The 72,089-nt window shown below is 33.6% G+C and overlaps 1 protein-coding gene and 1 non-coding gene across 2 annotated transcripts; one reads left to right on the top strand and one right to left on the bottom strand.

Annotated features, from left to right (window-relative positions):
• Positions 1–13,086: 13,086 nt before the first annotated feature.
• Trnat-ggu (transfer RNA threonine (anticodon GGU)) lies at positions 13,087–13,160 on the bottom strand. Its single transcript has one exon. It is a non-coding gene; the product is annotated as a tRNA-Thr (tRNA).
• A 19,284-nt stretch (positions 13,161–32,444) lies between these two features.
• On the top strand, positions 32,445–70,623 carry LOC126966679 (connectin-like). Its single transcript, XM_050810831.1, has 3 exons — positions 32,445–32,545; positions 62,521–63,596; positions 65,330–70,623. The coding sequence occupies exons 2-3, from the start codon at positions 62,543–62,545 to the stop codon at positions 65,785–65,787; spliced, it is 1,512 nt and encodes a 503-aa protein (XP_050666788.1). The 5' UTR covers positions 32,445–32,545; positions 62,521–62,542; the 3' UTR covers positions 65,788–70,623.
• Positions 70,624–72,089: the final 1,466 nt, after the last annotated feature.

Here is a 72,089-nt window from a genome sequence, read left to right as displayed (position 1 = left end):
CAGTGTTGGTAGGTCCCCAAAAGATGGACCGACGATCTGGTCAAGATCGCCGGAATACGTTGGATGAGGGCAGCGCAGGACCGATCGTCGTGGAAATCTTTGTCCAGCAGTGGACGTCTTCCGGCTAATGATAATGATGAATGCACATATAAAAAAATTGGTCAAGAACTGGTCTCACATTATCGGGCATTATTGTTTATGAGAAAAGAATCTTCGGTATGCTAGTCTCAAGGGGATAGGACCAAGAACTATCTGGCAAGTTTCGTGTTGGTAAGTGTTCACCACAACATTGGAAGAGTCAAAGGAACATTGCCGGCCATTGAAGTAGGCAAAGGCGGAGTGTAGCTTAAAATATAGTTTGTAGCCCGAACATGAACACTCGGGTAGTTTCAACATCTTATACATACCCTCCTCAGGTCAACATTCCCAACGACTGAAGAAATATAAATTTATTTATTTAACATAGAAAGTGACAAAAACATAACATATTGCAATAAAACTTCATAAATGCCATGAAGGTACATCAGTTCGTAAAAGGGCTTTGACTTGGGGATAAGAACTAATAATAAACCCATCTTTCCATCCCACCCCATCTTTTAAATCATATAACAACTAAGCCTACTTAATTTTTGTATGATAATAAGGGACGAAACGAGCAGGATGTTCAGCTGATAGTAATTGATACGCTCTGCCTATTACAATGCAGTGCAACACAGGATTCTTGAAATAAAAATTGAAAAAAATCTTTAAAATTCTGAGCGGCACTACAAATGTGCTCGTCACCTTGAGACATAAGATGCTAAGTTTCATTTGCCCCGCATTTTCACTAGCTACAGCGCCCTTCAGACCGAAGCACAGTAATGCACATTACTGCTTCACGGCAGAAATAGGCGCAATTGTAGTACCCTAGCATCGTGTGCAAAGGAGCCTCCCAACTGGTAAAATATAATATTATGCAATTTACGGTGGCTTAGAACTAAACAAGAACCATGGATCATTATCCTCATTATTATAATGTACTGTACTATAGTAAGCCTTCTTCTTCGTCAAAGCAGTTATAGTATATTTCTTGAATTTGTGCTGAGTCAGCCCTAGAATACAGTCTAGTATTTTATTATAAAATTGAATACCAAGGTCTATGATGGAGACCTTAACTCTACCTAATCTATTAAATGGCACGTACAGATTATTATTTCTTCTTGAAATAAAAATGAATTCAAATCACAATTTTTCTTTAATTCAGTAACATTTTTTCTTACATAGATTATATTCTTAAATATGTATTGTGAAGGAAGGATATAGTATGTTTATCAACTTTAATTTTTCTCGGATGTGTATCACTTGCTCTCATATAAATATATAAATTCCGCTAATAGCCCTCTTTTGGAGCCCAATAATACTATGAACATCCGCGGCATTTTGCTACTCTAACAAACGTATATAAAGATGTAGATTATGATTAAGAATATAATAAAAAAAATTATTTTGTAAAAAGTCATTGAAGGTGGATATAAATGTTATTTTATTTAATTAATTAAAATGATAAAAAATTAAAATATGTACTGGAAAGTGTTTCTAGAAAGACAAATTAGAGCATGATAAAGTATTTAATTTACATTGAAAAGAAATTATAATATAATTAATTTGTGGGTGAAAAATTAATAATTATTATTATAAAAAAAGAAATTTTAAAATAAAATACTGAATGGGGGTTTAAGTATTTCTATGGAAAAAAAAATATAATTTTTATAGAAAATTGGTATTGTGTAAGAATTATGAAAAATAATTATAATAAAATATGTAAATAATAATAAAATAATTAAAGTAAAATAATAATTTATTCTTATGTTCCTTTTCTTTCATGCCGGTCTAATATATAGTACGACTTGGTCGATCCTTCTATAGGCATAAGTCGGCAACTCCTTCACATTGCAGACATCCCATGTCAAATTAGGATATGAATTAAATAGAGTCACTGTCGATAAAACTTAAATAATTTACAAGTCTAGATATTTTTTTTTTATGGAATAGGAGGACAAACGAGCGTACGGGTCACCTGGTGTTAAGTGATCACCGCCGCCCACATTCTCTTGCAACACCAGAGGAATCACAAGAGCCGGCCTTTAAGGAAGGTGTACGCGCTTTTTTTGAAGGTACCCATGTGATATCGTCCCGGAAAAACCGCACAAGGAAGCTCATTCCACAGCTTTGTAGTACGTGGAAGAAAGCTCCTTGAAAATTTCACTGTGGAGGACCGACACACATCCAGATGGTGGGGATGATATCCTATCTTGTGGCGTGTCGTGCGAAGGTGGAATTCGGCGGCAGGAATCAGGTTGAACAGCTCTTCGGAACACTCCCCGTGATAAATGTGGTAGAAGACACACAATGAACGCCAAGTGATCTAGCCGTTCACAGAGCACTGGGTCCTCGACAATTCGAGCTGCTCTGCTTTGCACGTGGTCAAATGGATCGAGCTGATACTGGGGTGCGCCAGACCAGAGATGACAGCAATACTCCATGTGTGGCCGGACCTGCGCTTTGTAGAGCGCTAGAATGTGGGCCGGTTTGAAGTATTGCCGTGCTCTATTGATGACGCCCAGCTTCGTCGAAGCCAATTTGGCTTTCCCTCCAGATGGCCATCGAATTGGCAATTGCTCGAGATTTCGAGACCCAGTATTCCGATATTAGGCGAGGCTTTAATGGAAGTGTTGTCGAAGAGCGATGATACTGGAAATGGGGATTTTTTAGTGGTGAACGCGCAAACTTGAGTCTTCTGGGGGTTGAATTGGACAAGGTTCAATTTACCCCATTCCGCGACCTTCTCGAGAGAGGACTCGATAGAAGACACAAGTTTCTCCCGGCACTGGTCGACGTTTTCCCGAGAGAGACTTGCATGGCCCGTGTATACGGCATCACCAGTGCTGTCGTCTGTATAGCAATGTATGTTGGAGGTGTCCAACAAATCATGGATATGCAGAAGAAACAGCGTGGGAGATAGCTCACAGCCTTGGGGTACTCGAGCGTTCACGGGCTTGGGATTCGAGCAAAAACCGTCGACAACGACTTGTATGCTACGCCCAGTGAGGAAGCTGGAGGTCCACTTGCATAAGCTCTCGGACAGCCCAAATGATGGAAGTTTTGAGGGTTTATTGTGCCATACACGATCAAAGGCCTTCGCTATATCCAGGCTAACTGCCAGGCCTTCCACCATGCTTTCAATAGCCGCCGCCCATCTATGTGATAGGTATACCAGAAGATCACCGGCCGACCAACCATGGCAAAAACCGTATTGTCGGTCGTTGATCAACTGGTGACCCTCTAGGTATACTAAAAGCTGGCGGCTAATTATGCTCTCCATGATTTTGGAGAGCAGGGAGGTAATAGCAATTGGCCTGTAGTTTGCAAGGGCTGACTTCCATGAGTCAGGGACTACGCCTTTGGAATAAGAGTGCCGGAATAAACGCGTTAGCACCGGCGTCAACTCAGGGGCGCACGTTCTAAGCACGATTGGAGAAATGCCATCCAGCCCGCTCGACTTCCTGACGTCCAACGAAAACAGAGCTCGCCTAACAGTTTTCTCTCTGAACTGTACTTCAGGAATAGAGCTCTGACACCGCGGGATGGTCGGCGGTGTTTTTCCGTTGTCGTCAAGAGTCGAGTTAGAGGCGATAAGAGCGCACAGGAGATCGGCTTTCTCTTTTGACGTATGGGCCAGGGTGTCATTCCTCATGTGCAACGGCGGCATGGACGGCTGGTTGAAGTTACCAAGAACAGCTTTCGACAACGACCAGAACTTGCGTATTCCGCTCGGGTAACTGGAAAGCTGCTCGATGATTTTGACGACGTGCTTAGACTTCGCACGGGCGATTTGCCGCTTAAAAAATCTGGAGGCACGGTTATATTTCCTCTTAAGAACTTTGCAGTTTGGATCCTTTGTGCCCAGCGTCGCAAGCCAAGTTCGATACGCCTGTTTTTTGCAGTCAGATGCTTCTTTGATTGACGCATCGAACCAGGGCTGTGATCGGCCATCGATTGGTACTACAGAGCTTGGTATAAAAATATTCATGTCCTGCAGTATCACATCGGCTACTGCAATGGCGCAGGCTCTAGGATCATCCTATAGGAAGCTGCGTTGGCGACTCAACCAATTGGGACAGACCATACGCCAATGCAAAATTATGCATAGATCGCCCTGCGTAGACCCCGTGCAAAAGGGGGCCCCGCATGTCCCACTCATCTCTGTCTGAGCATAATTTTTTGAGAGAAACTTATTAAGATATTGAATTTCTTGTTGTGGCAAAAACGTGAAACATTACAACTTATCCTACTGAGACAACCCACGTCAGACACTCGGTAACTGACTATTTCCAGTATATATACCAAGGTCTCATTGAAAGAATTTGCTACGGGCCCCGCGTAAGCTTAATCCGTTACTGGTAATAAGGGGTATTAAAACACGAATGTGGATTAATCACTTGAGTGTTTTAATACCTAATTATCAACAGTTGCATACAAGACTTTATCTACACCCATAATATGAATCCTCTAACAGGTTCTGAAACAGTTAGCATAATCTTTAATAGAGGATTTAAAGCAGCAAGTATAGATAAAAAGTCTTTAGAGTCGATTCCGCTTAGTTTCAAAAAATGACTTCCACTCGTCATGCTCTGCCTATTCACAAGGACACTTCAGGAGATGTCCATTCAGGACAAATGAAAAAAAGAACAGCATGTACTTCGGACCAGATAGAAGTGAAATTTTATCAAAACGAGGCTTATAATACGAAATACTATCTCATATTAATTTTATTCTTTACTCATTAATAATATAGATACATAATTATATTTGATATAAATAACTCTGAAAGAAACTCTTGTCTAGGTACTTGAGCCGACTTGAAATGACACGAATGATCGTTACATACCTGAGCGTGACGGCATAGCCTCATAAAATACCCATAAATAAAGAGCTCGGTGTGGCTTGACAAGCGTTCACTTCAACAACATTAAATAAAAACTTGTAAAAAAAAATTAAAATACGTTTTCATTTACAGAGGTCCCGGGTTCGAATTCCGGTAGGTGCAAACACTTATAATATGATGAATATGGATGTTTTTTTCCGAGTCTTGGATGTTTATATGTATTTAAGTATGTATATCGTATTAATTAATATATTGTTGTCTTGTACCCATAGTACAGGCTATGCCTAGTTTGGGGCAATTCAATTTGTATCAAAGTGTGTCAATATTATTATTATTATTATTATAAATTTGAATTATGTATATTTAGATATTATGTTAATAATTAATTATAGCAGTAAGAAATCCATTTAGTCTATTTTGTGATTTTTTTAATGAACCAAATGCTGCTTTTTCATACAGAACGAATAATTCTGCGGAACATTACTTTGATTTATGTTTTTTTATTCAGAGTTTATTAATAATAAATAACAGGAAATGTGTGTGGAGATACTCTATTCCGTGAAACCAATTTACAGTAAATGTCGCGGGACGCGCTTAACGATCTCTACGTTTTAATAGTTTTAAATTGAAAACAGAGCTTTTATTACTTTTGCTATAAGCACAAAATACTTTTATTCAGTAACAATAATTATAAATAGATTAGTCAACTAGTTCAAAAACTTAATAGTCCTTGCTTTAACTCCTAAAATATGCTCATTCGATTTGAAATGACATCTGCATAGAACAATGTTTCGAAAATATGTAAGCACATAAAAAATTGCAACGGTCTGGTAAATTTAGATAAAAAAAGGTTGCATTTAGTTTTTCGTTAATAACTCATAAACGATTAATATTTAAGTAATTTTGAAAAAGATCCTTAAAGAGGAAGAAATAACCAATAAAAAGGACTGACTTATGGAATCTATCTCAGTTGTTTATAATTTTCAATCAGCGCTGAAAATAATTATGTTTCTACGCGGAACTAGTCTTCTACATGGCTTACTAAAAAAAATAATCGAGTGCGAATCTAACTTCCACACGCAGGGATCCGTTCGATTATAAAACGTGTAATTTTAAAACACCATCTGTGCTTTTATTTCTTGAAATAGCGGCAAGACTAATACTTACTTTGTCTAAATTTCAGCTGTCTAACTATTGCTGTTTATTTGATAGAGCCTACTGACAGACAGACGAATGGACGACGGAGTAATAGAATTGCCATTCTTAACGTCTGGATACGTACTAGTGGGAGGCTCCTTTGCACAGGATGCCGGCTAGATTATGGGTACTACAACGGCGCTTATTTCTGCCGTGAAGCATTATTTTGAAAGCATTTGTGTTTCGGTCAGAAGGGCGCCGCAGCTAGTGAAATTACTGGGCAAATGAGACTTTACATCTTATGTCTCAAGGTGACGAGCGCAATTGTAGTGCCGCTCAGAATTTTCGGATTTTTCAAGAATACTGAGCTGCACTGCAATGTAATAGGCAGGGCGTACCAATACCATCAGCTGAACGTCCTGCTCATCCCTAATTTTCATAAAAAAAAACGTAACACTAGTTAGTTTTAATCGCTACATCGATCTAACTTGAGAGATAGATATATACCCTCTCGTTTTTCCATTGTCAGATGTAATACGAAGCCTCGACTAACCTTATTTATTCAAGTAACTACGACGAGTATCTCTTATCACAATTCAGATCTGTGGATCTGGTTTTAGTAACCCACCGATAGATAAACTTTATTATAACATCATATTACGGGTAAGTACTATAGAAATTACTGCTTAACATTCAAGGTGAATTCAGATTAAATACAGAGAATTCTAGATAACCTTTTTCCCCTCGATATCTAAATACAGTATTATTAAAACAGGTATATAAGTGTGTCATTCCATATATCAAAGGGTATATTTTGAAGATTTATTAATGGCTCAGTTAATATAATATTGTGGAAGATTTATGACTCCTGATTCCTGCCATGCCTTGTTTGGAGATCCTTGGCTGAATCTGTCCTAGAGTTATGTAAATTGAGCATTTCACAGAGTATTTGATATAGTTGGCTGTGAATGGTTTATGCTACTAGGGCAAGGAGACCAGATTAAAAGCAGTAATCCCTGTGGTCTGAGTTTGGATTTGTACTGCGTTAATATATGGACGAAAGTAAACATTAACCTCGCTCTATTGATGAAACCCAGTTTCTTAGAAGTCAATTAGGTTTTGCCTTCCAGCGAAATCTCGGAATTGATAGCTCCGATGCTTGTGGGAATACTTTCGGTAAGCTGTGATAACACAAAAAGAATATTTAGAGGTGAAAAAATTCAAATTCCCCTTCAGTGAGCTTCTCCAAAAGGAACTCGCTATGAAATATTATGTTTATGCTGTACCTGTTCAAATTTTCCTGAAACTACAAGGCCGTTGTGTGAGGTATCTTCAACACAACAATGCATCTTGGACACAGGGAAAATAGCGTAATACTCTTGAAAACACAAGCTGTCAAGAGCAACTGCTGACGATTATGAATTTTATGCTAGTGGAAACCGATCCACTTGCAAAAACTCTCAGAATATCCATAAAATGTAAATTGTGAAGTATTTTGGGCCTTACATGACCATACTCATTCACAATATCCAGGCCAACTGCCAGGTTTTCTCCCTTTCTTTTCAGTGCAGTAACGAGTATACCGGAAGTTCAAATCATTGATACTGTCATTCATTGATCAAAAGCAAGCTATTTCAGCTTCAAAGCTTCAAAGAGCTGGCGGTACATAATGCTGGGCTAATGTTGTTTTACCTAATTCTCGGTTAAGTCGAGCTAGTAAGTCTTTTGTTGTATATGCTTTTACAGCTTGTCCAAAACTAATTTGTCACGAAATTTAAAGGAATATTTAAAAATCTTTCTTAATGATACCACAGATTGGGAATAGAGCGACCAACCTCAGGGTATTTTGTAATAAATTTTATTGTCCGTTTTTCTTGGTTCTGAGGCATAAATTGTCGAGTGGGTGGTAGTTTTTCACGTTCATTAAATGCTTTTAAATAAATATAATCTAATTTAAATTTAAGTAAGGTGTTGTCAAACGTCTTATTGTTAATCAATCACATCTGCAATTTGCAAAAGTCGTGTATCGCATGCATATTTTTGCTTTCAATCATAAAAGTATAATTATTGTAATGCTGATTTAGAAAAGCGAAATAAATAATATTTACTTTCGTTGAGTGGGCTCATATTGCGAATCCTTTGAACAAGTAAACGCTGTAGCTGTAAACTAGCGCTCTAGACTCTGCCGGTGCTCAGTGACAATTGGTTATTAACCGGCGCGAGAGTCAGTTGGCATTAGATTAGCCAATCAGATACCAATGCGTCTGTTGTCTATAGGTATCTCTCTATTTCTACAGGTACTTTCTGCACTATAGTTTGACATAACAAAAAATTGCAACAAAAAGAATTAACAATTGCAGCGCAACCACTAGCTAAAATGTTCTTTAAATCTGTTACTACTAAAGGTCGTTATTGAGTGAAAATAAAAGAAATTGCAGTATACAACATGTAACGTCTACATTTGTAGGCTTGTACAGACGTGCGTGATTTAGGATCATAAGCTGAATCATTTACCAGTAGTACGCTACGATAATTCATCGCTGCTCAACATGATAGGAGAAACGTGATAAATTGTAACACGAAGATATTCCGCAAATAAAAACAGCAAGTGATGTATTTGTTGTACGGGTTCTTGATAGAAATACAAACACGAAGACAGTTAATTTATCAATGAATACTATCATCTGTATATTTTACACAGAAAGTTTTCATAAAATATAATTATTAACTATTATTATAAATATTAATTTAATTTCCGTCTCATGCCAAAAGACACCTTAAGGCGCGGTCATACCTCAATATCCACAAAAATTGGTTTCTTAGAGAGTCGATTACAACATAATCCAATGAAAATATTCCTACGCAAAAAATACATTACAAAAAAGGACTCAAAGAAAAATTTGAACCGAATAGAATGTTTACATATAATTTGAAATGTCCAATAAAAAATTTGGAAGATGCTTCCCAAAAATAAACTTTGGAGTTTAAAATCTCTGAATTTTCAGCGATAAGAACATTCTATTTTTTAAAGAATTTAATAGAAAAATTATTTTCTAAAACTTAAACCGAACAATTATTCAATTTAATATGTATATTTTGAATAAACAAAAGAAAACCAGTAAAATAAATGCCAATTTGCAGCTTAGCCTCAAGATCAACACAAATATTGTACTATTGGTTGTAGCGTTTACAATCCAAGTCAGTCCGCGCCTTAAATATTATTTGACTGGCACGTTGACGGTTATAAAATCCCGGCGGATGACGACGTTCACTATAGTTTTTTTTTCTTTTATTTGAAAAACATACTGTCTTAGCAAATATAACAATAAACTGAACAGATACCGATATTATAGTAACATTTAGTCTGGATATAGTGAAAGCCTTTGATCGAATATGCGAAAAGGAGCTTCTCTCAGAACTTCCATGCTATAGTCGTCCTGAGAGCTTTTGCAACTGAATTATCAACTTTCTATTTGAGTGCATCAACAGGTCATTATTGATGGCTTTTGTTGGGATCCCAATAGCCACGAACGCTCGAGTGCTCATTGGGTGTGTACTATCTTCTAAAATAATACAATGTTAGATGTCTTCAACATGCCTTGTTATATTGACGACATTATATACACTAACCATACTATTCCTTCTCAGGAAATCGTCGACTAGTGGCAGAAGAAACTCATTTACTTCAGGTTAAGTTTGCGGAATGATCTTCGTTCAAGTAATTTCCAGACTACTAAATTTTACATGCTAATCACAAAAAGGTCATTTTTCATATCAACGCCCTTCGAGAATACTCCACTTAATGCCTCGCCAGATTGCTGAATCTCGGAATTAAAAGCAGTTTACAATTCAGCGGTTGTAGGGAACGCAAAGCCATAGCAATCAATAAAGCAAGACTTTATTTCAAGTGGGTCTACAGAATAATATTTTGTAAGACACAGCTCCCGCCGACTACGGAGAATTTGAATGAGTTCTAGTAGTCAGCAAACGGCTTGATTATTAAGCGTATTTATTGAGTGTTTAGAAGAGCTTACCTAATCTGATTCCTTTGCTGCTTAGTTCTTTCGACTACATGTCTCAATATTATATCTGCACTATTTTGACGGTTTGGTAGCTTAAGACGATACGACATTGGAAATTTCAAAGACATCGCATAGGTACACCGGCATTGATATGATTTCCTTGGTTTGTTAAAAGAACAAGAGCAGCGCTTAGCACTCACCGTCATGCAATGATTCGTATACTCATTTGTCCTATAAAAACGATCTTATGTTTCATAATTCATTGTTATTAAATCATAAATTGTGTAGTGATGTGTAAGATTGAAGCGGCAGTTCATACAATATAACTTTTATGAAATAATTTCGTGCCTAATATTTTGTTTACAGAAAAAATATGTTATACTGTGGGCAACAAGGGGTTAACGTTGACAAAGAATAAGTCTAAGGTAGAAAATACATTGATCACTCTTTTAATAATTACGTAATTTAATTTGCACTTTGAGCTGGTACAACATAACACAATGTTGTTGTTGTTTACATACTTCTTTCATACATCTTTATAATATGATTGCTCCCTAACTAAAAAACATAAAACATTACAAAGTCGATACTGTGTAGCCTCTAGCTAGACATCTATCAATGTAACAAAACAATGCGAACTGTAATATTTACAATACAATGATAACATTAAATTAAAACTATCATTACGGGGAAGTGTACCAAGAATACTGATAGCATTTCGACGTTGGATAGCTAGGCTGTTCTGTTGACCGAAATAGCTGCCAGCGTTTGGGTTTAATCTAAGTATCTATGTTGTTAAATTTAAATTATTACGCAATGACCATTTCTTATTCACCTACACAACATTTACTCTGATTTAAAATATTTTATTAACAATTATTTTTATTTCTGGCCATATTACATACTAATCTTTTCCTCGTATTAAATGATCATTTTTGTAGTTAATGTGGGTGATAAAAAATGCAATTTTGAGAGGGAATCAATTTAAATTCATATTTATACGATAACATTACACGAGTGATGTTTTATAATTATAACTGACTCTATCGGCCTTAGAAATTAACTAGGCATAAAGTTATACCTGAGAATAAACCAAGAATATGCAAAATGTTGACTATATCGTTGACAACACTGTCAATAGAAGGGTAATTCCGAAGTTTATCGAATGTCAGGCAGCCTTACAAATAAACGCGGGAAACGTTAATACGTCCGAATAAGCCAATCGTAAGCAAAATGTGTATTGGTAAACATTTTGCATATTCTTGGTTTATTCTCAGGTATAATATTATATCAAGTTTATTTCTAAACCCGTTCATGTCTTTCGTTGAGTTCTATAGAGTGTACTTAGACTTTACTTACGTAAAACTTAATTAAGTCTAGGCTTAGCATAAGCTTTGGTTTCGTTTTTAAAGTCATTTGACAGATGAAATTATGTTGAGCTTAAGCTAAGACAAACTAATGCAAAAGTCAAGTTAGCGTTTTATTGTGATATAGTTTGCTATATCGGATAAACAGTTAGATAGAAAAGTAAAATGAATACATTGTTGCTGTAACCGATTTTGATTGAAAACTCGTAAACAGTCAGCCACTCTTGTCATTAGTTCCTTAATATCGGGCTGTTAGGCCGTTTATAGTATACTCTAAGGGCTATATCTCACCAGGACATCACGGTAGCGCAACACCAACAAAAAATATAGTTACAGCTCTATAGTTACTCACCTACTCAAAAAGAAGTCAAATAGACTTCAGGCTCTCTCGCAAGCTACTAAAACTCCCACACCAAAGATACCACGTAAATTAACCCATGTAATAACGGGTCATGGCCCTTTTAACAAACATCTGTTTAGTTTAGGTGTCACCGACAAGCCCGCTGCGCAGAGCCTGCATGGAGGCAGAAGAGAAGGCCGCACACATCATTCTGGAGTGTAGGAGTGTGGCCACTTACCGGGCCAAACACCTGGTATGAAGGACTCTCCCCGAGGTCATGGGTGACATTAGAGGATTGATTTACTACCTTGAGGAGCTGGGAAGGCAAGATTAGCCGCCCACCTCACCACGCAAAATAGGCGCTATAGTCGTCGAGTTGCGGATAGTTGCCCGTGATAATATAACCTGTAGATACTCACCTGGTGTTTCGTTTGGTGACCAGCTTGGACGTGTCATGACTCTGGTGTCTGTATGGTGTCAAGTTTGGTAGCTTATAGACACCAATGCAACCAGTCGCTCCACCGCGGTTGAAATAAAGTCCTTAGTCTGTGGGTTATTATGCGAAAATATAGGTCAGTTTGACATATAACTTAATTAAGACCAGTGGGAGGCTCCTTTGCACAGGATGCCGGCTAGATTATGGATACGACAACAGCGCCTATCTCTGCCATCAAGCAGTAGTGTGCTTCGGTCTGAAGGGCGCCGTAGCTAGTGAAATTACTGGACAAATGAGACATAACATCTTGTCTCGAGGTGACGAGCGCTATTGTACTTTCGATCAGACCTTGTGTATTTTTCAAGAATATAGGGCGTATCAAATACCATCAACTGAACGTCCTGCTCATCTCGTCCCTTAATTTAATAAAAAAAAAGACTTACACTTAACTAAAGATTAATAAGGAACCCTAAAACACACACCAACAAAATCATTCAAAAGTGATTTCAATGTTAAGATAAACAACAGTAGGAAATCCGAACCGAACATTAAAATATTTACTTAAAAACAAATTATTACATTTGAGTACCTCTAAAAGGGCTCTTAGAAAAATAATACAATTGATCCGAGCGTATTTTGTATTATTAGTTGAAAGGGACTGATTCTTTGCAAGGAGCTCTTTGATAACCGAATGACTTACAGTATGGTATAAATGACAGGCGCGTAGAGATTTTGTAGAAAAAATATCGTTAAGTAATATAAGTATAGAAAGGTATTTTGAAAGTAAATGAACACTTCTTTAGACGTTTATAATAAAATAATTATATAATACACAAAAACATTTGAGAAACAAAATATTATGAACGATGCGGGATTCGAACCCACGACCTCCGGCGTACCGTGCCGGTGCTCTAACCAACTGAGCTAACCGTTCGATCGAAAAACATCACATATTGTTAATGATATAATATACATTGGACCCGACAGACTTTGTCCTGTACACACGTCTTAAATTTGAAAAATCGGTCCAGCCGTTAGGAGGAGTTCACTAACATACACATGAGCAGGAGAATTATATTATATGGACGGAATTGAGAACCTAAACCAATCTCAAATTCAATGGAACACACAAAATATCATTAAAAATCGGTACAGCCGCTTAGGAGGTAGTTCAATAGTGAATTTAAACCATTCTCGAATCCACATGAAGACACACAGAAAGTTTCATTAACATTAGTCCAATCGTTTAGGAGTAGTTCAGTTACAACAGACGCACAAAAGAATTATAACCTGACGACCTGTATAGCCGAGTGGTTAACGATCCTACCTACTAAGCTTAGAGGTCCCGGGTTCGAATCCCGGTAGGTGCAAGCATTTATATGATGAATATGGATGTTTGTTTCCGAGTCATGGATGTTTAAATGTATTTATGTATGTTTATATGAATTTATGTATGTTTAAGTAAGTAAGTATTAAATATATCATTGTCTTGTAACCCATAACACAGGCTATGCTTAACTTGGGGCAAGATAATTTGTGTGAAAAGTGTGTCAATATATTATATTTATATTATATACAATATAATATTATTATATACAATAGATATTGCAAATGGTTATTTATGAAAAAGGAAGAAAAAATTGTTGCATTATAATTATAGTCGTATTACTAATAAAGCCTTAATACATTTAATATTTAAACATCAGTAACCAAGCAGCCATTGTATTAACACTATATATTTCAAATTTAATTCAATTTGAATTAGTAACTTAAGAATTATAACTAGTCAAAGTTTCTTAATTTTGTCACTCATTGACTGACTAACTGACCGATCTATTGCATCATTTTACATATTACATTGTAATTGAAATGATTTGTAAGTCTTGATGTAAAAGAGTGGCAATGAGTTTCTTGCTACTTCTTCTTATTAGCTCAACCCTTTACGAAGTAGGGGTAGATTCAATAAGAAAAATATTTTTTTGGCATTCATAAGTGTCATTTCTGTGGCCTGTGATTTTGATTTGATTTGATTTGATCAATAAAACTTTATGACACTTCTAGCAGACAGAGAATCTTCATATTTAGAATGCAATTAGCGTTTAGTGTATAAATTAAAGCAAATTTAATATATATTGCTTTTTTTGTCTAGTATTCTAGATACACCAATTCCATAAATAACTTTGTAAGCCCATATAAAAGTATGGAATAACAAAGTTATTTGAAAGACTGTTGCTAAAGCTCAAGAAGTCGTATCTGAAAAGAAAAAAGAGAAGACTACCTACTAAAATAAGAAAACTTCATAATTAAGATATAAATTCAAAGAAAATCCTGTTGTTGATCACGGACTAGTAAAAAAATAAAGGTACTAGTCCCTATTTGAGGGTACTTCTATCTTAAGTTACTACGTACTTAGCTTAACTAACAACATATATGCATAAATAGGTATGTTAAAAAGTGTGAACAGCATAACTTTGATACCAGACAAAAACATGCTATATGCTATAGCCGGTTTTAGAACCACTAAGGATAATAAGCTCCCCACGACCATAACAGAATTGCCAGACAAAACATTCAAGACACATATAAAAACTGTTTTAATGGGAAAAGGTTACTATAATATTAAGGAAAAACAATTTTCATTTTATATGATAAACAATCTTATTTAATATGATATGATGCTTGTGAGATAAACTGTGGTTTTAAAAACAGATGAAAACTCAAGTCTTTGTGCATATAATTATATATTTCAATAATTAAAAAAGAAATTCAGGAACCTTCCTTTTTAAGTCGCTTCATCTTAGCTCCTTGCACGCCTAATAATAAGGTTTTGTTACAATGTGTCCATTTCGCGCATGACTTAATCCACGGTATCAGTGATTTAAACAACTCTCTTTTTGTTTTACAGCTGTCGTTGACAAAAGCAATGGTTGATTTAATAATTTTATCATTTGTTCCGGATTTTGTACAGGGTAGTTTTTTTTGTAGAATATGCCCACACGAAATGGGACACAATAGCTAATGTACGTTAAAATTTAACCCATAGAAACAAAACTGACAGCATTGAAAATCTTAAACCATACAAGATTTTATTAAATTTGTCGATATTACAAAGATTATTAAACTTAATCAATAGTCAGGTAGCATAAATAATTATGATAATATAATTCTAGACATGACAGGTTATTTAATAATAATATTTTTAGAAAATCTATTCCTAAAACTTAAGAATATTAAGAATCTCTTTAAAATCATTCGCACGAGACCTTAATTGAAATACTATAATTGAAATACTAAAAAAATAACTTTAAATAAAACGAAACCACACCAATTTAAAATTATTTCCATTAATAGTCTGAGGTTAAATAACATTTTTCTGAGTGTATGAAAACGAACTAAATATAATCAAATATGTATGTAAGGTAAGTAGGTAAATGAACCAATTGTTTATAGTCATATGATGGTACAATTTATTTTGTGCAATGATTACCATTTTTATTAGAAACTGTGGTAATAATGTAGTGTGTTTGATTATCAATTGGTAGACATCCTGTTATTTAATTAAGTGTTACAAACCAAATATGTGAATCAGGTTAGCTACCTAACTACCCAACTGGCGAAATGGTCTGGGTATGTACCGAAAGTAATACTGCTTTAATTAAATATCACATTACACGTATCATTTACATTACATCAGTTGACCTAAATAATTAATATACGATATAATTTATTAATAAGTACTTATATTTCAATAGGTTTAGGATACATTTAAACTTGTTTAATTTAAAACTAGGTAATAATTTAGATACCTTACGTTACTAATTAGCAAATAAGCACATATTATTTTAGAAAATATTATATCTATCTATATTTCATACATATAAAGAAATATACAATCATATACCTTCACTAGTATGTACATAATTATCTGGTGGTATACATACCGACCTACATATTTACTCATTACTACTCATAACTTTAATTTAATTATATACTATATTATATTACTTATTTATTTTTCCTTTCAAAATTATTAAACTACTACTCATTTTGTGCATTATAATAGTCAGACATACACATTCTTGAACTATGGAATAACAGACCGATACACGGGGAGTACTAATATCCTAAACACAGGGAAACTTAGTTAGGAGTTAGAGCTCAGCCATGTACTAGTAGATTGTTGTCATAATGTAGACTACATACCTACCACTCCAGCAAAATATCAATTTTCTGGGAAGGCACCAGCTTTTATGTCTGCTTCACATAAAACCTACTGTCTGTATGTGCCTAGGTTCTTTAAGAAGTCCTAACAATAAAAACTTCGTACCTACTTGTCTAGATGCACTTACCAAACATAAGTATATAGGCTTCTTAATGTTTGTATCTAAAGGTTGTGATGTATAATGTTGTGTAGTAGGTATTATGAGTATGTAGTAGTATGGACATGGCTTTTTTGTATAATACGTTTTTCTTTTGAGACAAAATAAAATATTTGTATTTTGTATTTTGATGGCAGGAAGGTATCTTATCTGAATATTTTGTTAACCGACTTCAAAAAAGGAGGAGGTTCTCAATTCGTCAGTTTTTTTTAAGTTATACTTCTTTAGGCGCGTTATGAAAAATGGATGAGAATGAAATTTTGCTGTTGAAGTCGGTTCCTAAAATTTTCTGAAGTATGCGTTATTCGTTATTTTCTTTTGTTTCTTCTTCCATTATTAGAACAGGCAAAGGCTAAAGCTTATACAGCCGTATTCATTATTTAATAATTAATTGTCAAAGCGATTTTTACAAAATTTATTTTTTTCTGAAAACGTAGAATAGTACGAGGAATAAATCTTTTGATTGAATAAATTTTAATGATTTTTACTTTGTTAGGCCAAAGAAGTATAACTTCTTGCGTGCATACATAAGTACACACACACTTTTTTTTTTCTTTCAAGCACAAACAAATAATGCAATGAACTTTGGAATCTAATTTATTTCTTGCATTATCAATACACGGATACCTCCTAAAATCAAGTATGTTTTCCCCAAGTACTGGTAACATATCTATCTACTGCCTTGAGCTTTCAATAATATGGAGAGCATTATTAAGAAGTTCTCCACAATTATTATAGACTGGAATAAACGTTAAACAGCTGCATTGAATACAGCCACCAATTGTTGGCGTGAAGATTGATCATGAGAATCAGATTACATTCCTGATACTATTGTGTACTGTCAACAGTGCCATTTGGCGCGTGTGTTCTAGGGATGTATTACCGCGCTATCGATAGTTTAAATCATAGTTTGACCCCTTATATTCTAATTGTACATTATATATTATCCTGTAATAAGTACATCTAATAAGTCACGAATAATAGTTTATTATCTGTATGGAGAGGAGATAAATATAACTACACTGTTGGAGGCGATCAATAACATGATTGATGATTGATTAAGGATTGATTATTTGAATTGGATTATTCACTGCTGCTAACATCAATCTTGTATAAAATTGATCGCAAGAACAATCTAAACTTTGAAAGCCATACTACTATTAGATATACTAATTGAAATATTGTAATGAGCAGGGCATATACCACCGCCTTTTTCTAGGAGCCGTAAGGCGCCGTAGCTAGTGAAATTATTGGGCGAATGAGACTAAATATCTTATGTCTTAAGATGACGAGTGCAATTATAGTGCCACTCAGAGTTTTTGGGCTGTTCAAGAATCCTGAGTGGCATTTGCATTGTAATGGTCAAGGCGTATCAATTTCCATCAGCTGAATGTCCTGCTCGTCTTGTCCCTTATTTTCATAAAAAAAAATATCAGGAAAACGCTCAGCATCAACTGAAAATCTATTGGTGAGATCCAGTGGATCTCTGAATTGAGTTGAAACGTAGCAACGTCGCCTGTTACAGAGACTTTTAAAAATTTATGTTTCAATAGCGACCCAAGAATCCCAGTTTATAAGTGACCGTAGAAATACACTAGTAGAAAAGGATAGACAAATATAATTTCTCTGCACAACAATATAAGCTTTATATATATTTTGCTTTGAATAAAAAAAAATCGAAATATTTTTGTTATTCTATTTAAACATATACCTAAGTATGATTTCGGTACAAAAACATTTCCATTATAGAAAATATCGACCTCAGTTCACCACATCTCTAAACATGGACTTTATACAGTATTGTTAGTGGTTATATTTATTCGTTTGGAAATATTATATTGGGTCCCATTGTGCTCTCTTCTCTACAATGTCCGTATATATCTTCAAAAACCAACAATACGAAAAAGCCTTTTTTGCTAGATAAGGACTAAATTTATTTCAAGTCTGAATTATACAGGTTTTCTTTTTTAAGTGCGGTGTTATTGGGATTCATCTGTTCCGATTAAAATTGTTTGTGTTGAAAATCAAGGTAGGGACCTATTGCCAAAACTAATGATTATAGGAAGCTAAAATATACTACATAGATACAAATATTATATTTATTTCACTTTAGACGAAGTTTTGCCTACGATGATAAATATACTTGTAAGATAGTTTTTTTTATATGGCAGTTATTTTGCGCAAAAAACAGCCTAGCTATTCAACGAGGAAATTCTATCAGTATTCTTAGGAGAAAAACTTTATTCGCTATAACTATCCAGTCGTCAATTTTTCTTGCAATATTATTTTACCTTTTTTCCTATAGTTTAAGCTGCAGAGCCAGACATCTTCGAATACTTCACCCGAAAGGATAAAAAATATAATATTATTTAGAAATATATATTATATATATTTATTATTCACCCTATGTTTGTGTTCCGCTTTTGTGTATCACATCGAACGAGAAGGAAACAGTGCGAATAAACTTAGTTGGCATCGCTTATTTAACTCGCATTAAAACAATTTATAGCATTACTAAACGCAGTTTGAGAAAAGGTTGTTTTTGTTAAATACCTGTGACTGAAAAAGTATTGAGTCCTGGATAAGCAGTGTGTTTTAAGAACAAATTACATGTAATTTGGTGTAGTTTAGCCAAAGAGGCAACCGGGGTTATAGAAAATTATTTCTCTCTTCTTCGGTTGCCTCTTTGGACTAATGTCCTAGAATTAAAAATTTTGCCACACTCATCATTGTGTACTTTGACGAGCAAACAAATAAAATATCATTATGATTTTAACATCACATCCATGTTTATTATTAGAAGAACAAACAGTATTATCACTCAGATATGGCTCAACCGATTTATTGGCTCCCCAAAAGCATTAAGAGATTATTTTTTTATTATGCCTGCCTTCCACTTATGGTATAAAATATAAATCGAATTTGGAATCGAATATTAAATTTAAAGCTATTAGAAATGTTTACTTAAATATATGCAGTAGGTAACCAGACAAATTTGTCATGTATTACAACTATTGTTAAATATACATTGATGTGTGTGGCCGTTGAGTTTCTTTCATGTTCTTCTCACGAACTCAACTTTTTCCGAACATATGGTAGATTAAGTAATTAAAATGAAATATTTTATAATGGTAATACAAAAAAATGCGCTTAGCATAACCTAAGATACATTTGAATTAAGTTTCTTAGTAGTAATCTTAGGAGTATCTGTAAATAAATAATTTAATATGTAGGTACAGCTTGTGTCACTCTAATCTAAGACTAAAGCAAAGAGCATTTTCTTAACAAATATGCATTCTTTGCCCAAGTTCATAAAATCTATCCTTAAAATTATTATATTATTACTAACGATTCAGTACAAAATTCCATTATAAATTTAATACGACTCTCAAAAGTCTACAGAGGGTATTAAATGAAGACTTTTTCCGCAAGAATAAATAAGGAAAATTACAAACACATAATTCATTTCTTTAATAAAAATATGATCCAAACAGACCTTAATAATACGGCTTTGACAATGAGTATGGGAGATTTTTTTCACAATAATCTCTTTATGAAAAGGGCTCATAAGCGTGATCGTGATTTTTGGTCTATAAGCCAAATTGGACGTTAAGCTGTTGTGTTAAGGGTTAGAGATTGGAAGTAAAATCGCTGGTTGAACATTTAATACAATATTGCTGCATTATCATAATTTCATAACGAAGGGTGCAGAGTTGTAATAAAGCACGTAGTTTGATGTTTAGTACAATGGGAATGTTTTTTATTGGTGTCCTTATCCATAACGAGGGAACTATTGGTCGAATATATAGCTATGGTCATAGATTACTTATTTATTATTATTACTTGTATTGTTAAAGGTTTACGTACCTCCCTGAAAGGGGTGGGTAGGTACAATATACTGGCTAAGAATAGACTTGAGTAAGGTTGCGACGAAATCTAACTCTTGATTGGTGACTCAAATCAAATCATGGTTTGGTAATGGCACACTAAAAGAGAAATCAACACTCAACATCAATCAAATACCCACTTTAAGAATTTATTTTCAAGTACCGGGTGCCTTTGACCGCCTAGATTCGATTACGAGGTATTCTGTCAGTTAAATTGTTTTTTTTTTTATTACGGATAAATCTATGTCAGTGATAATATCAGAAAAATGCGTCCAGCTATATCAGAAATATAAATAGTATTCCAATCAAGTTTGTCAAATAAAAAAATTATTAGAGATTTATAGAAACAGAAATTCGATTTACTTTATTTTCTTGTTCGTGAACCGATTTTTAACCTTTACACATTTCATTACAGGGATATTGCCACAATTTATCCCTTCCAACTGCATTTAAGTTGATTTTTGATGGTTATTGATACGCCTTGCCCATTACAATGCAATGCCGCTCAGGATTCTTGAAAAACCCAAAAATTCTGAGCGGCAATACAATTGCACTCGTCACCTTGAGACATAAGATTTTAAGTCTCATTTTCCCAGTAATTTCACTAGCTACAGCGCCCTTCAGACCAAAACACAGTAATGTTTACACATAACTGCTTCGCGGCAGAAATAGGCGCCGTTGTGGTACCCATAATCTCGCCAAAAGTGTGAAAAGGAGCCTCCCACTGCAAACTTAATGTATCTAACATACAAATGCGAAAAATAATTATTTGAGCCTCTGTAACACAGGTTCAAATAAAATGCACATAAATTCCTTTTTGAAAACACATTTACGGTGTGTAACAATACAAATAAATAGTATTTTTGTCAATAGCACACATAGCATGGAACGTTTAGTTTTAGCTAACATCCCAAAAGGGACTTCTAGGGACAATCTAGTAAACCAAAATATTTCGCACAATAACATAATCACTAAATCCAACTCGCCACTTTTAGGAAGAACTTAAAAAAAATAAAGAAACAGTAATTATTCTTCTCAAACTAAAGAAACAAAAGCGTACAATCTTACAAACACCTCAATGAAATTCCCGAAACAAAACTCAAGTGGGAACAACATAAGCACTCTTAAAACTTATTCAACACCTCATAAAGCACTTAATAAAACAAAGCGGCAACAAAACTTAAGTACTATTGTGTACATTCCGTTGCCAGGTAGTTTCTTATAGAAACGAAGAATTACTTGTGTAATAAACTTTGGGGATTTCCCGTATTTAGTTATTAGTATATGGCACAGGCACGGACTAGTAAAAAAATAAGGACTCCATGTCACCTTAATAACAGTGTAGCACCAAAACAATCCGATTAACTTGTAAATACGTAACCCCACGCACTTACACTTACTTACACTATTACAGGCCGATAGGCGGCCATTATGAGAATTGTCATCGTCTTTGACAGATCGGTTTGCGTCTCAGTAAAATGTTTTAATAATGCCGTCGTGCATTGTGAAAAAGTGTAAAAACGATACTATATAAGTATTTGTGGCCATAAATGATTATTTAAGGGAGAAAAAATGGTGTATCCTTCTTTTTTTACTCGTCCATGGGCACAGGTTAGTTCTACCCGCTTAGCTGTTACCCGCGACTACATCCGTATCTACCCATGTATTATAATATTAATAAGTGTTCTAATGTTGTCACATGCCTATATACAAAACAATAATTTATATCTCATCGTTAAGACAGCGTACCTAAAGAACGTTTTCGTTCTACCGTTTTTTCTCTGCAAACTTTGCAAATCCGACTCCCACGATAAAGTCTTTTTATTTTTCGGGTATATATATACGCCTCTGATTATATCACTAAATGATTTGAGTTTTCTTTAGTGGTAATTCCGCCAATATATGTCTTTAAATAATTCGATACGTGTTTCGCTACTACTACAATAAATTGCCTATGAAACTCCCAACTTTGTGTAAGACATTTAACGGCAAAACAATATTTTGCTTACTGGTTCATTCAACCATGGTAAAACGTAACGTGAGATGACTTTACTTTTTTATGTGCCTTGTACATTCAGGTATGTTCAAAAGAACTAGAAACCGAAGTACTTCTTTCTGAGATTATCGATTTACTGTTGTAGCCACTTCGAAAGACTGTTGTCCTATGTCTGTACGTTTCCGTTGAAATCAGAATATATTTATTAGACGGGTATGTACTCCCGTACTGTCAAGATATCATCGATGGACGATTTAGATTTACTTAAAAAAATGCCAGCTGGAGGTGGCCCACTCGGTTTTGTTTATGGATAAGGGTTGGATTACATTGCGTTAAGATCTAGAAATCACCGAAAAACAGCAATGTCCCATCCAAACCCACCAACAGATTCTTGAAGACTTCAAATTACTGTACATACTGGCTATGGTTGACGAGTTGTTCTACACTGACATTAATAACATCATTCAGTGCATACCTGATACATGTGGTAATTTGAGCAAAAGGAAACAATACCCGATATTAATGTCTTAGTTTTGTATTGTTTTAGTTTCGTAGAAATTAAAATAATGTAATTTGTTTTTTAATATTGTAGTCCTTTTTCTTAAATTTCATTTTCATTCTTTTTTGGATTACTACAATATGTAATCGCCATTTACAAATACGCCTGAAATAATATTTTACCTCCTCCTCGCGTCGTATTCCTCATTGCTGAAGGTCGTGATTTCTCTGAGGATTCAACTTTTTGACAATAGTTCGCCATCTGTGTCTGTCTTTGGCTACGTGCCCTACGTCATGAAGTCGGGTATCCAGAGATGTGCGAATTTGGTCAGACCATCTTATAGGGCTGCAACCTCTGGTGCGTCGTCCGTCTACCTTCCCAGTAACTATCAGTTGTTCGACGTTGGAGCCATTTTTTCTTGCGATATGTCCAAAGAACTCCAAGACTCTACGGAGGCAGATGGATGAGAGTCTGGCTTTTACACCTAGAGTGTGAAGGATGGATTGGTTGGTGCGGAATGCTGTCCAAGGGATTTGAAGCATCTTCCTACAGCACCACATCAAAAAGCCATCAATCGATGCAAACTTTTTAGTTTGGGTAAAATCTGTGCATGTTTTTGTTATTACATGTACATTATCATAATGAAATAAAAAATATAATACCGTTTTATTTAATTGTACAAACATCGTTCTAAATTTAAAGCAAACGTTCATATAAAATTGATAACATCCATGCAACTCGATTCAATTTCCATCAATATAACAGAATTGCAACCACAACAAACAATGTCTACTTAGTTGATGGAAATCCAATCAAATTTAGCCTGTTAGCTTATAGTTTGGTTTTCGCCAGGTGATGAGTCATAATATAATTGCTGGGGTGGCCAACCAATAGGAAATTATTTCCACAGAACAATAGTCTTGAGTTTATGGGGTAGATTCGTTATCTATGGACATTTATCGTACCGGGGAATGGGGGTAATTTGATGCATAATTGTATTTAAGTGCAATTATTTTTAATAATAATTCTAATTCTACGTTTACCAGTGGGAGACTTCTTTTTGCACCGGATGCGTATTAAAAATTATGGGTAAATTATCCTACCACAATGGCGCCTTTTTGTGCCGTAAAGCAGTGATATATGTAAGCATTATTGTGTTTCGGTCTGAAGGGAGCCATAGCAAGTGAAATTACTGGGCAAATGAGTCTTAACAACTGATGTCTCAAGGTGACGAGCGCAATTGTATTGCCACTCAGAATTATTGGGTCTTTCAAGAATCCTGAGCAGCACTCCATCGTAAAAGGCAGAGCGTATTAATTATTATCAGCTGAACGTCCCGCTCGTCTCGTCCCTTAGTGTCATAAAAATATTTTTTTTTCGTGAAGTACCGTTTAATTCATATATTTAATTTGTCACGGTATGGTATTAAGCATTTCGATATGAAGGAAAAAGAGGTGTAGGGAAATTCAGTTCTCATTCTTTATTTTTATTTTATTTATTTATTACACTTTTTTGACACCACATTAACAAAATATAACTTAATTACTAACATACATAATTACATGATATGGTGCAAATGGCGGCCTTATCACTATATAGTGATCTCTTCCAGGCAACCATTTGTAATACAATAAAAGAGAAAGGCAGTACATTAAAAGGGTAAGAAGTGTCAAAAATATAGACACACATAATATATACTATACTAAAATATAGATAAATTTATAACAAAGTAAAATATGTAAAAAGTAGGAACAATAATTAACATCTCAGAATTGTTGAATTATGTTGGTGGATAAATACAGATAGATTCTATCAAATAGAGGACAGATAATGTTTTTTTAGTTGATTTTTAAAGGATGCTAATGATTGTGCTTGACGGATAGTAAGCGGCAGTTGATGCCAAAGAGTGATGGCATTAATGGTGAAAGAAGAGTGATAGCTATCAGATTTATGGAAAGGGACATTTAGTATTTGTTTCGCAGCAGAGCGCAACGAAAGCTCATGCTGAGACCCTAGTAGCTCAAATCTGTCTTTAAGGTAAAGAAGGAGTGTTTTGGTGAAAAATTATGGAGTAAAGAAGGAGTGTTTTGGTGAAAAATTATGGAGTAAAGAAGGTGTAGAATGTGGGAATTGCGACGTAGACGTATAGGAAGTCAGTTGAGTTTTTTTCGGTAGGAGGAGACATGATCGTATTTACGTAGGTTAAAAATGAAGCGAACACATAAATTTTGTAGGCGTTCGAGTTCATCCAGCTGAGCCTCGGTAAGGTCGGGATAGCAAATGTCTGCATAATCAAGAATGGAGAGCAGGCAAGTCTGCGTAAGACATATTTTACTAGGTACTGGGAGAAGATTACGTAACCGGCGCAGTGATCCATGTGCGGAGAAAACTATTTTACTTAATTCATTCAGTTGCGTCTGCCAAGAAAAATTTGAATCTATATGTAAGCCTAGATTTTTGACATTACTACTAAAAGGAATTAAAACATCATTGACACGAGGTCTAGGCAGTACATCCCAGTCAATTTTAGAGATCAGATGTTGCCTGCCTATGATAATTGCCTGCGTTTTTCCTGGATTTATTATTACACCATAATTTTTATACCACTCGCATATGGTAGCGAGATCCTTATTTAGACTATGAACTGTAGATTGTAAATCAGATAACGTGGAGTGCCTATAAATTTGAACATCATCAGCGTATAAGTGGAAAGAAGAATTTAGATTGCTAGTGATGGGAGTTTATAAATATTGAAAAAAGCAAGGGAGAAAGGACACGTCCCTGTGGAACACCGGCAGAAACATCAACCCAGGATGATTGTATATCCGCAACTTTAATACGCTGTCGTCGCCCTATCAAATAGCTATGAAACCAACTCTCGGCCTCTGCTGATAAATTTAAAGAAGAAAATAATTTCACTAAGATGTCGAAATCGACAGAACCAAATGCGTTACTAAAATCAAGTAAGGTTAAGATAGTAAGCTGTTGGTTATCCATAGCGAGACAAATATCATCCGTAACTTTGACCAAAGCGGTCTCGGTGCTGTGTCCAGGATGAAAACCTGACTCCACGGGGCTTAGAAGACAGTATTTATTAAGAAAATAACTAAGTTGTTTATAAACTAACCGTTCCAGTAATTTAGAAAGGAAAGGGAGTATAGATATTGGGCGTAGTCGCGAAAAGTCAGAGGGTTTGAAATTTTTGGTAAACGAATTAAGTGAGCTTCTTTCCATGTTTCTGGGAAAGTATTAGATTTAATCGAAAAATTAAGGATGTGGGTTATTATAGGAAGAAGAATGTCAATAATTGGAATAATCATGTTTCGGCCTACACAGTCGCTTCCTATGGCTCTTGAGGAAATAGATAGTAAGTTATTCCTGACATCACTTTCAGTAAAAGGTACGAAAGATAAAGGTTCAGGAGCTTGTTTCATGAAATTAGAGAGAGTATTTAGTGTAGTTTGCTTTGTATTGTGATCAACAAGAACAGGAGACCTTGAAAAGTGCCTATTAAGAGAATCGACGTTAAGTGAAGCAGGAAGAACTGTTTGTTGCTGTTTCCCAACACCAAGTGATCTTAAAAATTTCCAAACTTTAGCAGGATCGGGATTATCGACTGATTTAAATATGTGACGTTGTTGAGCATCCCAACATATTCTGTTGCATCGGTTTCGGATACTTTTATATTTAACTCGATCGGAACTAGAATTGCTAATTTTGTACTTTGTTAATGCCCGAGTTTTTGCATTTATTAATGTTTTAATTTCATCTGTGAGCCAAGGAGCGGGGAGATGTTTCTTTTTAACAGGTCTAAGAGGCGCATGCATGTCATAAAGCTGTAAAATTAGAGAGTTGAAAAAACTGATTTTGGTATCAATTGAGTCAGTATTATATACTACAGTCCAATCGATATTGCTAGCATCATAGTTGAGACGATCCATGTTAAGATTGTTGAAGTTACGTAGCCAGACTGTTTGAGGTTTTAATTTAGGTAAACGAACTTTATATGACAAGAATACCAGATCGTGATTTGAAAAAGGCACTGAGATGAACTGACCATGCTTATGTACAAGGTTATTTTTTGATACAGTTATTAGATCAAGTAACGATGATTCACAATTAGGTAGGTTATGAGTAGGCATTAAAGGAAGTAACTGCAAGTTGAAGGAGTCAATTATTGATTGGAGCTTTCTGCTGCGATGATTAACTTTGCGCATGCAGGTATTGAAATCTCCCATTATGATCACATGCTCGTATAATGGAGTAAGACAGTCAAGAATGGATTCAAATGAACTAAAATAATCAACGCCTAACGAAGGACTGTAAAACACACCCAATAGTACTTTGGAGTGTGATATGCTGACTTCAAGTACAAGATGTTCCGCAGAGTCACCGGGGGGTGGCTGAGGAGATACACTTATTATAGAAAATGAGAATCGTTCACGAATATATATTGCAACACCGCCGCCGACTCGGCCGGTTCGGTCATTGCGGACAAGCTGAAAACCCGGTAAGGAGTAGGAAGTGGAAGGAAGACAAGGTTTGAGCCAGCTCTCAGACACTAGAATTGCATGAATATTATTACAATCAAATGAAGCGAGCATATCTGTGTAGCTAGAAGGCACACTCTGAGCATTTATATGTAAAACATTGAAATTATTAACAGAATCTATAAAAGCTTTCTCAAGTTCACTACGAAGAGAGAAGGTAGGTGAGATGCTGTAGTAGCTTTCATCAGCGGAGCTTTGGCTGCTTGAGGAATTCAAGGACAAAAAATCAACTTCACTGCTATCATTAGTATCTGCCATTACCAGCTTACAATTTATCAAGATTAAAGATTACAGAACAAATAAATAATAATTAATAAGCAGGTATGTTACAATAATACTTAGATCAATTATTACTAAACTAACTAACTAAACAATAATACTTAGATTAATTATAACTAATGTTATGTATCTAAATCCAACGAAAAATATATGTATATATTATATTGCGTTTTCAAGTTAATATAATATTAGTGGTTTTATTCAAAAAACTGTATCCTGTTAACGCCAGTCTCACATGAATTAATTGAACAGAAATTATTAGCGCAAATTATTACAACTAATCAAATTAACAATAACATTATAAAATTTATAGATTATGTTGCTATATAATGATATGCAATGTTACACCAAGAGTATTCTGAATATCAAATTGATATTATTTTACAATGAAATGTATAGTAAATATAAATGAAGATACTTACAGAACAGACTTACAAACATTGTCAATTTATGCATATGTTTTATGAATAGAAGTTGTTAAATTGGATTAACTGATATATTATATTATGAACCAAACAATTAGAAACTATAAATAAAGTTTAAATGCAGTTTATTGTTCACCAAAAAGTAGTATAAATTAAGTATATAGTTTAACTCTAAACTTAATATTTGATTTTAAGTTTATTAAATATATAGTTAATTAAATTTCTTGTAGGTAAATAGTGACACAAAAATGTAAACAATATTACCCAATATTATATTATGTTGACTAGGCACATATAATCAAGTAATGCTTACATATTGTACAACATTTATCATATACTACTTTAAAGTACAAACTTATTTCAAGATTCACAGTTTCAGTTTCAGTTCTATCAAATAAGTGAAGTCTAAGTTAGAAATTAGATATCAATTTAACATTGTAAAAATTGAGATTAGTATTATAAACAAGAGTCCAGTGTTTAATGATAACAAATAATTTGTTACAAAATGTTACTAGCCTTATAAAGTAGACATACAAGTTGAGGAGTAGGGAGACATTAAACAAAATAGAATTAGATGGAGATTAATACTTAGATTTAATAAATTCCTAGCCATACATACTGCAAATCATTATAGAAACACTAGATCAAGGAGTTTAATTCAAGTAATTTAAATGAAAAAGAACTTAGGATTTGATTTGTGTAATTATTACTTAAGTTTAGTTTATGCTTATTTACTTATTCCTGTTAGTTCTCTTTGGCCTGGTGTTACCTACAGCCTCCTGCCTCTGATCAGCACCACACTCTCCAGCTCTCAATTGTTCGTGCGTTGTGTCAGTGGGTATAGCATTTAATTCGGCGACAGAATTCACACTGTGTTTCGATCCCTTTGAATCAAGTATGAAAATAGTACCATTACTTGTCCAGGTTTTGTTCACCCCAAATTTTTGACGGGCAGTCATAAAAGTCTCATGTCTAGATTTGGTAAGAAACTTAGACAGAGTAATTCCAGATTCTTTTAGGGCAGTTTTACTAAACCATATTGATTTTTTTAAATCCACATCTTCAAATTTTACAAGTATGGGCCGAGGCTTATCACTTTTATTTTTACCAACACGGTGTGACCTACTAATGGAAGTCACATCCAGCTTGGGGGTTTTTAGATGTTGGGTTAGGTTCTTAACGACAGCTGCCGATGTTTCCTCTTTACTATGCTCTGGTATTCCGTGCACCAGTAGCATTTTACGTCTGGACCTCATCTCCGCTTGGGCAGATATTTTCTGAAGTAATTCTACTTGCCTGTGAAGCGTCGACAGTGACGCAATTATAAATGACCGAAAAGCGTAAAAGTCCCCGGCTACGTCGTTGACGTTTGAATTATTATTTGAAGCAGCTGCTGTGTTTTTAATGTTTTGGAGGTTATTCTCGAACTGCTCGAATCTTGTGGCGAAAGCTGTGGTCATATCGACCAACGATTTTTGAAGTGAATCAATAGACATTGAAACAACTACTGCACCAGCACAAACAAATTTGAGAAACACGAAAGGAATATAACTGGTCAGTTAACAGGATGTATAGCAATTATTGAAGCATTATCAGATGCCTCAATAACACAAAAAATCTAGTTTATTTAATGAGGGTAGAAAAAAAAAATATTTTAAATACGTATGAACTTCTTTGCACTGAATTTAATCAAATTATATTTTCTTTCACTTTGATAATACTTGTACAAGTTAATCAATATTATAATTTTATTTAACAAACGTTATTATTGTAATTGTTAAATTGTATTTATGTTTAATTGTACTTAAATTCATCCATTAAAAATAATATCTTAATGGAACATCTTTGTGAACAGCTTTGTTCTTCTTTTTCCAATCTATTCCTTAACGTTGGTAGTCCTGTCGTTAATTACAGGTAAAAGCGATACAATAAAACAAACATTACAGTCAATAAAAGCATTCTTCAATCCTTTGTAAATAAGTAGTAATTCCTCGGGTAAATAAGATAATATACTTGTATAAATTAAATAAAAAAATAATTTGTTTACAAATTTATAAGTTTTATACATGCATTTTAAAAAATTAACATTATACGAACTTATTAAAATAAATTAAATTCACACTTATATAAATTAATTGAGTTGTGTATGTACCAGGTACTATTTATTAATTTATCTTAAATTTTAATAATGTTATAATCTATGTATATATAAAAGAGAATGTATGTTTGTATGGTCCCTAATAACTCCTAAACTATTCGACCGATCTCAATTAAATCTTTTGTAATAGATTCGTTGAAGCTCAAGGAAGGTTTACATATATAATTTACATGGCAAAACAACATTTGCCAGGTCAGCTAGCCTTTAAATATAAATATGTTAATAAGCATGTCGGCTTTTTTATAGGATCTGTCAACGAGTAAAGGCCTCCTCCAGAGCAAGCCCGTATAAGAAATATAAACAGTCAGTAATAGATAGCAGTATTAGGTTGCCTTTGCATGAGACAAATTTTAATCCAAGCTTTCAAACAACGGTTTTAATGCATGTAGTTAAGTATAAGAACTGATATTACCTAATACATTATTTAAGTGGTACAGTTGTCATTTGTAAATTGTGACAAATATTACTTTTATATAAAGTACAAGTATTTTCAATATAGCGAGACCACAATTACGGTTGTTTTAAAACAATTGGTTTTTTTTAACATAAATACGTCATAATATTGTAATGATAGATTTTGTATTAGTTAGAATTTTTGAATATTTTTAAGTTACTTTAGTAACAATGATTTTCTATACATATAGAGAAATCATGTCGTGTAAAAATAAAGCAGAAATATGGAACATGCCACACATTACACCATAATAAACTTCAACTGCTATGTCTATACATTGCCACATTTACTCAAGCTGTTTAAACTATTCTTGGTCAATAAGCAGTAATGTAAAACATTTATTCAGTTCACGTTTGATTCGGACAGTCACAGTTCATACACGTCTAAGGAGTAAAGTGTGCTTACATTATCTTTGAGCACACTTTTACGGTTCCGTTATCAGACTGCGAATGATGAAGGTACCCATGTGATATCGTCCCGGAAACATCGCACAAGGAAGATCATTCCACAGCTTTGTAGTACGTGGAAGAAAGTTCCTTGAAAACTGCACTGTGGATGATCTCCACACATCCAGATGGTGGGGATGATATCCATATTTGTGGTTTGTCGTGCGAAGGTGGAATTCTTCGGCAGGAATCAGGTGAAACAGCTTTTCGGAACACTCCCCATGATAAATGCGATAGAAGACACACAATGAAGCGATGTCTTTACGCAATGCTAAGTGATTCAGCCGATCACAGAGAACTGGGTCCCCGACAATTCAAGCTGCTGTGCGTTGCACGTGGTCAAGTAGATCGAGCTTATAACGGGGTTGTATAAAATGTCATTGTATAGTAAGTATAAAATATGTCATGCCACAGGGTTTTTTTAAAACGAGGACAGGATCAATATATAAATAAATATACGAAAAAATAATGCTTACATTAAGTGTGAGTTTATATTGGAAATATTGTTAAATATTTGTTTCTTATTAAAATCATAATTTCATTTATTTAATAAATGAATTAGGAATTATATTATACTACTAGCTGACCCAGCAAACGTTGTACTGCCGATATTAAAATCGCGATACAAAAGTAACTGTTGATCGTAGATTGGTGAAAATTTGAAGTTGTATGTATTTTTTAATGCTGATTCATAATCTAACAAATAAATAAAAAAATTACAAAAAAATAAAAAAATAAATTCGTGTGAACCACCCTTAACATTTAGGGGGATGAAAAATAGATGTTGTCCCATTCACAGACGTACCCAATATGCACTCAAAATTTCATGAGAATCGGTCAGGCCGTCTCGGAGGAGTTCAATGTTTAACACCATGACACGAGAATTTTATATATTAGATTATACAAACAGTTATAAAACTAGGAAAAAGGTAGGAATAATAATATAACAACAAAGACAGATATTTCTTAAAAGTGGCAACGTATTTACACTGCCTATCAAGTTCGATTGCTCTCGCTGCCGATAAGCCATCCCTTTAGACAAATACCGGCCGTAGATAAAGTCCAGCCCAATAACTATTGTACTATTAAATTCTTTAACCACCCTTACCGGAGTACCGGACCCATCCCCTCGCGTCAGTTCGACTTCTGCGCGGTGAACGACGAACGTATATTGCCGAAATTTTATTAAGTTATCTCGCAGTGCGAACTTTTCATTGTGTGTGTTCTAAGTTTGTTACGTTATTCGGTAAGTGATAAATAATTACTTATGCTATCTTATTAATTCTTAAATAAGACACATTGAATATAAATATATTGAATTATATTCAGGTGAATATAATGTTAAAAGTTAAATAAATATTTTTAAATATGATTCCATTTTTTTATAAATTAGTTGTGACATTTTAACAATTATTATAATTAGTAAATAATAGCTATTCACTATTAAATTAAAAATACAACATTTTTATTTAGAATATAATATTATTTTAATTTGCAAAAATATTATTATAACACAATATGTGTTATATTTTCAAAAAGATGAAGACATTTAAAGTGTAAGGAAATTTGTATTAGTTTTAATTATTTTCATTCAGACCAAGATTAATTAATAGTTTATAATAATATATAACAGTTACCTATACTATGTATGTATATTAATTCTAAAAATTCACATTTTCAGTCACAGCAAGTACTTGGTATTACATTTATTTATTTTAAATTTAATTTATAGAATTTATTGAAACATCGTTACTCATGACAATATTATCGATAGGTACCCATCATTATAATATACAAATTATAAAAAAATAATTAAATTATACAAAATATATTTGTTTTTAAAGTTGTTATGAATCAAAATAAAAATATTTCAAAGTGATTTCTCGATAAAAATAACAGTTTCAATTATAAGTATAGGTACTAGCTTTTACGCGTGACTTCGTCCGCATGGAATAGTTTTTCTTAGGATATTTTTCTAATTATATACATACAAACTGCTCTTTCCGCTGCTGGCAGCGCTCTTCTATCGATGATAAAGCGCATTAGGTATATTAGACAATTTCTTTAATAGAATTAATTACCCTGTGATCATCAATCTCCTATTTCATTCCCATGTAGGTCAAAGTTTCGAAAGTGCTGGAACAAATTTTTATAAATTATTTTTTATCAAGTGCCTAAATACAGAGTTTCATGGTTTTATCTTCGAAGATGACGAATTTCCATACAAACTGCCGTCCCCTACATATTTTTTGCAATAAAAGGTACACTATGTAATTTTTTAATATCTAGTCTTTCGCTGTACTAATTTTATCAATATCGATTCGGTGGTTTAGGCGTGAAAGCGTTACAAATAAATTTACATTCACATTTATAATATTAGTAGGGATTGGGATGTATTAAGTGCACAAGTTATCTAAGTTAAAATAATCTGAATAGCGGTAAAAATAAACGAAGAAGGAATTAATCCTGAGTCATTAAGTTCTATGTGACTCCAGAGTCCGGGGGTGAAAAGTTTAAGAATAAGAATTACATTTAACCTTGCGACGCTCGCTTTTTCAGCCAAATTAGCGTTTAGGTGACGTAGCTTGACATATTTTAGTGTTTTGCCTCTCCAACCACCAGCAGTGCTGCCTGCACTGTCGCTAAGATTGAGATCTACGACGGGACGAGACGAGCAGGACGTTCAACTGATGGTAATTGATACACCCTGCCCATTACAATGTAGTGCCCAATGAAAAACCAAAGAACTCTGAGTGGCTCTACAATTGCGCTCGTCACCCTGAGACATTAGATGTTAAGTCTCATTTGCCCAATAATTTCACTAGCTACGGCACCCTTCAGACCGAAACACACATTACACATTACTACTTCACGGCAGAAATAGGCGTCGTTGTGGTACCTACCCATAATCTAGCCGGCGTCCTGTGCAAAAGAGCCTCCCACTGGTCAAGCTTAGCGTTATCGGACGAGATTACGTTCTTGTAGTCATTTGACATCTGAAATCATGCTGAGCTTAAGCTAAGACAGCCCAATGCAAAGGCCAAGTTGGCCTTTCATCACAAAAAACTTTCATTCAAAATCTAAGTTTTCTCTATAGATTTCAGCCAATGACAGATGGAAATCTATGTGTCAGTGAGCTGTATCTGATGAACCGATGGATAGATAAATTTATATAGTGCATATAATTTTTCACTGTCACATTATTACACAAACTATCTTTCCCCAAACTAGGCATAGCCTCCAATATTAAATGATATATAAACATACATTAATACAAAATATTAACAAACCGCGACTCGGACACAAACATGAATGAATGAATGAAAACTTTATTAATAACAAACACAAACCACACAGAATAATAAAAGTAAAAAAGAACTTACAGAAAAAAAAAAAAATAAGAACTAATAATATAAAAATAATACAAATAACAAAAAAACACAAGTATATGTATATTATAGGAATTATCTTAATTTAAAAGTACTGTGTAGCAGTTATTGTTATTAAAAGGAGCTGACTCATTGTCATGCTACGTTAGTATAATACCAACACAGCACTGATTTTCAGCAGCCCCTTGGTGACCCATTGAGTAACTACTATTGTTAAATATTTTTTGTTTTATTAAAGGTTCCATTAACTTATTTATTTTTAAAAGATGAAATTTGGTACTACTGTTCAGAAATTAGGTACATAAATGTTAAAATAATTGCAGTTTTAGAAATATTGGCAACAATACACACTAAAAGTTCGATCCCATTATGTATTATTAATAGATATATCTAATAATAGATATATAACATCATAATACATCATCATCATTATAAAAATGTTTGCACCTACCGGCCTTTAAACCCGGGACCTTTAACTCAGTGGGCAGGGTCACTAACCACTGAGCTATATAGGTCGTCAATATATTTTTACTACAACTGTAGCTATATTATTACTTTAGCCGCTATACTATAATTACCAAAATTATAAAAAAAAATAAACAAAAAAACAACCAGCTTCAAAAACACTATTCCAAAACAATAGATATAATAATAATGCATTAAAAAGTATAAAAATAATTGCGAGTTTTATACAATCTAATTAATTCATATAATCCTAGTTACGATTATTGTTATTTTTGGAATCGGTGTCTTTCCGCCGCGGCCCGTTCTCGCCTCTCTCCTCCTCACGTCGCGCGTGCGACTCAAGCACATCTCACCTATGCATGTACACTACTTAGGCTGACACTGCTCACAGGATGTAAATTAATAAAATAAAAAGTTATACTAATTGAGTACATACATACAGAGCAATACAGTAGATCCATCACTCCACACATGCCGTAAATGAAATAAAGGACTACCTTTATTTTTTTACGGTATGTGTACTGATGCGAGCATTTTATTACCTATTATATATAAAAAAAGTATATAATAACTTAAATTAAAATAATAATAAATAATATAAAAGAAACAAAAAAAACTGAAGCAGATTTCCCGGTGAGAGGATCATCCAGGCGCCATTGTTGGTAGACCGCCGGAATAGGTTGGATGAGGGCAGCGCAGTACTGATCGTCATGGCGATCTTCGTGACTGCCTTTGTATAGCAGTAGACGTCTTCCGGCTGTAATGATGATGATATTGGAAAGTACCCTTGTCATTTCAGCCGTGAACAATTTGTAAGGATGCGCATTCCAGGTATTTGGAAGAAAGATCTTGAGAACTGATCATTCAACGGTTGCCGTATATAAATACTGTGAGGAGTATTTAACTTAGGAAGCTCACTAACGTCAAAATCTGGGTGAAAGCGCATTATTCAATTCGTATTAATATTAGGGGAGAGAAGTTGTACGGAAATCCGTTACTAACGCGTTTTTCATTTGTTTCTTTTTTGTTTGCTTATTAAATATTCTGACTGTTACACTACATAAACAAAATATTATGTTGTGACAGCTTTTAAAACATTTTAATGAGCTGTCAAACTCAAATAGCGCTCTGCGTTCAATTTGTAACATTGATATTTACAATTTAAATTTAAATAATATGTTTGTATTCTTCACGTAAGTAGGTGTATTACAAACTCAATAATGCTGTATTTTATTTACGTTGTTGTATTGTTCATCAAGGGATGAAAGACATTCCAAACGAGGGTGCAATTTATAAGCAAGACGAAAGCGATGGCCTCAATCCACCTGAGAAGTGGAACCGTAGATTAACACTATTTATTACTTTGGAGGTGGTATTTGCCATGTGGACTGGTTTTAGCATAATTGATGGATCAGGGTCCTTGTGATCACTAGTATATTGCAGATCACTTTCGAATCGGATTCGCTGAGAACTCGGAATTATTTTAATAATTATTTCAAAAAACAAAGACTTTTTCGTGGTAGGATACGATCTAAAGAAAACGTTTCTTAGCAACCAATAGTTTTTTAATAATCCTAAAAATTTAATTCATTCTTTTTTTATGTCATTAAGGGACGAGACGAGCAGGACATTCAGCTGACGGTAATTGATACGCCCTGCACATTACAGTGCAGTACCGCTCAAGATTCTTGCAAGACGCAAAAATTCTGAACGGTATTACAATTGCGTTTGTCACCTTGAGACATAAGATGTCTCATTTGCCCAGTAATTTCACTAGCTGTGGCACCCTTCAGACCAAAACACAGTAATGATAATACATTACTGCTTCACGGTAGAAAAAGGCGCCGTTGTGGTACCCATAATCTAGCCGGCATCCAATGCAAAGGAGCCTCCCACTGGTAAGTTGGTCGATTGCATTGTTTCTCGTAACAATAATAAAAAAAATTACAAAAATAATATCAACATCAACCATGCACATCTGGAAACTTCAAAAAGTTTTCCAGATAATTCTGTTTTTACTTCGTAGATCGTAGTATAAGTACACATAACTAAATGCATTTTTTTAATTTCACTTTTACGATCACACACAAATTTTCTATTGTGTTTTTCCCGCAAAAATAAATTTATTTTATTATCTACGTAGGTTGACAATTTAATAAAATCCAATTTGGCTTGTTACTGTCAGTCTGTGAATGGTTTGTCGTTTATTTTTTCTATTTTTAATATCTATTTCACGCGAAGTGACAGTTGTTGGGAATGAATGCGGTAATATTGTGTCCGCTTATGTTAATATTCCGAAAAAGAGAATTTTAAGTAATGAATAAGCGATATGAATCCAATTTGCATTTTAAAGAAGAAGGAAAAAAAAATCTAAATAATTTATAGGTTTTGAGGCTTCAAAGGAGGTGTTCCATTTAACGAGGTTCAAGATAAACATGTCCTTAGATTTTATGAAAGTTTAGAATTACAATTTAGCAAAAATAGACATAGCTTTGAAATATATAGAAGCGTATTAAACTTAATTATTTTTAAGTTTAACATTTTCAGTGTATATAATTTAATTTCTATACATTTAATAAAATCATAATAAAATTAAAACTGTACAATTAATATTTTTAAAAATACTTGTTGCATGTTCGAAATACATGCCGAAATTTACCAGTGGGAGGCTCCTTTGCACAGGATGCCGGCTAGATTATGGGTACCACAACGGCGCCTATTTCTACCGTGAAGCAGTAATGTGTAAGCATTACTGTGTTTCGGTTTGAAGGGCGCCGTAGCTAGTGAAATTTCTGGGCAAATGAGACTTAACACCTTATGTCTCAAGGTGTCGAGCGCAATTGTGGTACCGCTCAGAATTATTGAATTTTTCAAGAATCCTGAGCGGCACTGCATTGTAATGGCAGGGCGTATCAGTTACCATCAGCTGAACGTCCTGTTCATCTCGTTCCATATTTTCATAAAAAAAAACAATACCGAATTCAAAAAATGTACTATAAAGAATTATTGTCTTTTATCCTTTTGTACTTGAACTTATCTGTATGAGTGTTCGTGCAAAAAGCAAAAACTACTGAATAGATTTACCCACTTATTCATAATGGTCCGCTAACTTTAAACAGCCGCTTAGGAGTGTTTTTTCTCATTCTGACTTAGGTCAATAGAAGAAGACAGAGTAAGAATTAGCAATGCTTTAAGTTAGCAGACTATTATGAATAAGGGGGTTAGAGATTTAGACACTGCGGAGTGCAATACGTATTTTTGTTAGTGTCATGTAATTTCTTTTTTTAATTCCAACATGAACAATTTTAGAATCTTTCCAGAGCTAAATTCTAACAAACGTTACACTCTTCTGTATCACCGCTCCGATATCCGCTCGTGGGATAAAACGAAATACGAATTTCCTGCGGTGTCGGTACAAAAATAACAAAGCCTTTTCACCTTATCTAAATGCTTCCGCGGAATTGTGAAATGCAGTATATTCACGATGAGTTTATTGCTGGTGAGTTTGTATTTTTAAACGTTCTGGTGTTAAATATTAATACAATATATTATTTTATGTAAGACTTTTCAGTTCGCTATTTAATGTCATTCTGTATTACATGGAGTTGATGTTTTTCTGGCACAAAAATGTGTTAAAGATCTCTGTGCAATATCAGTCTTCTAGAATTGTGTAGAACACTTTTTAAAAAGTACCGTCTGTTAATGCTTACTAGTCTTTATATATTAGAATTTAGTATGTTCATTAAAAAACATGGTGAACTTTTTAGACCAGCAAAGGACTATTCCATATTAGGATTAGGAGATCCAACTCGCCTTTTGATGTCATACTGTATAACAGCACTTCATCAAAATAAATTCACCTTTCAAAAATATTAGAGTGATGCTAAATATTCATAAATTATGGCTAATAGATAAATGGTTCTATAGTTTATAGCGATTGCCAATTCCGTTGCATTTGGAGGGCAAAGCCAAAAAGGCTTCGAAGAAGCTGGGCGTCATTAATAGAACACGACAATACTTCTAGCCGGCCCACATTCTAGCAATCTACAAAGCGCAGGTCCAGTCACATATGGAGAATTGCTGTCATCTCTGGTCTGGCGCACCCCAGTATCAGCTCGATCCATTTGACCGCGTGGAACGCTGAGCAGCTCGAAATGTCACCCAATGCTCTGTGAACGGCTGGATCACTTGGCGTTGCGTAGAGACGTCGCTTCAGTGTGTGTTCTATTCCAAAAATAACAATAATCGTAACTCAGAATCAGATTAATTAATTACATAGTGAATATATAATATGTATTGTTTTAAAATAGTGTTTTTGAAGTCAGCTGTTTTTTGTTAATTTTTTTTAATTCAAAGACTCAATAAAGTATGTACTTATATTAATGATACATCCACGCTGTATAAATGACAGATAAAAGCAGAGGAGTAGAAAAAGATATATAATATTATTGAAATCAGTTTAAGTGGGCAAAGAGCCTAGTAAGGGCCTACTCTTCCATTTATATTGCATTATTACAAACATTCATTCTCATTCTCTCGACGCGAACACAAATTATCTGCTTAATATGTCCGTATAGGTTATCTCGCAGAATTCTCGTATCGTTAATATTTGCGTCTGTGCCAAAATTTTTGTAAAATATAAAATAATTTATGAATTGATGATGATGAATATGATGATGATTGAAATTTGCATATGAAATTCATTTAGCAATGTTTTTTGAACCGTAAACAACGATTGTAACTTTAATTAACTCTTACATTACTGGGAATGGCTGGCGTAAGACTGTAAAAAGATTGCAGTAAATTAAAATAGTTCTTTACTTTTTAGAAAATAATTGTAACAGAATATACATTTAAATTTACTTTTCGTCCCAAATACCACAGTGTCTGAAGACGAAGGTTTGTGTGTTGCCAGTGATGACTTACGGTCCGCAGACGTGGTCGCTAAATATGAGCCTAATGAGAAAGCTTATGGTCACTCAGAGGGCAATGGAGAGGGCTATGCTCGGAGTTTGAAATGAGGAGAAAAGAGGAGATCCGTAAGAGAACGAAAGTTACCGTTGTAAAGTCCTCGAATGGCGAACACGTACCGGAAGACGCAGTATTGGCTACTTAACATTGACAGCACAAAGGAAATTATTAAAGGAATTATGAACGTCCTGCTCGTCTTGTTAATAAAATAATAAACATAACAACAAACTAAATTTACAACAGTAACAAAGTATAAATATGATCTAACATTGCTTCAGTGCAAATTATTTCACAAAAGTTCGTTGTTATTACTCAGACCTGATTCTGTTCAAAGTTAACTTGTTATAACTTCACCTATGATTCTGCATTATCGATTTCTATTCATATGCGATAACTTTTAATGGGATGTTAAACAATACGCTCCGTGAAAACTAAAATAGGTCTCTTCATTAGAGTTCTTTCATAATTTTGTTTGAACAACACTTTTCATCTTATCTAATACAGAACTGCAAATCTCATTTGTGGGTGTTCAGGGGAATAGTTTGACTTGATTCCTGACAGTGTATTTTCAAAAATTTCGATATTCTGTCAAATGGGGTATTGAAAATTTTAGATATTATTACAATTATAATTTTTGCTTTAAGAGTTAAACTCGCGGAAAATAGGACTTGGGTCTTATAACCCCGAAATGAAGCATTTTAATGAAAATAAAAGAAATAATGGCTTAAGTAATTAAATTAATCAACCAGGAAAAAAATATTTATCTAAAGTAATCTAAGTTTATGTGATCTCATCAAGAGACAAACAGATTATATTTAGAGAAGATAACCTAATATCAATGTTTTCTTACTTTAAATTTTGAAAGTTTAATAGAATTAGGTCGCTTATAGAAATTCATAGATTAATGAATTTTGAACGCATGATATTTTATGACTATCTAGTGTAATATTTATAATATTCATTGTGTATTTTTAATGCAAATTAGATCGTTGGAGGCTAAAACTATTAACTTAGGCTGGGTTTGTCATATTAGTATCATCAAGTTATAGTTAAGATTTAACATTAACAGTACCGTTGAATTTATCATAGCCTGTGGAATGTGTTGCTCCATCGTATTCCTTTGCTTATTTAAAATAAGAGTTAAAAAGTGAAATACCCAGTCAATATCATCACAAAAATTATTTACACCTTTTGACAGGTCGCTTTATATCTATTTTACATCAATTTTAGCTTACACCGGCGTGGATTTGTTGGTTACGGCTAACACTTAAAGTTATGACGTCATCAAAAAATTATCAAATGATGCAATACATTTTTTGCTAAACCGGTACTTTTACATGTTTGTTATTGATAAAGTTAGTGGATGCAAGCCTTAAAATTATACCAGAGGGAGGCTCTTTTGCATAGGATGATGGCTAGATATGGGTAACACAACGGCGCCTATTTCTGCCGTGAAGCAGTAATATGTAAGCACTACTGTGTTTCGGTCTGAAGGGTGCCGTAGCTAGTGAAACTACTGGACAAATGAGCGTTAACATGTTATGTCTCAAGGTGACGAGTGCAGTTGTAGTGCTGCTCAGAATTTTTTGGGTTTTTCTAGAATCCTAATCAGCACTGCATTGTATCAATTACCATCAGATGAACGTCCTGCTCGTCTCGACCCTTATTTTCGTAAAAAAAAAATATCAACAAAGACGAACTTTACACTTTTTAAATATTACTCGGTTAAAACCACTGAGAACTTCGGAGCATTATTACATAGCTTTTTTCATGAGTATTAAGTAACCCCCGGTACAACTGTACTTTGTTTAGATTTTACGTAGCCTTTTCACGACTTTTAAGTAACCCCCTATACAACTGTACTTCTGTTCAGATTTATTTTGGTTTCCTCGTGCCTTGCTTCATGTAACAACATTTGCTCGGACTTTCCGGGACAAAAACAACGGGCGAAGACATGTTAGTGTTTAACTTGTTGTTGTTTAAAATTTCATTTACAAGTTCTTCTTACTGATCGAAGTGCAGTGTTTTTGTGAGGACGCTTGATACAATTCCAGCTCTTTACGAATACTAATCCGAAAATTATATTTTGAATGATTAATAGTTACAACCCTAAGCATTTGAATTAATTGAAATATACTTACGACTTATATACTTACTTATAGTAATAATTTTTGTGACGAAACCGACAATATACGTACTTGAATCTGAAATTCGTTAATAATATTTTTTGTGTGATAAATCCTCTGCTTGTTAGCTCAAATTATTTGAGTCATTTTTGACAGTATATATCGGCTAATCTAAAAACGGCATAACCAGATTTTATATAGCTTTTATATTATTATATTGATATATCATGTGAAGTTAGGATACCTTTATTAAAGTTATACGACTTACGGCGGGTTTGGGAGGAAAATTATAAAATATTGATAATATTAAACAAAGAAGTTTTGTAAGTACTTTTTGTTTTGCTTATATTTCTTACATGCGTACATAAGTACACTCAAACTTTTTTACTCTTAAATTTAAAACATTGCTTTAAAATAATTAAATTTGGAATAAAGCTTGGATTTTTTTTACTTTTCATGAACTGCTGTATTGTTTGTGGTTCCTGATTCGTAAATATATAGACATTTTTTGACTAACATATTTTTTAACACGGACAGTGCTTATATAAAATCTAAGAATATGTTTTTTATTTTCAGTATTTCAAGCACAAACTTAGTTTACTACCGTAATAGACGAACCCTGTGTGAAAGTGAGATAGCTATCCTTACATAAGAACATAGGTGTGAGAAAGAGACGGAATAGATGACGACCATGAAACAGTTTTGAAACAATTTAGTGTCCATTAGTCTCCTGTCAAATTGGGCGTTTAAATTTAAGTGTTTTTATCGTTATTGTTCTGTGTTTTAACGGATATTAATTAAAAAATATTGGTTGTGTTCTTACATATAGCAACAATCCTACTAAAGAATCATTTCACACCTACAAACTGATTCTTCAATACTATTTTCGTTATATTAATACGTACTAAACACTCTATTTTCTAAAGATTATATTAATTCAAAAAATATGGGTTCGCAAATAAAAAATATATACGTGAATATGACGTCGTTTATCAATATTTGTCATAGAGATTGTCTAAAAGCAAAATAGGTACTACACACTTCACTGACTCATTAACACATCTGTAAGACTAGCACACATGAATGCATTAAATTTAGTCTCGCCGTAATGAGGAGAGTGTTTGTCTATTACGGTAGAATACTGAGTGTATGATTTCAAGTGATTCTGGTTGTATGTCGAATGGCAGTCTCTCAAAGAAAACTTTAAATAAAGTGACAATAAATGTCACAAAAATCTTTTTGCTCTTAATAGTGATTTTCATTATTATAACACTAGACATAAGGGATTGCTTGTAACTAATTCTAGTAGGCTTCATAAGATACATAATAGCTTCAAGGGTAAATGTAAACACTTTTATAATAAAGTCAGTCAGTCACTGATCAGGCTTTATCTATAAATAAATTTAAATGTTTTATAAAAAAATGGCTCTGTCGTAAATTCTACTACAGCTGAATATTTAAGTGATCAGACAGCTTGGGACTAGATTATTATTATTGAGCGGCACTGCATTGTAATAAGCAGGGCGTATCAATTACCATCAGTTGGACTTCCTGCTCGTCTCGTCCCTTATTTTCATAAATAAAAAAAAGATTATGATTGTTTTATAGCGATAGAAATGACTGTACAATATTGCATATTTTTATTGAAAAGAGCGCAAAAAAAAGAATGCTGGGAGAGTTTGTTACACCGCTTCTTTTCTCTCAGAGCGCCATTTGTTTCCAAAGCGGTATTTGTATCTAGTATATTAGAAATTACATCAAAAAGAATGCTAAAGGAATCAATTTTGAGAAAATAAATGCCTTTTATGTCTTTTATGCCTTTTAATGTATTAATTGACCTGATTAAAAAACAAGAGGAAAATAATATATTTTCTTATTTAGAATACCGTATTAAAGAAAAATACGCAAGGTAATAAAGTGAAATGAGACAGGCAAAAGGCATAATATCACCCTATTAAGACTGTATTCTAATAACAAAAACTATTTCCAGTATCCAGAGGCAAATGCATTCCAGAAAATTCTTGGTTCCATTAAATTTTAACGAGCTTTTATGAAATGGTTTTGTTGTACGGCTTCATTATTGTATACTTTAAAGGACTCTCGAGAAAATGAGGACAAATGCGACTTATTCAAATAAATTTATTACCTGGTCGAAATTACTTTTACAGTTAGCTTCCTTGGTATCGCTTTTTATGTGCATTTGTTCATTTACCAGTGGGGGGCAAATTCGCTCAAGATGCCGGCTAGATTATGGGTACCACAATGGCGCTGTTTTCTGCCGTGAAGTATTAATGTGTAAGCATAATTGTGTTTCGGTCTTAAAGGCGCTGTAGCTCGTGAAATTTTAGGGCAAATGAGACTTAACATCTTATGTCTCTAGGTGACGAGCATAACAGTAGTTCCATTTAGAGTTTTTGGGTTTTTCAAGAATCCTGCGCGACACTGCATTGCAACGGGCAGGGCGTATCAATTACCATCAGTTGAATGTTCTGCTCATACCGTCCCTTAATGTCATCGTTTAAATGTAATCGTCACTGAAGCAGTGCAGCAACTTTCAGCAAACTATAGGGTTTTCTCGCTTATTCAAATGGAACATAGTCAATGAATTAAATAAAACTATTATAATTTTGATTTCAATTAGATTGGCGTCCAAAACGATTCAAGATAAGACGAGTACTTCTCTGAGGACTTAGAACTGATAGTCCTAATTTACAGGAATCTTTCAATGTAATTGTTGTTAAGATATGTGGAGCAGTGTGGTGTGATTAGCGTAATATCGCAGTACGGTACTCCTTTTCATCTTTTTTGAGATCTGTTATAGTAAAAATTATAAATAGTCATAATATAATAAAACAGAGAAGATCTCACTTGGTTAGTCCTCTAACAATTCCCGTGAAATATGTAATATATAAATTAATAATATATAAGTAATATATTTTGTGCTTTATGGTCAAAGACAGAAAAGTTTCTGAAGGTACCATGCTTTATAAATGAAACACTTATATTAACGATTGGTCTCCTATGCGCTCCAACTAGCTACCGCAGGCGTAGTCGTAAAGTGTGGCAACTAATACTACACCCAAGTGGGCGTACTCGAGTCGGTCTCGAACAATGTGTTACATTGACATGCCACATGTTCTTTTAAACTTTGCTAATAATTTAAATTAAAATGCCGGGTTGCGTGGTAAAACTTTGTAAAAATAATGATACAATATATAAGAAAGACACTGGGATCATACAATATTTTCAGTACGTATTTTGTATTTTAATAATTTCAATGTAAAATAACAAGAAGCTAATATTACAAAATGTAATAGATGCCATTGAGTGGGAATGCAGTGACCGCCCTCAGGCTAATAAGTAATAAGTCTAATTGTACAATATTACTTTGTAAACATATTTTTTCGATGAAAAAAAGCCCGCTGAGTTTCTTGCGCCCGTTCTTCTCAGGTCTGAGGCATTCATTTTGGAATGGGTGGTAGTTTTTGATTTCCAATAGTGGTGTCACATCCCATTTTATTTGAATTTGAATTTGCGTGTTAAGATGCTATGCACACAAGGATCTAATAGTTGCCGTAATAAAAAAGCTATTGTTCTTAGTTAGTGCTGTATCTAATCTTAATCTAAGGTGGACCATTATTTGTAACAATATTGGCAACAGGAAATGTAAGCAAACATAGATGCAGGCTAAATTACATTATTTGTTCAAACAGTGTACTTACATACCACAATATTGTGTAGCGAAGAACAAATTGCACAGTCTCTATATCTTGCTTATCTTGTGGATCTCCACAGTAAACAATATCTTTGTCTGCGTCTTGAATTTAAAGAACAGTTACCAATTTAACATTTACTCGCGACATCGTCCGCGTGGAATGGTTAATGGTTTTTTAAGATAATTTGCAAATTATGCACATACAAACTGCTCTTTCCACTGGTGGCAGCGCTCTTCTATGATGCAGCGGATATTCCTTGTCAGATCAGTCTTGTGGAGAGTCTTTTCAATAGTATTTCCCTACGAACTTTAATATCCTATTTCATTCCCATGTAGGTCAAAGCTTAAAAAATGCTCGAACAAATGTTTATAAATGTCTACTTATCAAGTGCCTAAATACAAAATTTTATGGTTTTATCTCTAATAATGACGAATACCCATAAACTTCCATCCTCTATTACAACCCCTCCATTTATATTTTCGCCATTAAAGTCAGCCTATGTCCTTTTCCAAGCTCTAGTCTATCTCTGTATTAAATTTCAACGAAATCGGTTCAGTCGTTTAGCCGTGAATGCGTATCAACTTAACTTACATTCACATTTATAATATTAGTTGGGATTATTTATTTGAGAATTTACTAAGTAATATCGCCTCAATAGGGCTAATCGTAACCCACATACATATTTTTTTATGAAAATAAGGGACGAGATGAGCAGGACGTTCAGCTGATGGTAATTGATACGACCTGCCCATTACAATGCAGTGCCGCTCAGGATTATTGAAAAGCCCAAAAATTCTGAGCGGCACTACAACTGCGCTCGTCACCTGAGACATAAGATGTTAAGTCTCATTTGCCCAGTTATTTTACTAGCACCGGCGCCCTTCAGACCGAAACACAGTAATGCTTACACATTACTGCTTCACGGCAGAAATAGGTGGCATTACTTGACGAGATATAAAGATTTTACTAGAAGAGATCAAAACTCGAATATATTTGCCTATATAAAAAGATAATTTTGAAGAAATAAACATACCTCTCAAATTAAATGTACGCAGATTAGCGAATTTTCTAGAAACTGATAAGGAAGACACATAATCTTGTTATGGCTACTACTCTGTTAAGTCGAGTTAAAAGGTGTTTTTAAAACCAATAGCAAATTTGGTATATTAAAAACACTTATTCAAAACAATATATATAATGTGCACTAAAAAGTATAAAAATAATTGCGTATTTATATACAATCTAATTAATTAATCTTATTCTAGTTACGATTATTGTTATTTTTGGAATCGGTGTCCTTCCGTTGCGACCCGCTCACGCCTCTCGCCTCCTCACGACTCAAGCACATCCACACTTGAGTCCAAGCACATCTGTGCTTGAGTCCAAACCTATCTTGGATGACGCCGACTCCAAACATTACAATTATCTAGTAACTAGAATAAGATTAATTTATTAGATTGTATAAAAATACGCAATTATTTTTATACTTTTTAGTGCACATTATGTATATTGTTTTGGAATAGTGCTTTTGAAGGCAGTTGTTTTTTTGTTAAAAAAAAATATTTTATGATTTTTTGTGAATTTGAAGTACACTAACTAACAATTTGTCCAAATATGTGTAAATATACTCAATTTTTCAATGTAGCAATGAACGTAAGTACTTTGCAATTTGATTACAGACACTGTTCCGTTACTTTGTCATGGATTCCGTAATCTGAACCTAACCAAACTATCTGTGAAGTATATGCTTTCCAATAAAAAAAGAATCTTCGAAATCGGTTGGCGCGATTTTGAGTTATTCGTAAACTTATCATCCACAAAATTTAAGACTTTTATGGTTTTCTCATGGATTCCACTGTCAGATCTGGACCAAATTATAATGGGACCACTGAGGAAGCACCAGCTTTGAAATAAAAAAAGAATTATCAAAATCGGTTCACCCAGTCGAAAGTTTTGAGGTAACAAACATAAAAAAAATAGCGACGAATTGAGAACCCCCTCCTTTTTTGAAGTCGGTTACAAACTAAAACATTGTTCAAATAACAATCATGTAATAAAAACCAAAAAATCATTTACGAATAGTAGAAGATTGTAAATTGTAAAAGGCTCTAACTCTATGATTCATTTTAAATAAATATTTAATATATATTCTATGACACAGTTACGGTGTAAATAATACAAACCTTAACTTAAATTGAAATATTTATTCAATTTCCAAGATTTGCCTTTTTCGTTTATCTCGACCCGTCCCAGGTAAAAGTATAAACGTGTTCTATGACAATTTAATGTGACAAAAAAGCGTAACCAATCCACAGGTAGAGAGCAGGTAAGATCTATCGTGCTATTCGATGGGTAAAGAATTTTTTAGATATTTGCACCGTTTGAAAAGAACTGATCCTTTGAGTTTCGTGTCGGAATGTTAATAGACATAAAGTTTAAAAGTACTTCATCCGTGTTACAGAGTTTTTATACAAAAGAAATAAATCGGCTAACATGGTGTTAGCGTACAAATCCTACTTCCTAATAAAATGAGCAATATTTTATTTATATTTTTTAGGATATCAAATTATAACTGAAAATTTCGGGAATCAAGGAAGTGACACAACATTACTATTTAAAAATATTTATTGCTTTTCAAAGTATTCTCCGCGAAATTTGACACATTTTTCCATACGATGGAACCAATCATTGAAGCAACCATTCCATTCGGAAGTTGGAGTCTCCAAAATGGCCGTTTTGTAGGCGTCCACAGCTTCTTCAGGTGATGAAAATCTCTGATCACGCAATTTATTCTTTATTTTAGGGAAAGTATAGAAATCATTAGTGTTTAGGTCGGGGCTGTACGGCGGGTGGTCTGATAATTCTATCTTTTCTTGCTCTAAACACTCTTTTTTTTTGTGCGCGGTGTGAGAACTCGCATTGTCGTGATGGAGGATGATGCGGCGGTTGCAGTTCTCTTTACGGAGTTCAGAAACGACCTGTGGCAAACAAATGCTAGCATACCATTATGCATAAACCGTTCTTTGTCCCTCAAGAGGAATAGTCGCAACATGGCCGGTTTTGGAGACAAACGTGGCCACCATTTTTTTTTTGCAACACTCCGTGAACGAATAATTTTTGTTGGCTTTAACTCATTTTCGAACACCTAAACTCGTGGCTGGTTTTTTGTTTCGGGTTCGTACGCCTGAGTACGTACGTCGTTCTGAGAATCAGCCAACATCTATTTTTCATACCCTTTAATGATAAGTGTGACCCACCCCTAAATATATTTTCTTGACTTTTTATTTTATTTTATTTTATTATGATTCAACATTGAAAAGTACTTCCTATTACTGAAAAGTACGACTTCAAATTTTCGCCCTTCTTCAATCTACAACTATTTTTGTATCGCGATTTTTATATTATTCTGTTCCATCCACAAAACCGTTATAGGGTTGCAAGATGGCAATTGAATACAATAATTGTAGTACGATAAAATTGGTAGGTCTGAGAATCGGTTGCATCTATTTTCATACTATTTTAACTATTGATTTTTTTTATTACTAAAAATGGCAAAACAACGTTTGCTGGGTCAGCTAGTTTATTTATAATATCGTACATATGCTGTCTCTACTTTTCATATAAATTTTAATAAACCACATAATTACAAAAAGCAAAAATGTTTTTAATAAATACGTAGATCAACATAGCTGGAGCCAATATTTATTTATTTATTTTTATTAGGTTCTAATATCCGGTCATCCGGATATTAGAACCCAAATATTGGTACCTTGAACACACTGCAGTATGAGTAGGAACTAGGAATATTGTTCGTTATTCGAATAAACTTTTAAAATTGCTATTCGTATGTAAATTTCGTATTTTAACAGAAATTTCCCAACGATACAGCGAAAAATTGAAGTTGGATGTCTCCAATAATATTGTATGTATAAGTGAACATTCAATTTAGCAATCTGGTAACGTAAGCAGGTTAATTTTACAAAAGAACGAGTTTAATCTATATAATAATATGATAGAGGTTTTCATTTGTGTGTGTATCACGGAAAAACTACTGAATAGATTTCAATTAAATCTTCTAAGTTTTATTCCTGAGAGACTTGGCCCTATCTACATTTTGTATTAGTATTTTATTAATACATAATATTTACTAATGATAGTGATCCCAGTATCTTTCTTATTTCTTGTAGTATTAGTTTTACAAGGTTTTACTACGCAACCCGGTATTTTAGTTTTAATTATTCGTCATCGAATAATTAAAACATTTCGAATCATTCGATCGTCAAAGTCATACAGTTCCAGACTGCCTCGAGTACGCTCACTTGGGCGTAGTATTAGTTGCCGCGCTTTGTGACTAGCTTGCGGTATCTAGTTGAAGCGTAGTAGAAACCAATCCTTAATGTGAACATGCAAGTTTGTTTTTGTTATTTTGTATGACGTACAGATTCCCTGTCTTAAATGCAGTTAGAAAGATTAGAGAGTACACGAATGTTGCGACCGCTAGATTAGTGTACTTCAGTTATTTTCACAGCATCATGACGTACGGTATATTAGTATGGGGTCATGCTGCTGACATTGATATAGTGTTTGCACTGCAAAAGAGAGCTGTTCGTGCTATATATCAGCTTGGTTATAGACAGTCTCTCAAAGAAAAATTTAAAGAAATAAATATTATGACTGTTCATTGTCAGTACCTTTTTGCTCTTAATAGTGTTATAATAATGAAAATTCATTATTATAACACTAGAAATAAGGGATTGCTTGTAACTAATTCTAGTAGGCTTCATAAGATACATAATAGCTTTAAGGGTAAATGTATACACTTCTACAATAAAGTCCCAGCCACTGTTCAGGCATTATCTATAAATAAATTTAAATGTTTTATAAAAAAATGGCTCTGTCGTAAATCCTATTACTCCACTGCTGAATATCTAAATGATCGGACAGCCTGTGACTAGATTGTGATTATTTTATAGCGATAGAAATGACTGTACAATATTGTATATTTTTATTGAAAAGAGCGCAAAAAAAAGAATGCTGGAAGAGTTTCTTGCGCCGCTTCTTCTCTCTCAGAGCGCCATTTGTTTCCGAAGCGGTAGTAGTATCTAGTAGTTATTAGAAATGACATCAAAAAGAATTCTAAAGGAATCAATTTTGAGAAAATAAATGCCTTTTATGCCTTTTAAATACCAGTATAATCTTGAAGAAGATACTGGTCTTTAAAAAATATAATAAAAGCTAATGAAATCTCCCAGAAACTACGACGACGACATGGGTACCTTCAATAAACGCGCGTACACCTTCCTTAAAGGCCGGCAACGCTCCTGTGATGCCTCTGGTGTTGCAACAGATTGTGGGCGGCGGTGATCACTTAACAACTGGTGACCCGTACGCTCGTTTGTCCTCCTACTCCATAAAAAAAAAACTTAAGAGCAAAGTTTTCAATATGTGCATTTAACCAAAAATTTGATTTGATTTGATATGGATGCCAAACATGGTCCTTAACATAGAAAAATATGCAAAAATTTAAAGTGTGTCAACAAAGCATTCAAAGAAAAAAAATAAAAGGATTAAAATGGCGATGGGCAGGACACACCTTAATAAGCAATATAGAAAAATGGACAAAAAAATAATCTATGTCAGAAGACAAGCGAACGATGTAGAAGATTAAGAATATCACTAAAATTAGAATATTACTACGATTAGAATATTACTTAGCTTAGAATATTAATTAGATTAGAATATTACTTAGATTAGGAAGTTACTTCGCTTAGAATATAACTTATATTAGAATATTACATAGCTTACAATATTACTTATATTAGAATATTACATAGTTCACAATATTACTTATATTAGAATATTACATAGCTTAGAATATTACTTATATTAGATTTTTTTTTTATGGAATAGGAGGACAAACGAGCGTACGGGTCACCTGGTGTTAAGTGATCACCGCCGCCCACATTCTCTTGCAACACCAGAGGAATCACAAGAGCGTTGCCGGCCTTTAAGGAAGGTGTACACGCTTTTTTAGAAGGTACCCATGTCGTATCGTCCCGGAAACACCGCACAAAGAAGCTCATTCCACAGCTTTGTAGTACGAGGGAGAAAGCTCCTTGAAAACCGCACTGTGGAGGACCGCCACACATCCAGATGGTGGGGATGATATCCTAACTTGTGGCTTGTCGTGCGAAGGTGGAATTCGGCGGCAAGAATCAGGTTAAACAGCTCTTCGGAACACTCCCCGTGATAAATGCGGTAGAAGACACACATTGAAGCGACGTCTCTACGCAACGCCAAGTGATCCAGCCGTTCACAGAGCACTTAGCTTAGACTAGTACTAAGATTATATATATTGTATTAATCTTTACATTGTTTGCAATAAATACTGATTCATTCATTCATTCATTCATTTAACAATACAAAAACAGCAACGTTATACACGGAACATCTTTGAAATAATAAAAAGCAGTTTGCTTAAAGTTTTTTGAAGCTGAAGTCAAGTCGAACGGAAGTAACGACATTTAGCTCTTTGATTTGAAACTTTATTTTACAATCGCGAACCTTGCCTGTCGTTCGGAGTAGTGAAACATCCAAAGAGCATTGATACAAAGGCTTTCCAATACATATTTAAATATACAGTTCTTCGACAAACGAATGAACGAAACAAAGGACTATGAAATTCATTTTATCAAAATATGAATCCTATTTTATGAACGTGAGGTTCGAAACAGGAATTCATGGAAACCAACCAATATTATACCTTTGAAATATATTACTTGCTTTCGAAAAAATTGTGAAAAAAGTTATATACTACATATTTGACTAGTGTTTATGAACAATGTAATTTTATACAAATTTTAAAATAATTATTATCTTAAATTTTTAAATGATTTTTATAATATTGGGATTTCTTGTTTTTTTTTAAATGGTAACCCTCACTTCTAGGATTAATTACACAAATTAAGCTGAGAGTTGAACAAAGACATATCAAGATTTACGAACATTACGTCAGTCGGTTGGCTCAGTGGAAGAGCGCTCGCATGGAACGCGAGAGGTCGCGGCATCGTTCATAAATTTTGTTTTCAAAATTAATTTGTATAAAATTGTGACTATTCGAAGCGCCGTAAGAATTTGTGTGACATGCCTTGTCTGGTTTCAACGTATAACTTAAATATAATATTATGTATATGTATAACTATGTGTATATTATCATAAAATACTTAGGTTATAAAAAATACAGAAAACAATTTGCTGATTTTTTGGTGGTTCAGCTTGAGATTGAACCCACCGTCCGTAGATCATTAAAATATAGGTATTCTAATTACCATTGGGGAGGCTTATGCGAAGGGAAAGCAAGAAACGTAATCTAGAAACCGGTGTCTAAAGAGAAAGTAAATTATAACTTAAGTATTTTTATATAAATAAATTACATAAATAAAATTTGAAAAGAATTTCTCGGCTCTGTAAAGTACTGTGCCAACTGAGATAACCGTTCGAGTGACGTAACGTCATAAAATCTTGTTTGCTTTGTTCAACTCTCAGGTTGTGGCTTCATCTAAAGGCTCTACTTTACAGTTGATAACCTGCTCAACCCCAATAATTGCATATAAGGAAATTGACTTGAAATGTCGCTCTTGTGCATCTAAACAATTTGTTATGTTTTAAAGTGATAACCCTCACTTCTAGGATTAATACACAAATAAAATTTTAAATCAAAATTTTATGAACGATGCGGGTCTCAAAACCACAACCTCTGGTGTTCCGTGCCGGAGCTCTGGCACGGAACGCATAGTTCATAAAATTTTGTTTGTGTATTAATCCTAGAAGTGAGGGTAATCACTTTAAAAACATAACAAATTGTTTATAAATAACAACTAGTTTATAAATAGTAACTAGACTAATTTATAGATTTTTAATAAAGGCTATTATTATTAATATTCTATTACCATGTATGTCTGACCCAGAATTTACTCATTAAACATTGAGTGCATCTACTACCCTTCCATTATTAATTAGTCAAGAGAGTCTTGATTACACTGCAAATATACACACTACTTCTGAGTATGGCAACAAACAATTATTTATAATAGTGGGCTGCAGTATGTGGGTAATATACATTTCTGTGAGTCATACTATTTATAACGACTTTTTAGACAATTACTACAAACAATGAATATTATATTAAAAAAAGTAACGTGAATCTTTCGTTCTGTTGCATCTCATTAGATATGTGTACGTGCCCAAATGGCAAAAAAAAGGGAAAAGGTTCGTCATGTCTGTCTGTATGTATCTCCCTCCTTATGTCACAGACACTTCTTGCCGAAACTATAAGAACTATATTATTGAAACTTGGTACTTACCAAGTAGATGTATCCTGTAAACCGCATTAAGATTTTCACACAATAATAGAAAAAAAAAACAACTGAAACTGAAACTCAAAATTTTTTCATCAAACCCATATGTGTATCTGCGGATAGGTCTTCGAAAGTTATATTGAGGTTCCTAATATCATTGTGTTCTTATGGGACACTTCCAAAGTGGTAAAATGTGTCCCCCCCCTTATACTTCTTAAATACGACAATGATAAACTAAAAAATGTGATGTAAATTACCATGCAAACTTCCACCGAAATATGGCTTGAACGAGATCTAGGAAGTAGTTTTTTTAATACGTCATTAATCGCATACCGCAATTTACCTTTTATACCTTAAAATGTAATATAAATTATAATGTTAGGTACTATAGCGCAATAAATGAATATTGTATTTTACCACATAAATGCTAGTACTTTTATACTGATAAATAAAGCAATTCGTGCGGAATTATTCCAAAATATTCAAAAATGCACAACGTTAATATTCAAGTTTTCACTCCCGGAGTACAACCCGTTTTTCCAAGTATAAATTACTCGTTAACATTTGTATCGCTTATGATCATATGGACAAGATAGTAAAATCATTATAGGCTTAGAAATTAAGTTATTTTCTTAGAAACTTAAACGTAATATTAAACAAAAAGTCCTCAAACAAAAAACCTAATCTCTAAAAGAATCTTAGCGAGCATCAAAGACTTTTGTTCTAATTAACAAAAGAGTTAAAACTCCAATACATAATAATCATTGACATAACAAAAGGCGAGTCGTGTAAGAGAAGAACTAATTAAAGGCTCTAATTAAAAGCGAGCCGGTTATTGTATTCTTGAATGAAAATACAGGTTGAATCTTAAATTTAGTTTTTATTAACTAAGGGACTTGTTTGTTCTAAAAAGGGCTTTTATATACAGTGTGATGTTTTTTGAGGCATAAATAAATTTAGATTAAAGGAGAAAAATTCCCAATTAAGTATTAATAGAGCTACTTTCTTAAATACGCTCCAACTAGATACCGCAGCTGTAGTCGCAAAGTGCGGCAAGTAATCACTCAAGTGGGCGTACTCGAGCCAGTCTCGAATAATGTGTGACGTTGACGTGACACATGTTCTGTTAAACTTTGCTTATAATTGAAACAAAAATTTTAAAAAATTTTAAAGGTTACGTAGTAAAACTTTGTAAAAAGAATAGTACAAGAAATAAGAAAGACACTGGGATCACATATCATCAGTTAATATTTTGTATTTTATTAATTTCAATGTAAAATAACACAAGGCGTATTTGACAAAATTTTAAAAATGCTATTGGGTGTCAAGATGCCACGAACACAAGCGTCTAATAGTTGCCGTTATAATTAAGCTACAGTTCTTAGGTGTGTTGGTGCAGTATCTAGTTAGAGAGCAGCGGAAACCAACCCCAAATCCAGGATTGTAACTAAATTATCTACGTACACTAAAAAACCTTTGCGGATTAAACACTAAAGATATTGATGGTAAGTAAAACGTCCTTTTTATTACAATGCAGTGCCGCAAAGGATTATTATTGCAACCCAACATTCTGAGCGGCTTTGAAATAATTGTACTCGTTATTTAGGACATTTATTTATTATAAAAGGCTTACCAACTAGACATACAATTAATATTATGACTACTTATAATGTAACATTTCTTATATTTAATATTTGTGTATCTAACTTATAGGTATGCACAGCGTTGCCTTCATTTATTATTGTAAGTTAAGTAATACTACTACAATATGTGTTTACTATTACTAAAAACTATAATTTTATACTTCCAAATTATAAGGGTTCAAAAGCGTATTTTTTTAAATTGCCAAATGTATTAAAATTTATATCTATACTACTATTACTATTGAATTTACTGTTATATAATTTTGAGATAAGTTGGATAGGTGAATTTGAGCCATAATTGTTTCTGAAGAATCGTACATGTACATAATTGAGATGTTAAGGCCCTGCTTCATACAATGTACAAGTAAACAGGCAACTTGTGACTCATCTATCGAATAAAGATATGGTTTGTGTTTCATAATGTATAAATGTGTTAACCAGCACATAAAGCGCCTATTAAATTATAGGATGAATCTAATAAATAGCATATTTATGTACCGGATATAGTGTGACGCATGAAAGCAATGAAATGCTCATTAGAACTGATAATTTGACATTCCCAAACTTCGTAACACGAAAGTGCAAAATAATTATTGTGATGATTAAGTTTATTGTGAACCATTTCGGCCCCTTCATATTATGCTCACCAGTGGGAGGCTCCTTTGCACAGGATGCCGGCTATATTATAGGTACAACAACGGCGCCTATTTCTGCCGTGAAGCATTACTGTGTTTCGATCTGAAGGGCGCCGTAGCCAGTGAAATTACTGGGCAAATGAGACTTAACATGTTATGTCTCAAAGTGACGAGCGCAGTTGTAGTGCCGCTCAGAATTTTTGGGGTTTTTTAAGAATCCTGAGCGGCACTGCATTGTGTCTCGTCCTTTATTTAAAAAAATATCATAAATATTAATTACCTGATTAGGGATCAGAAATCAGGTTAAGAAATATTTCTCTCCTTTATGCGGATGACCTTAAAATTTTTAGTCGAATTAAAGCTGTTAGTGATTGTATTAATCTACAATTTGATCTTGATACTCTATTCGATTGGTGTAGTGCTAATATTGGGCTTGAGTATAAGAAATGCGCCATTATATCATTCACTCGTATTAAAAACCCAGTTTTGTTCGGCTATAAAATTGATAATATGCCACTTGAGCGGAAGTTTGTTTTATGGGATCTAGGTGTTGCTTTTCACTCGAAACTTCCTTTTAAATATTACTATGAAGTAATGGCCAAGAAATGTAGTTAACTAGATCTTCTAAAGAATTCAAGTCACCAAATAGTTTACTGTTTCCCTATAAGTCGCTTATCCTAACCCAACTTGGGTACGCCTTCATTGTCTGGTCACCTCAATATAATACATATACTGATATGCATGAGTCTATTCAAAAACGTCAACGCGTATTCTCGATTAGCTTTGGTCTTAAAAGGGAGCTGACTACATATGAGGAAAGGCTATCTTACTTTAAGTTACAAAGCCTTGAGTCGTCTCAAATTGCAAGGCCTTACGACATCATTCAAAATACTCGATGGCACAATTTCTACTACCTTCTTGTCGGACTTTCATGTAAGAGTTCCCAATCGGTCTTCAAGATATGAATAGTTCCGTATTCCGTTCTGTAATAATAACGTGTCCTTCCCTATCTATAGAATTTGTCGTCAATACATTGCCCTGCTACTCCTCGAAAATAGTGAAGTACCTGACTTCCACAGTTCATCTGTTTGTAAATGGAAATCTAGTTTTTATTAATTCCTTCATAAGTTAATATTTAAATTTATTTAGTAAATTAAAGAAATCTCAATATACCTACCCTTCCCGTAATTATTCACGTCTAGTTGTACAAATATATATTTTCTCTGTCTTTTTCTTTTATAATATTACATTACCTAAAGCTAGTTTTAAAATCGCTATTATTATTGTATTTTAATAGTTATTTATGCTGTGCACACACCCTCGTGGAGTTGCAGCCTATCTTGTATTTAGCTGATAGTTTTTTTTAACTATGGATTTTTTGTAATTCTGTTTTATTTACCTATTAAATTAATAAATACAATTTGTAGAAGTGCTATTTAGAGATATATCGATTGGCTGGCTCTTCCAACTGAGCCAATCGTTCGTGTAACGTATGGTTCGTAAATCTTGAATAAGACATACCAAATTTTGGTTTCAATTTTTTTTTTTTTATTACAAGCCGTGATAATTTGCTTACTTTTCACATATTATGCCAAGCAGTTTTGACAAATCCGCATGCAGATGCACTCACCAGCGCTCTATCATAAGAATAGCTGATGTTATTTACGTTCACATATCCAATAATGCAACCGGCACACGTGCTGCTAAGCTCCTCTATAAGTGCGTTTATATAAAGGTTGAAAAGCTTATTAAGGCCCCCCGTCCTAACCCCCCACTCCAACATACATGGAACAGAATAAAACCCAAACCATCGAACAAGTTTGATTTGGTTCTGGAAATATCCATGATTAATAAATCAGTTCTAGTTCTACGACTACTTCTTCCAATGGGACCAATTCGGGAGTTACTTACAAATGAAAAAAAAAATGCAAATTGTTTCATAAACGATGGGGATACTAGGTAGCAAACATACAAAAACAAACACACAATTAAATTGAGAACATCCAATTCTTTTTCAAGTCAGTTAAAACGCTAACAAAAAGTATTTTGCAAACACTTTTTTCTAACATCGTATAGTACGAACCTACTCACTGATACGATCAATCCAATAATTATTCGTCATGGTATCAGCATGGTTTCCTTAAAGGTCGCTCGTCTATCTCTATTCTTTCACTTCTTAATCATTATATAACTGAAACAATGCAGCAAGCTGATATTGTAATTTACACCGACTTCAGTAAGGCATTCGACCGAATACGCCATGACATCCTTCTCAATAAGCTCTATGACATTGGAATCAGCGGTGATTTGTTACGATGGTTTTCCTCCTATATTCATAGTCGTACTCAATCTGTTATTATCAGTAACTATATCTCAGGGTGGGTACCCATATCGAGTGGCCGTTCCTCAGGGTTCCTTGCTTGGCCCTCTATTGCTCGCAATATTTGTATAAGATGTCGATACTTGCTTATTTACCGCCAAAATATTATGCTTTACTGACGATATCAAAATCTACAACAAGGTATCGTCACTAGTGGATGCAATAGCACTACAAGAAGATCTGCGCCGATTGCAAAAGTATTGTGATGATCATAGCCTAGACTTAAACCCATCAAAATGTAGCGTAATGACATTCACGCGAAAGCGGCATCCTATAATATTTGAATACCAGTTGAAATGTGAAAATACGAGACCTCAGTGTTTTACTTGATTCGAAGCTATTATTCGATCAACATATAGATTCAACTATATCAAAAGCTATGAAAGCCCTTGGTTTTATTATAAGAAGCTCGCGTGGTTTCCATCAAGTCAAGACACTGAAGATATTGTACTGCAACTTCGTTCGTGGTCACTTAGAATATGCCTCTCACATCTGGAGTCTCTTGTATTCTTCATATATTTCTCGAATAGAAAATATTCAAAAATTCAGATACATTTCAAAGTCCTACGAGCAACATTGTAAAAAGCAACATTTACTACCGCTTGAGAAACGACGTATGATCTCTGACATTGCTTTTCATTCTTGAAAATAGCTCAAAATAAGGATGATTGTCCAGATCTTCTCATGAAAATTTTATTAAGAACGTCGTCTACTGCACTAAGCCATAGCCATTTATTGTATGTACCTCAATCATCTACTAACTATCGAAGCAATAGTTATATCTTGCGGGGTGTGAAGCTAGCCCTATAATAAATTGCGGGCTTACCATGAACTATTATTGCGATTCAATTGAGAACCTAAAATGAACTGCTTTGTTATTTCGTACCACGACGTCATTAGAGCTATCCATTTTAGGTTGACGTCAAATCAAGAAATTCAAAATACTGAAAACATACAGAAAAGGAAAATTTTATTGATGAAAGATGAGATGTAATTATTTTGTTGGACTTTTTTATAAAACAAAATACCGAAAATAAATACCGAAAATGAAACACCTAAGGAAACATTTAATTTGTAATTCAATGAACTATATTGTATATTTATTTTAGTATTATTTAATAAGAACAAAAAAGGGCTTTATGGTTTATAATTTGAAGCTATAAAGAGCGATTTTTAAATATATTTTTAGTATTTTCTACGCAAAAAACGGCTAAATTCATATAATTTTAGGTTTCGAAACGCAGCGCATATGGTTCGAGTAAGAGAGACAAACTTATGCAACGACTGTAGAACGTCATCTCTTTCTCACACCGCGGACCACAGACAAATGTATTTCGTTCATTCTTCATAAGCGATTCCAACGCCATTTAGAGGCACTAAAAATGTTATATTTTATTTTTTAATTAATTAATTATATATCTAATTACTCAATCCCTTTAATGAATGCAGTAGTCGAGAATTTAAACGGAACTCTTGTACACTTGAAATGAAAATGAAAAATGAAAAAATATTTATTTCTGTAACAAAAATGGTACAAACATAATAGTGGATGTGACTTTCTATTAAGTGAGAAACACCTGTGCCAGAAGGCCACGCTCTTCCATATCAATTAAAATTAACAGTACCGAAAACTAGAGATCACAAATTAAGTCTAAAAATATAATTTAACATAAGAAAAATATTATACAAACAGGATGTCTGTGTTTGTGTGTGTGTGTATGTGTATGTTTGTGAGTATGTGTGTGTATGAGCATGTGTGCGTGTATGTGGTGTGTGTCATTGTTACTTTTCGTAAAACACTACTTATTGTACTATCAACCTATATATATATATAGGTATACCTAAAATTTACTCCGTGTAGTTAAATAGCTCTTCCATTTCCTCATAATTCATAGATTTCAACCAAGTGGTTAAACTTCGTCTACATTCCACTTTGTTACGCATATAGATCTTGAGTTTTTCATTAATAAGGTTATACACATGTTCTGATTGTTTCATAAACTGTCGCATTGCAAAAGTGGTCTTTACACTAGTTGGCTTAATAATAACATGTTTTGTTCTTTTCAAAAGGTAAGAAGGATCAGGCATTAAAGTTTTGTGTCTTTTAAGAGTAACATGAAGGACATAAAGTTTTCTAACGGATAGTACGTCCCAGTCTTTATATAATTGTTCAGTACAATAGAGTCTTGGCTTTAGAAATGTCACTTTTAAAAGGGCTCTCTCTGATCTTTCCACAGTTAAGAATTTAGTTTTAGTGGCACAACCCCAGACAGGAATGCAGTAAATTAAAATTGACTGACACTTAATCAACAAAAGACGGTTTTTCTAGTTTGCAATCAAATATCTACTCTTATATGGATAGGGATATTACACTCACCCTTGTAATATCCACTCATAAGTCTCAACAAAGCACAGTCACAATAATATCACCACAATAGTTAGTCTTCAAAGGCAACAATACAGATAATAGTGACACAAAGGACGATTACCCAACCCGGGTCACAAATTAGTCTGAGTGCAACCTGTCTGCAAATTTAAAGCATAGCGTGTTGTGTTGAAATTGTGAGCTATGTTTCACCTGTGTGAATTGATTTGGAACATATGAATCTATCATATTAATTACCTCTCATATCGTGTCATACTGTCATGTTGTATAAACTATGCTGTCTACAATAAAAAGTATATATTTATTTTCATAGTGAAAAATAATTTCCCCATGCAGTCTATATATATAAAAATGAATTGCTGTTGGTTAGTCTCGCTAAAAATCGAGAACGGCTGGACCGATTTGGCCAATTTAGGTCTTGAATTATTTGTGGAAGTCCAGGGAAGGTTTAAAAGGTGAATAAATAGGAAAATGCTGCTAAATTAAATAAAAACAACAAATTTGTTTTTCCTTTGATGTGTCCATACATAATTTCTATGAGAGAATTTATTGACGAACGGTTTGACAGTTCTGCTGTGAAACAATTTCATTACGACAGCAGGGTGCATATTTTACGAAGTAATTTTTGATGTTATGATATATTATTGACAAATTCATACAAAAACATTATTTTATTTATTATATACAGAACAACGTCTGTCGGGTCAGCTAGTAATATATTATAATATAGACTTATAAATATTTAAACTCAGAAAAGGTTACGATACAAAAACTGATGCATGAATCAATCGTATATTTATAATGCTTCAATTTAATAATTACAAAGAAAATTAACCGACAAAGAAGCTTATTTTATACTATATCTTATTACCAGCAATATGAATAGTTTTACAGCATTAAGTAATATTTTTAGGTTATATTCATTACATATTATAAAAAGGACATCTTAATGCTCATTTATATCTATACTATATAATATGGTATATCTTATTTAATACATACTAAAAATATACATGTGAATAAGTCTTACAATAAGTACTTCGTAATTAAAAAAGCTCAGATACCCAAACACACATGCCTACGTTTGCACAAAACTTGGATGCAAATTGAAAAATGCAAACAACTGTTTAATATTATGTTTTGTTTGTTTCAGGCTTAGTGAAAAACTGTGAATCATGGAGTCTCTCATTCAATATTTACTCCTGGCTCTCGCGTTGACCTCAGTTCAAATATCCTACACTGAAAGCCGTCTAAATGAAAAACGTAGAGATAAAAATGAGCGAAGATACCACGCCGTGGAAGCTAAAGACAATATGTGTGAAATATCAAATAGAGAATCCAAAGTTCATTGCTATTGTGAGAATACAGACATAAAAACTGCCAAAAGAGCAGATTGTTGGGTATTTAATGGTGGCATAGATGAAACAGATCCAATCTGGTCAAGTTTCAATTCACAACCATTCATAGAAAAACTAACTTTCAACGTACGTTCAGACGGCGCCTTAAAATTTATACCTTTTAACGTCATACACAAATTAAAGAAGTTGCAAAAAATACAAATTCATTATGCAACCTTGAACAAAATTGAGAAAAAGACATTCACAAACATGACTGCTCTGAGGGAAATAACGTTAATGAACAACAAAATAATGGAGTTGGACTTTTCCGCGTTCGCAAACCTCCCATCGCTCGTAAACTTGACTATAAAAGGAAATAAAGTGACCGAAATCCAGAGGGATGTTTTCGTCGATTTACCAAATCTCAGATATCTCGATTTATCTTTTAATAGTATTAATCTAGCTCACGATAGCTGTTTCGAGCATCTAAATGTACTAAACGATCTAGTACTGGAAGCAAATTTCATTTCTGTACTTACTAGAGACACTTTTAGAGGACTCTCAAATTTAACAAGATTGGATCTAAGGTCCAACAAGTTGTCAATGATTGGAGACTTGACATTTATTGAGTTGTGGAATTTGAATGAACTGCTTTTAGATAATAATGAATTGAAATACTTATCGGAGAGGGCTTTTGATGGATTGGCGATGCTTCAGAAATTAACGATGACTGGTAACAAATTGCAGTCAGTGAACGAAGTGCTTTTAGAGGGTGTAAGAGGGCTGGAATTGTTGGATTTAAGAAATAATGACATTGAAATATTTACGTACGAGATAGTGAAACCTATCTTAGACAATTTGAAGCAAAAAACATCAGTTTTATATTTGAGTGGTAACTATATATTTCTTACTTTTAAACTATTTAATTACGGTTTGTATTTTTAATGGTTTAAATCATTGGGTTATAAAATATTATTTAATGACGTGCGAAAACGATTGATGTTGAAAATAATTTTTAGTAGATAAATTAATTTAATTAAATAAAACCCATAAAATACAATTGCAAAATAAAAATCAATAGAGTTACATATTTCTATATTGATTGTAGTATATCAAATAGAATCAATTTAGAAGTTTCTGTTATAGAATTATCATATTATAAAGGCTTGGCCTTGAACGCTCATAAAATGCTCCTTTGCACCAGTGGGAGGCTCCTTAGCATAGAATGCCGGCTAGATTATGGGTACTACAACGGCGCCTATTTCTGCCGTGAAGCAGTATTGTGTAAACATTACTGTGTTTTGGTCTGAAGGGCGCCGTAGCTAGTGAAATTACTGGGCAAATGAGACAATATCTTATGTCTCAAGGTGATGAGCGCAATTATACTGCCGCTATTTTTGGGTTTTACAAGAATCCTGAGCATTGTAATGGGCACGGCGTATCAATTACGATCAGCTGAACGTCCTGCTTGTCTCGTCCCTTATTTTCATAAAATAAATACATTTGAGATATAATTTAAAAATAATGTCACTGGATAAATATATTACCATGAGCGTGTAGACATGTCATTTAGTTAATAACACACCAGACATAAGTACACGAGAAGATAAATAACTATATTTTAAACAAACAAAGGCACACTCCCTGTAGGGTTATAATCCCCAACAGAAGCACCCCTCTTGTGTTAAGCACAATTAATGGCTGTAACAGTTCCCCATGTGAAGTCAACAATGGCGTAATAACACGATTTAGGCACAATGAAATGTGAATTATTAAAAATCAACAATGTTACCAGTCCGTTCTCATGATAATTTTATTATAGACATTATCAAAATCTATAGGGATTTAATTGAATCATCTTCGTAAATTTTATTTTACTGCAATATGAACCTTATATTACATGGTATGAAGTTTTGAGCTGAAAAATTTCTTCAATGACGCCGAACAAATTATTTTGTAGATATTTAATGACATTACGTCATTTTACTCGGCTATGTAACGCTCGGTAAAATCGATTAGACTCACTAGATATATAGATTTGACTTTTATCAAATGATTTGCAATTCTACTTTGAAGAAAAATTTTTGAATATAAAATAACTAAGACTTTTAATACGAGTGGCATTATGTGTAGCGTTAATAATATTTTAGTTTGGGCGTCAATCACTACGAATACTTCACTCGTTGTATCACCAATATTTGACAACAATTCAGTAGCACCTGCCTTCCTAAGTATCAGTAAAATATTTCTCTTGAAGCGATTTTTCAATAAAATGGAAGGCTAAGGCAAATCGGCTTCAAGTAAACTATGAGTGATAAAACAAGAATGTGATAAAACTTCACCATTTCTCTTCTTATACATCTTAGTATACGTTTCCTACACCGTAAGAGCATCAAATAAATGTAGGAACGTACGAATTCAAAAATCTAAAACATATACTTAGTGGCCGGGGACAGAGGCGATGCCTCCTGGATGAGAGGTAACAGCGGTCATAATCCTTTGCGCTACCAACGCTCTTCATCCTTCCAAACAAAAAGAAAATCATTGGATTTTCTCAAGAAATTCGTTCTATGATAAATATCATAAGATTTGATTTTGATAATCATAAAATTTTATGTTTAACAGGAAATCGACTACGATGTGATTGCCGACTATCCTGGATCCAGGTACTGCGAAATGAAACAATGAGTGAACCACTCAGGCAGGCTCTTGATGAAGTTACCTGTATTTCATTAACAGAGCAGACAAGTGAAAGTAATATAAATACTGCAACTGATTCAGATAAAGAACTAAATCTGGAAACTGAAAGTGAACCAGTACAGCAAGATGCCAATGACGATGTTACATTTGGAGAAGTTGGATCATTCAAATACGAAGATGAGAAGTCTCTTGCTAACCAAATAGTATTAGTTGATATACCTCCTGAAACTCTGCCCTGTCCAAATAAACTTGGACATAACGGTGAAGATTCCCTTATGCTTTCATCGAAAGACGAGAGTTTTTGGCTGCCAAATTCGAGTGTTAAATGTCTTTCAAGTCTATTTTCAATAGTAAGCTTGCTCTTATTGTATACGTTATACTAAGGATAATCTTATAATATACCATTAGTAATTTATATCAGGTGCGGATCCATTCCATTACTTTAAAGTGGACTTTGTAAAATGTAAGTGTCAATTAAATACATTTTAAAAATCAAGAAAAAGGTTCATTCGCTTTCAAATGATCCCCGCCTGAAACCTGTGTGATTTAATTTTACATTTCCTTTAATGCTTATTTTTGTAAGGAAAAGACTGGTTAAGAATATTTCATTAAATTATTCTGTAACGAAGGGCCTGATTGCGACAGCGATGCTTTTGTAACGTGATTGTTTTTATAAATTTAAATTTAAGATGAATTCTTAATGATTCTTAGCTTCTTTTATTTTGTTATACAAATGATACAATAATAAATGTACATAACTTTGAGCCTATTCCTTTATAACATTAATTTGGAGAAATAATCTTCTGGTACAATGTATATTTAATTTTAGAAACAATGCCACGTGAAATAACAAATATATAAATGGTATTAGAAAATTAAGGTTAAGTACTCTTCGAAATGTTCAATCTGTATTTACTAAGAATATAGTTTCTTTAATAATTTTTATATAGGTATGTCTTTATATTTTACCAGACGTATGTTTTGTGGGACTATAATTTATTTTTATAAATTCGATGAATTACTTAATTTGATACTTAAATATAAAATAAATATGGCACTAATGACATAATTTTATAAAATGTACATAAAGTTGATATGCAACAAAACACAGTGAATAAGATTTAGGTCAACTTTGGCCTCGATAAAATGTCACATTTTTGATAATACCAAAAAATGAAAGCAAAATTTTAAAGGTGTTGCGTAATTGCATATTTATATCCAAATACTTCCCCGCCGCTATCAGCACAAAATGTTCTCGACTTTTAAAAAGGGCCTGGTCATTTATTACAACACTCCTGATGTCCAATTTTGCAAGTATACACATGGGGTTTCGTAATTAATTAATACCGTGCCACTAGACAGTATAGGACCTATATTAAAAAATATTTACGATTAAATATAACTAACTAATAAAAAATTTCGACTGACATCAAAACTATTAAGCTTTAAGATGAATGAAGCTGTTCTAATGTTCATAAAATTAAACATTATATTATCACATCTTCTTTAAATGAATTGAACAAAAATATGATTATTGTAATATTTTCGTTTAGAGGAGAATCACAAAAAAAATATGTTGCAAACTTAGATTATGGATTGGTCTCCGCTGCGCTTCAACTAAGTACCGCAGACGTGGTCAACTAATACTACGACAAGGCAATGTGTAACGTTGGCATGCCACATGTTCTGTTAAACTTTGCTAATAATTGAAAATTAATTGCGTAGTAAGTCAAGTCATCAGTAAATATTTTGTATTTTATTAATTTCAATGTAAAATAACACGAAGCGTATGATGCACAATTTGAAAGATGCCACGCACACGAGCATCTAATAGCTGCTGTAATATAAAAGCTATTGTTCTTTCGTAGTGCGGTATCCAGTTGGAGCGGAGACCAATCCTTACTCTACAGTTGCAAAGAATTAAACTACTGTCATTATAAGATTAACATTTACATTATTTACTGTAAATGTAGCGTAAAGAAGTAGATAGTTAAAAACATTATTGTCCAAAGATAATAATTCTACATGATACATGCTCTTTAGTAGTTATAAATTACATTTAACTATAGAAGCTAAAAGCATTTGAAAAAAATTAGTTTATCTACATCCACATCCCAGGAATTAATTAACTTTTCACATTAAGATATATACATATTGTCATACAAGATTGCTATAATCAATTAAAATATATTTCCTCTTATTTCATAAGGCTAAATTTATTTTAAAAAAACTCGCTTCGGTTACGACAAATGGGTGTTGTGAATAACGCGTAAAAGTTTTTTTTGTAATTTGACCAAAAAACAGTTATTATTTTTAATATACAAACTAAAAATGGTGTCTCATCGTTAACACAGATCGAATAATGAATTTTATCAATAAAATACATTTTATCTATCGAATTGTCATAACTAATGTCCCAGAATAGTTCCACTAGGGTTACAAATGAAAAGCAATAGCAGTATTCGTAATGAGAATGTACATGAATTTATACCAACACTATTGATATTGGCAATGTATTTGCTCAGAATATTTGTAACTTGCATTTGGCTGAGTTTCAACTTATTGAAAATTTCATACTTGGAAATATGTTTACGGTCAACGTGAAAAATGTTTCCAGCCGACCTACATTTAGTAAACGATATTGTAACCACTACATTTATGTGTTCGCTTTCATTTTAAATGAATTGTTTGCGTGTTTTAATTTCTTTATGACGTATGTGTTTTCCTACCACTAGTATCTCAACGTTAAGTATTATTTTTGTAACATTTTTACCCAAAATTATATTGTTCTCAATTTTTTAATTGATTTTTTAACTTATTTTATTATTTGATCTGTACTGTATGCAACTGTCATGTTTATGAACAGCCATTTTGTTTTTCGCTTAAAAATGTGCTTTTATATTATTATAATATAGCAATATCACAATAGATGATATCAAAATAAATTTACTTTGTAAACATATTTATTCGATGAAAAAAAAAGCCCGCTGAGTTTGTTGCGCCCATTCTTCTCTGGTCTGAGGCATTCATTTTGGAATGGGTGGTAGTTTTTTGACTTTCAATAAGTGATGTCACATCCAATTTTGAATAAAAATATTTGAATTTGATGTAGATTTTTGAATTAATCATATTCTATTCGTGTACTCGTTATCCGCTACACATCTTTACACGCAGATATTTGAGGATTTCAAATAGCTGTTCCAATTAATATTAAAACTAGCTGTGTGTACTGCTCATACAACTATTTCTCGTGCAAAATAGTCATCATATTGTCTTTTTCTGAAGTGAAAACTTCATTAGCGGCGTTGAGCACTTTTCTTGGGATGGGTATAAAATGTTAAAATCGCGTCAGGACACGTGACCTGGTCGAAAATTTGCAAGACAGTCGTTGAAATTATGGATGAAAGTTGATTTTTCTGAGAGATAAACTTTTTAATGTATAATAATTGTAATAGTTCTAAATATAATTATATAACATAAATAATTCTGTTAAATTTTTTATGTTACACAAATTGTCATTTATGTGTACGATAGCGCAATAAATGAATATTGTATTTAACCACATAAATGCCAGTACTTTTGTAGGTGCGAAATTATTTCCTAACTATTACAAAATATTCAAAAATCGTTAATGATCAAGTTTTTACTTTCTGCCGTGAAGCAATAATGTGTAAACATTATTGGGCTTCGGTCTGAAGGGCACCGTAGCTAGTGAAATAACTGGGCAAATGAGACTTGACAACTTACGTCTCAAGGTGACGATCGCAGTTGTAGTGCCGCTCAGAATTTTTGGGTTTTTCAATAATCCTGCATTGTAATGGGTAGGGTGTATCAATTACCATCAGCTGAACGTCCTGCTGGTCGCGTCCCTTATTTTCATTAATAGAAAAAAAGCAGCCTCTCATTGGTTATCTGTGGGTTTTGTGGGTGGTTGGATGCCAGTGAAATATCATGCATATTATGAGGAAATCCAGTTTATATCACAGAGTGATGCGTTTTTATAGGAACCGCATCATGCATCATATACTTCGGTCTCGTGATTATTTTACAATATTGTCAATAATTTGAGTATTATTAGTTACTATAAGATAGCTTGGTTAGGTTACTCATAATATCTATTGTATATATTCTATTTATGAGTTAAAGATAAAGTGAAATAAAAGTATTCTATTATAAAACTAATTATAACTATATTTTTTCAATTACTATTACTCATCACAGTATTTTGTTTGCGAGCAAACATAGTTAAGTGTTTTTATATAAGTTTGTGAAATGCGCACCTGTTTATGTATAAATTGTGATTGTATGATTGTATTAAGATAATAAATAAATATATCAAGTATGATCTACCCTATACCCACATTTTCACCATTAAACTATAGTGCTATCCGCGGGTGCCCCAAACCACATATCTGCTAGCGATTCGCTTGAACCCTTATGTTTGAAGGCTTGAGAACTGAAAAAAAACCTTTTAACCACACTTTTTTTTTCGTTTTCTGATGAGGTTTTGCTCAATAAACCAGTTGAGAACGGCGTATCTTACATTCAAAGATGTGTCATTTGACAGATCAACGTTAAAATTTTTGTCACAGTCACTCTGGATTTGACAACACGAGATAAAGATGGTCTTCTGTTTACTAAATAATATGCTCATCTCGTTTTGACTTTCAAGGAATTAAGGCAGTGCCGCGCTTCTAGGGAAATCAAGAACGTCGTTTCATTTAATTTTTCAAGATATATACATATTTTTAAAACGTAAGGTTTATGTCATTTAAGTCGAATGACGTCCACTGCTGGATAAAGGCCTCCCCCAAACATCTCCATAACGATTTGTCCCTTCTCCAACCTATTCCGGCGATCTTGACCTTCGGATCATCGGCCATCTTGTGGGAGGCTTAATAACACGGCATCTGCCAGTAAATGGTCGTCATTCGAAGACCTTTTTCGTCTTTTGAGCTATGTGCGCTGGCCACTCCCAGTTCAGTTTCGCAATCATGCGGCATATGTTGGTGAGTTTGGTGTATATGTATTCGAAAACCATGTCCGTTTGTTTTTATAATCTAATGAAGAGTTCGTGAAGTATTTACGACGTAAGGGCTTATTTTATATTTAAGTAATAACTTTAGCTTTATGATACATAACTGAAATTATATTTAAGTTTAAGATATGTCGCTTCTTGGTGTTTGTACATATATAAATGTGATAAATAAAAATAATTTAAATAATTTCAAATTGTTTTATTTGTGCCCGAAAGTATACAATTGCAAATGAATTACACAAAAACATGTTAAAAGTATAATAAAATAAATAAATCTCATTTTTCTGTCGTTAATACTTTTACTTAAACAAAATTCTAGCATCGAGACTCACCAGTGGGAGGATCCTTCGCATAGGATGCCGGCTAGATTATGGGTCACAACGGCGCCTAATTGTGCTGTGAAGCAGTAATGTGTAAACATTACTGTGTTTCAGTCTGCAGGGCGCCGTACCTATTCAAATTACTGGGAAAATGAATCTTGACAACTTATGTCTCAAAGTGAAGAGCGCAGTTGTAGTGCCGCTTAGAATTTTTGGGTTATTCAATAATCCTGAGCGGCACTGCATTGTAATGGGCAGGGTGTATCAATTACCATCCGCTAAACGTCCTGCTCGTCTTATTCTGCCTTATTTTCATTAAAAAAATCCTAAGCAAAATACTAGCTTCGAGACTGAAGAGATTTCTGAGTTGAAAATATTTCGCTGTAGACATGGAACTTGATACTAAATTCCTGAGCAAAACCCGTGCGGTATGCACCTCAACGCACAGTGGCAAAAAATACAGCTCGATCCTAAATACTTGAGCGAAACCCGCGCGGTAACTATGTACTATGTGGGTACATAGTTAATGATATGCTCATATTTGAAAAGGCTTTAGACTGTTAATAACAACGCACGAGCAGTTTTACCAGTGGGAGGTTCCCTTGCACAGGATGCCGGCTTGATTATGGATACCAAGTACAAAAAAAACGGCGCCTATTTCTGCCGTGAAGTAGGTATGTATAAGCATTACTGTGTTTCGGTCTGAAGGGCGCCGTAGCTAGTGAAATTACTGGGAAAATGAAACTTAACATCTTATGCCTCAAGGTAATTTTGTAACTGCCAAACTTATTAACGCACATTGTTTTTTAAATTTTTAACATATCTACCAATGCTTTTGTATATAATAATTCTGCTTTAAATTGTAGCCTTTAAAAATACAATAGTAACAATTGTAAAAAATAAGAAGACATAGTAAAATAAAATAAAAAAATATTTATTTTTCACTGTCTAACTTGAGTGACATTCGACGTACAAAGTACAGTCTTCTTAGAAAGACAAAGACATAAAAACTTAGTTTATTTTGTCAGCCTCTATGAATATTTTATTATAGTATGTCATAATATTCTTCTAAAGGCATGATACGGACTGTTGGACACTCAGGGCTATCCTTGTTTAGAATAAGGTAGTCCACATCACCAATACTCATTATGTCGTTCTTTCTGTACCAATAGTAAGCCGCATGAGTCCTCCGAACAAAAAAAGGAATGTACAGTTTAGCGTTCTTTAAAACTACAAATCGCTGCGGCATTTTCTAAGAGCTCTTTCGCATTACCTCCGCTCCGAATCTGATCTGAAGTCGTGAAGATACGGTCCGGTGTAGTCGTAT

Source organism: Leptidea sinapis, chromosome 11 (genome assembly GCF_905404315.1).
Source record: "Leptidea sinapis chromosome 11, ilLepSina1.1, whole genome shotgun sequence".
Classification (NCBI taxonomy): domain Eukaryota; kingdom Metazoa; phylum Arthropoda; class Insecta; order Lepidoptera; family Pieridae; genus Leptidea; species Leptidea sinapis.
The sequence above is the reverse complement of the archived record's forward strand: the minus strand, read 5'-3'. Positions and strand labels throughout refer to the sequence as shown.

Excerpts from the sequence above, each read along its gene's own strand:
- LOC126966679 (XM_050810831.1), top strand. The coding sequence starts at position 62,543 with ATGGAGTCTCTCATTCAATATTTACTCCTGGCTCTCGCGTTGACCTCA. Across the intron at positions 63,597-65,329 it reads ATCAGTTTTATATTTGAGTG|GAAATCGACTACGATGTGAT; the intron begins GTAACTATATAT and ends TATGTTTAACAG.